This window comes from Balearica regulorum, chromosome 5 (assembly GCF_011004875.1).
Source record: "Balearica regulorum gibbericeps isolate bBalReg1 chromosome 5, bBalReg1.pri, whole genome shotgun sequence".
In the NCBI taxonomy this organism is placed as follows: domain Eukaryota; kingdom Metazoa; phylum Chordata; class Aves; order Gruiformes; family Gruidae; genus Balearica; species Balearica regulorum.
Genome location: NC_046188.1, coordinates 17278089 through 17349688, shown reverse-complemented (window position 1 = coordinate 17349688; position 71600 = coordinate 17278089). Strand labels below are relative to the sequence as shown.

At 45.1% G+C, this 71600-nt stretch overlaps 2 protein-coding genes across 3 annotated transcripts; one reads left to right on the top strand and one right to left on the bottom strand.

The window, feature by feature from the left end:
• Nucleotides 1–17636: 17636 nt before the first annotated feature.
• FAM181A (family with sequence similarity 181 member A) lies at nt 17637–19018 on the top strand. Its single transcript, XM_010299197.2, has 2 exons — nt 17637–17751; nt 18078–19018. The coding sequence occupies exon 2, from the start codon at nt 18149–18151 to the stop codon at nt 19016–19018; it is 870 nt and encodes a 289-aa protein (XP_010297499.2). The 5' UTR covers nt 17637–17751; nt 18078–18148.
• A 2893-nt stretch (nt 19019–21911) lies between these two features.
• On the bottom strand, nt 21912–48968 carry ASB2 (ankyrin repeat and SOCS box containing 2). Of its 2 annotated transcripts, XM_010299193.2 has the most exons (9): nt 48683–48968; nt 46971–47075; nt 41716–41882; nt 40768–40923; nt 38564–38809; nt 35646–35817; nt 30177–30738; nt 26245–26398; nt 21912–25494 (listed from the first exon to the last, which is right to left on the bottom strand). In XM_010299193.2, exons 1-9 carry the CDS (start codon nt 48925–48927, stop codon nt 25358–25360), a joined length of 1944 nt encoding a protein of 647 aa, XP_010297495.2. In that variant the 5' UTR covers nt 48928–48968; the 3' UTR covers nt 21912–25357. The 2 variants fall into 2 exon arrangements, with proteins under 2 accessions (XP_010297495.2, XP_010297496.2); XM_010299194.2 differs by lacking the exon at nt 46971–47075.
• Between the last annotated feature and the right edge of the window lie 22632 nt (nt 48969–71600).

The window sequence follows — 71600 nt, the reverse complement described above, 5'->3', positions numbered from 1 at the left end:
GTGTAGTACAGCTGCAAAAATAATGCTGAGTGGTGGTTGATAGTCATGCCTATGTATTAAAATGCAAAAGCAATTTTAGAAAGAAAGCCCTTCTGAATTTGTTCAATTTTATTGGATCAGCATGTGCCCCTCTATTTTTTTTTTACTTATTTTTTAGTAACAGCTGTTCCTGGGAAAGGAGTTCAGATAACAAAATTAGACTCAGTCCAGTGGTGACAATAGGTGGTTAAAAAACCCCATGTAATAATGCTGATCCTTTTGTAGGGCCAGTTAATTTTTTTTCCTACAAAAGCTTTCTAAAAGGGGGATGTTTCATTCAAAGCATTTGGACCAGGTCTGCAATAACATTTTCAAACTCCACTTATTCCCTGTGCAGCTGGCGTGCTGCATTCACCCCGTGGTGGCTGGCTGCACTGGCCTGGATGTAATCTTGTTTGCATAGTCAGCCACACACAAAACCAAGAATTACTCTACTGTATGAACAGGGTATTCATTACTTGCTACATCCCATTTTAAAGGTTTCATTTACCCAGTCAAGAAACAAAAATGACACAATGTGACCCAGTTGAACTGACATAAAATGAATTAACCCATTAGCTGGAACTTGGGTTACCTAAATGGTCCAGGAAATCATAACTGGATAATTAATGACTAATTCTTAGAAAGAAAAGGAGCTTTATTTTAGTCTCGAGGAGTTTCTGACCAGTGGCTTGCAGAAATATGAACTAAAGGAATAGCAAGAAGAGAAGGAAGAGGCTAATGCATCTGCATCAGGCTGGCAAGGCTACCCTGCCAGAAATCCTTGCTAGTATTCAGCTGAGCCTGTCCTAAAGGTGACGCACAAAAGTTAAACAGAAATTGCTCAGCGACAGTTTTGTTCCTAGATGTTCTGGGATCACACCAGGCCAATTCAGCTGATATAATAAACCTTGCCAGACTCTTGATAGCTCTATCGCTTCTTCCCTCAAAACACATTTAGCAGCATCCCCAGTTTGACCCACTGAGTTGCTTGTACTGGCAGAGACCCTGCACAGGGAACAGGGTCTGGTCCAGGGTCTGGCACACCGGGCCACCCCTATTTGAAGCAATCCTACCTGGTGACAGAGGTGGGACACTCAGGTATCCGTGCTGCTTTTCTTAGCAAGTATCCAGATGTGATGGCCAGTAGATTGCACAAAATATCAGGTGTGTTCAAAACCTTGGAACAATCTTCTCTGTCACAAATCTTTTTGTCAGCTTTGCCCTTAGAGTGACACTGTAGAATGACAGTCTTTAACATGTTTCTGAAAACAAACTAGCTTAATAGTAGAAAATGCCTACAAACTATGAGTAAATCAAATTCCTGAAGATCATGAGAAATTCCATGGAAAATAAAGATTCTGCTGGAAGAGTATTTCCACCTGCAGACTGCTTTTACCAAGTGTTGACTAGTCATGCTAGTAATCCACTCAGGTCTCTTCTCAACACTTCCATGCCTGAAAGAATGGTTAATAAAATTCCCTCTGTTCTGTCAGAGTCCTTCAAATCTTAAATTTTACAGAGATGCACACTGGTTCATTGATATTGCTTATTGATTTCTCTTTTCTATAATTTTAGTGAGAGTTGTATCATTGCATAGCCATTTCTCTCTCTCGAAACATTTGTTTTAAGACTCTGCCAAAGTCCAGCTGCAGAAAAAGACACATTTGTGGGGGTTTACGTGTGTTTGGAAGGAGATCTGACAGCTTGTGAGTTATCAAGGCTGAAAAGCTGATGATTGGGTTCTAATATTTGAAATGAATATTGCTGGTTTCATTACCAAATAAATCTTTGGAAATGTTCTGGGAGCTGATGGGCTACTTCCTTTTGTGGACAATATTCCCCCTGCTTTCCTTGCCTTTCATTATTTATGCCTGCCTGATTTGTACCCCTGATGTTTCTGCTATCCATTTATTAAAAAACAGGGAGAGGTTATTTTCCATAATAGCTTTTTCATGTTGCATAGGGTAGAGTGCAAAATGACTGCTTTTTGGATGCGAAAAAAGAAAAATTTCTCTGTTGTCACAAATCACTCTCTGCATTTTACGATACTATATCTCCCCGAGCAGCTGCAGTCTAATGTAGGGATCGCCCTTCTTCAGCAGTATGAATGTGTCCTTAAACAGCTGGAGATAAGCAAATGCAGAGCCTTACTGAGAACACGCTATCGCATTTCCATTGGTAATGAGCAAAACTTCTATGGTACTTTCCATCTGAAATGAGCTTTACTGTAAGCTAAAGATACCAGCAACCAAGAAAAAATGTCATGTCAGGTGGGCAGTGGTTTCCTGAAAGCATGGTGGCTCTTGCCCTTACACATTAGCAATCAAATTCATCCCTGGGATATCTCCATTAGACACAGATGCTTACTTGCACCTACAAGGGATTTTTTTCCTCATTCCTGGAGTTACAACAGAGATGATTTTGAACCAGAGAAAGGTGTAAGGCTGTAAATAGCAGGGGTACTACATGATACGGAGATGCAAGAATTACACAGTTGCTATTTGCAGATACCTCTATTTATTTTTTTTCTTTTTCTTTTGCTTGCTCAAGTTCTGGTTCCTGTGTTTACATGGCAACTTTTGTCAAAGACAACATGCTGTGCAGCAATGCTGCATGAGCAATAGGCTGCATTTGATTTTTCTGCTGTAGGATCAGGGCTTGTGGCAGAGTCTGGATCCAAATGTCTCTTGGAATCAGTGAGTTTCTGAGCTGCTCCCTCAGGCTGCATACAGGCTCCTGTGGATGGCTGTGGCATTGCTCAGTCTTGCAGAGCTCCTGCTCTGGGCAGGGAAAGAGGAGTCCCTTTGGCCACAGCTGGGCTGCAGCATGAGTAAGGCAGGCTGGGTTTGAGCTTCCGGGGATAGAGAAAGGACCCCATGCTCACCTGCCCCAGATTTGCTCTTCATGCAGGAGTTGTTAAGGAAGGAAGGAAAAGATGACTTGGACATCACTGTGCTCCCCTGACACCAGGTCGTTTTGGTAAGAAAAGCTCCTGAATTGGCTTTATTTCCCACTGACTACAGTAATGTTGGTAGCAGCCAAAAAGCCAGCTGGGCATGTAATGATGGCTTCTACCACTTCCTTGCTCTGGATGGCTCTTACATGGAAACAGGGCTGGTTTGCTGGAGCTAGCAACATTGCTTCGTTGAGAACCCACAAGTAATTCTCACTAATGGAAATTCTAATGAGACACATCTTTCCAGCTGTTTTTCCATGCTGAAGCAATACAAAACCACCCTCCACTCAGTCCCTTTTGTAAATGTACCTGTGGTGTTTGGCTCACTGAGATGGATGAAGTGACTGTACAGCCAAACTTTGGGCTACACAACCAACTCCCACAAATGTTGCTGGCCATTTTTCCTTTCTGGGCACTGCAGCACTGGGGCTGGGCTGTGGGCTGACCACACTCTCTGGGCTCTCCAGGTCAGCTGGTGTAGGAAGATGCACCATTAACATCCTCCCTCCCCAATACCCATGCTGTGGGATCAGCCTCCACAGAGATGTGCAACAGGGGGAGTTGAAATGAGGTGTCTGGGTGAAGCTGTTGCTTTTTCTCTTGTGTCAAACTGTCCCCAGTGCCCCACTGCCCCCAGGTCCCCAGGGGGAGAGAGGCACCCCTCAGCGGAGAGGACACAAGTTGATGGCACATTTTTTTTTCATGACCCCATGAGCTAAAATGGAAGGTAATAAAACTGTATCTGGATTTACATGAACAACCCACTCATTGAAACACTTCAGCATTTTCAAAAATCCTGATTAAAAATTTGGACTTCACATCTAGCTCCAAGCAGGCAAGGACTGCAAGTAAGACATTGCCTCTCTCCTCTCACTCTTCTATTGGGAGAATTTTACATAAATTAAAATTAATGCATTTTTTCAACTAGGTCAGTGGAATGTAAATGTTCTGTTCCAGGGAGGATTATACATCGTAACGCAGTTAAGGGGCGTACAGCACAGATCAATCCTGCTGCATTTATCAAAACTGAGCTGTTTAGAGCAGAAAGCAACCAAAGTTTTCCTACCAAATACTTCATTGCAGTATCAGAAGTCTCATGGGGCTGAGGATGGGTATTTGTCTCACTGTTGGGAAATCTCAAAATCTTTGGCTTTTGTCTATGTATCAAACGTGTCCTCAAAGGTGGTCATGAAATCTGTGTGAATAAAATGGGACAGCAGAAGCAGCCCCACCTCATTGCTTTTTAGCTCCAGCGGGAACATGCCTCCTCTGTGTTTGCAAACCAGGCAGAGCAGCTCAAGACTCAGCAGCAAGTTGAGCAAAATTAAATTTGTGCTGCCCCACAAACATGGAGCTTGGCTGCTCCTGCTGCCAGGACCACATCAGGCTGCTGCCAGCTGTGTGCTGCTCTCAACAACTGCCTGCTTTGTTTATGCCTTAGACCCTACAGTGAGCCCTGGATGCAGACACTGTACCACTGAACTAGCGTATCTGAACCCTTGATGGGGTCTGCAAACCAGCAAACAAGAAAGACTGTAATTTTATGTCTCTCTCTGGCTTGAGTTTTCTCCTGGGCCCCAAATCTGCAAGCACATACTGACTCACGTGTACCAAAATGAATGTGTACCTGACTTCAGCCGCACTGGAGAGAGGCTTCAGAGGTAAGCAGGCGTGTGCTGTTTTCAGAACTGGACTGGGGCTTCTGTTTTGATGGGCTCAGTACTGTATATTCTGGTGTAAGAAAAGATGCTGTGACTGAGACCATAATACAACAGCCAGTGGGAAAAAAAATCTCAAAAAAATAACATGGTTTTTTCATAAGGGATGACACTGAATTATGTTAGCTCCCCTTAGAACAACCCCTTCTTTTTTCTAAAAAAACATCATATGTAAATCTTTCTGAGTTGCAGACTTCCTTTTATGAGCATCAAACCAAAATTGCTATGAATGCATAGTAGACCCAAACAGACTTGTAAATAGTAGGTGGAAGGAAACACTATTTTGTTTTTCACACAGTTCCAGTACACCCTTGCCTTGCCTTACACTCCACAATCATACCTAGGATGTATTTTCCCATTACTTCAGACAACAAATGCTCTAGTGAGTGAGATCATAGGTCTCTCTAGTCCAGTATGTCACCTCAGATGACAGCCTTTGTGGATATTTAAGGAAGGACACAAGGACAGGGGAAGTACACAGTGATCTGTACCTGATATCCCCTTCTGGCTTTTGAGAATCAACAGTTTCAGGAGTCCCTGAGCTGCAGGTTGAAGGTGGATTTTTCACCCTAATAACCTTCCCATATGGCATGACTTTGTGTAAGTCTTTTTTAAACTCATTTATACTTTGGCAACAAGTCCCATGGTTTAATGCATCGTGTGGAAAATTCCTTCCTTATGGTTTAGACCTACTGTATGATAACTCAGTTTGTTACTCCTAATTCTTGCATTGGAGAAACACAAATTAACTGCCTCTTTACCTTCTCCATGTCATTGGTGATTTTATACACTTATATCAAGTCCCCTCAGGTAGTTTTCTTTCCAAGCTGAAAAGGTCTAATTTAGTCTTTCCTCAAAAAGAAACTGTTCCAAAACTCTCACCATCCTTGCTACCTGTTCTGTATCTTTTCTAAAGTTATTATCTTAGTGCTCTAATACTGTTTTCTGTTCTATTTTATCATGTTCTCTCATTCAGCAATTCCTACTATCCAGTTTGCCTTTTGTCTGTTGCAGGGCAATAATTGATGTTTTCAGAAACCTCATACCTTAGTTTCAGTTACCCAAGATCTCTTTCTTGAGTGTTGCTATCTAGAGTCTGTCACGCAGATGTATAAGTAGATTTATTTTTTCCCTAAGTGCCTTACTTTGCACTTGTCAATACTAAATTTCATCTGGCACTTCGCTGTCAGTTGGTATTATAAGCTCCTTCTGCAACAGTCAGCTTTAGCTTTGATTATTATGAATAATTTTGTATCATCTGCAAACTTTGCCAGTATTTACCCGCTTTGACACATCACGTACAGAAATGGTGAAAAGCACTGATGCCAGCATAAGCCCTTGGGGCACTCCTCTGGTAAATCTGCCTCCAGTCCAGAGGAAATGTTGCTTTGTTTATTTTGTCATTCAAACAACTACCTATCACATTACTCATCTTTGTTCCTTGGGGTGGAGGCTGTTGTAAGCTCTGCGTTGGTAGCTCAGCAATTTCAGAGTTGAGCTCTTTTAGCACACTTTGTTGAATGCCATCTAGTCCTCATGGTTTGATCCAGCCCAATTTATCCAAGAGGGTCCGTTTTCCACAGGCTGTCTGTGCTTCTCTTTGGCCAATGATGTTCCACCTCACCACCAAAGCTCCAGCTCTGGGAATAATGCAGGCATAATGACTTAGTTTTTTTGAAAATGTCGACCTTTTGCATCTTCCAGCAAAACTAATCCCTAAAAGAGGGACCCTGTACACCTAGGTTAAGCTCTTTTAGACTGAGGGTGATTTTTCCACCCTCAGTCTTGGGGACTCCTTCAGTATCCAAAATTTGAGTTCCATCAGTTACAACTGGAGAACTGTTCTAAATATATCACATTGCAAACCAATTCACATGCTGTTGAGCATGTAACAAAGTGGAGTAATGAATTTCTGAGAACTATTGTCCAAACAAAAGGGTGGTAGGGGGAATGACTGCTGCTAATCAAATGTTAATTTAGTAGAGTCCATCAGAATAAGTCTGTGTTGACATCTGTAGAGTTGCACGTAAACTTGAGCTCATGTGTTGCCCTGAACTGGGACCTATAGCAACACACATATATAGTTATACCTCTTCTTGTAGGTGGGAAGGAGAATCCTAGCAGGACAGCAAGCTGTGTTTTGACCCTTCCTTTTCCCATTTACTTTCAGCGCAGGCAGCTCTATGCTCTACGGATCTTTCTCTGATAAGCAGATGCAGAGCTTTGCTTCAGCCAGGCTGGCAAACTGGTAAGCCACTGGTCTCTTCTAGTTTACTTTGTGCCATCCCTCTGTGCTAGAACAAACAGCAATCGCTAAGCTGAGGATTGCCAAAGCTGAGCCAAAGTATTGCTTGTACTACTCTCTTGGAGGAGGGATCCACACAACAGTGCACTCACTGCTGCCCTTGCAGCCTGACTCCACAATATACTTCATGAAGAAAATAATACAAATTCTGACTGAGTATTTTAGGTATAAAAGCCTCCTCAGATATAAAAGCCTCATCAGATATAAAAGCTTATTAGATTTTGTTGCTAAGGTGCAAATCACATTGCAAGTAATAGACATTTAAGCTACTATTAGAAATAGCCACAAACACTTCTCATCCACCATAAGCCACTGGTTATAGAATTCTGTGAGTGAAGCACTACTTTAAAGCATCATCTATCTAGATTGATTTCTGTAGTTCCCATAATGGATCAGACCAGGCTTCCCAACACCACTGACTGTCAACATGGAGATCTGCACATGCCCAGCAGCTTGATGGACAGATCTAGCTTACGCAACAGTGACAGACTTTCCTGTGTACCAGAAACACTGGGGGCAAAAAGAAAAGAAGAAAAATGATAGACTTGGCATAAGACGTGCAAAAATTCGTTTGGCGACTGTTGTGGTTTAAGCCAGCAGGCAGCTAAAACAACCACAGAGCCTTTTGCTTACTCCCTCTCCCACAGTGGGATGGGGGAGAGAATCGGAAAAAAAAGGTAAAACTTGTGGGTTGAGATAAAGACAGTTTAATACGACAGAAAAGGAAGAGAATAATAATAATAGTAATAATGATAAAAGAATATACAAAACAAGTGATGCACAGCACAATTGCTCACCACCTGCAGACCACTAATGCTCAGCTAGTTCCTGAGCTGTGGTTCGAGCCCCTGGCCAGCTTCCCCCAAGTTATATATTGAGCATGACGTCATGTGGTATGGAATATCCCTTTGACAGTTTGGGTCCACTGTCCTGGCCAAGTCCCCTCCCAGCTTCTTGTGCACCACCAGCCTCCTTGCTGGCAGGGCAGTGTGAGAAGCCAAAAAGTCCTCAACTTGGTGTAAACATTACCTAGCAACAACCAAAATATTAGTGTGTTATCAACATTATTCTCATTCTAAATCCAAAACGCAGCACTATACCCGCTACTAGGAAGAAAACTAACTCTATCATCCCAGCTGAAATCAGGACAGCAACCCAACTTGGACAAGATACTCTTATTGCTATTTATCATAAACAAAAAAAATATTATTTTTGTGTTTTATTGGCATTCTGTCTGCAAAAGATGGTTGAAGAGACTGTATTAGGACCAATAAACATTCTTCTTATTATTATTATTATTTCAGCGTATTGGTCTCCTGTGTTAAGCCTTTTACATTCTGCAGGAGCACATACCAAACCCTGCTGCCTCCTATCAACACTCATGTATAGCCTCCCGGTGGACATAAACACTCTGATATCCCAGACAAGCAGAGTGCTTATCTGCTCCAAGTACCCAGATCCTGTGTTTTTAATGGAAAATTCATGGGGGAACCTAATTTGGCACCTGTAGAAATCCATGCCCAGCTCAAATTTGGCTTCAGTGGAAGTAATGACCCCAGAACTGCTGTAGCAAAAACCCAAGCTCCAGCAGAGACTGATTCTGATCACTGATGCTTCGCTTACTACTGGCTTTGTGATTTATTCAATTTCTTCACTGAAATACATATTGCAGATCTCATTTTACTGTGAAACTCTTCCTGATGCTTTATGAATGCAGGTTTGGTTCCAAAGAACTGGATTTGAGCATCTGCAAGATGTTGAGCACACTCAGGCACCATTGAACTGAGGAAGTGTTGAGGCTGCTCAGGCTTTTGCTCAGGCATCTTTGAAGCTTTTGCTTGTATAAGGAACTCCTGAACACAGAGGCTCCTTTATTTGCCTGCAGTAGCTTCTCCTACTGTGCATCCTTTAAGCAGCAGTACTGTGCCAGGAGGGCACCTCCCAAACGCACTCCAGCATCACAGTGTAAAAGGTGAGAAGAAAGTAAGGGAATTTGCCCCAGTAGATTTGTTATACATAACAATTAAAACCCTGATGTTGGCTTTTCTGGCCAGAGTAATAGTGTTTCTTTGGCTGCAGCTGCCCAGACAGGGAGCAGCACTGGGAGGATCATCGCGAAGAGAAAACAGCGCAAAGCTGCGCGAGCCGGGGTCAGAGCCGGGGGCAGAGCCGGGGGTAGAGCCGGGGGCAGAGCCGGGGGCAGAACCGGGGAGCAGAGCCGGGGGGCAGAGCCGGGGGTAGAGCCGGGGGCAGAGCCGGGGGTAGAGCCGGGGGTAGAGCCGGGGGGCAGAGCCGGGGGTCAGAGCCGGGGGCAAAACCGGGGGCAGAGCCGGGGGTAGAGCCGGGGTCAGAGCCGGGGGCAGAGCCGGGGGTAGAGCCGGGGGGCAGAGCCGGGGGTCAGAGCCGGGGGCAGAACCGGGGGGCAGAGCCGGGGGCAGAACCGGGGAGCAGAGCCGGGGGGCAGCGCCGGGGGCAGAGCCGGGGGGCAGAGCCGGGGGTAGAGCCGGGGGCAGAGCCGGGGGGCAGAGCCGGGGGGCAGAGCCGGGGGTAGAGCCGGGGGCAGAGCCGGGGGGCAGCGCCGGGGGTAGAGCCGGGGGTCAGAGCCGGGGGGCAGAGCCGGGGGCAGAACCGGGGAGCAGAGCCGGGGGGCAGAGCCGGGGGTAGAGCCGGGGGCAGAGCCGGGGGTAGAGCCGGTGACAGAACCGGGGGCAGAGCCGGGGAGCAGAGCCAGGGGCAAAACCGGGGGCAGAGCCGGGGACAGAACTGGGGGTAGAGCCGGGGGGCAGAGCCGGGGAGCAGAGCCGGGGGTAGAGCCGGGGAGCAGAGCCGGGGAGCAGAGCCGGGGGCAGAGCAGGGAAGCAGAACCGGGGTCAGAGCAGGGGGCAGAGCCGGGCCCAGCCGGGCTCCCACACTGCGCTCTAGCGGCACCTCCGCGCCAGGGCCCGGGCTCGGGGTCACCCAGAGCCGGCAGCCTCCCGCCTGCCCCCAGGTCTCTGGGGGGGCCGAGGGAAATGGCCCTTAAGAACACAGCAGCCATGCTTACGCTGGTGGCATGTGAATCTTGCTGTAAAACCAGGTTGGGAGTCAGTGCCTCCCGTCCTGAAAAGCCACGCTCCTGCCCTCACCTGGAGCTGGTTTATGGGGACATGAGTACTGCTGCCTCCAGCTCTGCGGCTTTGCGGTACAAATACCATCAGTGCAGCCACCGGAAAGGCACATGGATGCCCATAGCAGAGGCACGCAGCAGAGAGGTGTTTTCGTGTTAGCACAGCCCGTGAATCAACTGCATCACGCCGAGAGGCAGACCCTGGCACGCCAGCTCAGCCCCAAGGTGCTCAGCGCAAGAGTGCACACTTGGGCACTGTCAGTGCAGTGGGGACGGCAGCAGCCAGCACTGCAGAGAAGCACCTGTTTCTCCTGTCCATCTGATAACCACTGCCTGTCCTGGGGAGGTTTCTCCCATCTTGCAGAGAAGTGGGCCCTGCAAGGCTCCTTGTGCCCAGGATTCTCGGCAAGCGCTTTTCACATTTCCTGCCACTCATCCCCCAGGGACCCTTCTAGGGGTTCCTGTGTGACCCTAAGCAGCAGCTGCAGATCCTTGTCACCTTTCAACGCTCCTTTGAAGCATAAAGACAAATTTGGAGAAGGACATTTCCAAAAGTGGGATGGAGGGAGGACACTGAACTTGGTACAGGCTGGTGCTACTTTGCCTACAGCAAAGGTGGCTGAATTCCTCAAACTATTAATAGAGCTAAAGGTATGAGTCAAGACAACAGACAGCATGGAGAAGATATAGAAGTCTCTCTAGAGCTTTTGCTAGGTCTTCTACATGGATAATTCACACAGCTAGGCTTGACATTGAGCCTTCATCCTAGCATCCCTCAGGAAGAGACACTTGGGGCGGGAAGAGCTCCCTGGTAGCTGCTGTATCACAAGGCCACTGGGAGAGAGGAGCTGAAGTAGTCTGAAGATCTTGCCCAAGAAGAAGGATGTATGTAGTTCATCAGTTATTTCTAGTCTTCATTATAGGTTTGAAAGGTTTGACAATAATGGCCCATGTTATTTTGTTAGTTTTCTCAGCAGAGAGAAACTAAAATAATAGGGGTGTTTTGGCTTTTATTTTCTTTATACAAATGTTGTGTGTGAAGTACTTCAAACAAGGTGTGGGTCACAGGGCTGTTTGTGCTGCACAAACACAGTCTGAGCCAGGACTGCAGTGCCACAGAAACACAGTATGTTACAGCCTCTGTGGCCCATCAATGCGAGGACAGGAAGGAGATCAAAGACACCCTTCTTGCTCAAACACTACCTTGCTCACCCTCCATGGGGATGGCAAAGGCACTTTTAAGCAAAGCTCTGCCTCTCTAAACTCCCCCTCTGCTGAGCTGATGCATCAGCAGGTCTGTGGATGATGCTCTCCCACCAGTCAAACCAAAGCTCTTGCCCTGCTCTGCACTCCGTGGGGCATTTTAGCAGCGCTGGTGGGCAGATGCCATGTCTGGAAATGCAACAACAGAAACAGGCAGAAGGAAATGTAGGGGTATAACCACACACTGACGCCTTGCTAGATAGCTGCCCACCTGCAGCCTCATGGCCAGACCGTCACAGGGGTCCAGCTAAAGGCAGTACTGCTTGGGGCTGCCTGCACCTTGTCCCGCCACCAAGGGCTGTCCAGCTGCAGGTGCAGCCCTGGCCGGGCTGCGGGGCAGAGGCATGTCCCTGGTAAGGAAATGCAGGTGCAGGAGTGACAGGGGTGTGTTTCTGGCTGCACTCGAATTGGAGAGCCTGGCACTGATTTCACTGCAAAAACGCCCACATGGAAAATCCCTGTCCAAGACAGCGGAGCTGGGAACAGGACTGTGAGCCCGGCCAAAATGTGGGCATGAGGAGCACTACTGTTCTGGTCTGGCATGGCTCTTCTGTACTGTAGGCTCTAGATCCAGACTCATTCACTGTCCAGAGCTCACTGTACATTTCTTTTCTTGCAGCTTTTAAGAGGTCTTCACCTTTTCAGATGCTCACATTCATGTCTGTATTTTTTAATCCTTTTTGCAGCACTATTTTTCATCAACAGAAGCTCCATGTAGAGTTTGGCACTGAATTCATCACTGATCTTTAAATACTTAAGTACTCCAGAATTATGTAAAGAAACCTATATTTGGCCCTGCTGCTGCTTCTCACTGCATACCTGCTGTGTGGAGAGGCAGGATTTAAACCTCCAGAAGGACCAAACCAAGGCCGGGATCATTTTTAAACACAGAGGCAGTGAAAGGCAAGATGGGCTTTGATCATGCCTAATTATGGAGTATACTGGATACGTGGATACAATATTGCCATGGGTATTTTTTTCTGCCCAGAAAACCAAAATTTTCCTTAAAGAAACAGCTGTGTCCTGCCTGCAGCCTGCAGAAGAATGGCATTAGTCACGTGCAGTCCAACACGTAGCACAATTGTAAAGTTCGCTGTATGAGACTGACAGGAGCTATTCATATCGGCCCCCTCCACCATCTGCCTGAATGGCAGGCTGCTGGGCAGCAGCGGCCCCCCCTCGCCGCCTCTGCGCGGCCTCAGCACTTAGTGCCTGCTCAAAGTCTGTCCCCAAGTGCAGAAAATCGGGGATTGAAAGCAAAGAGAGGATGTCACTCAGGTCAAAGCAGATTGTCAAGAGGAAAAAAAAAGGGGGGGGGGCAGGGGGGAAGACTCAAAGCTACGTCTGGTGGGAGTGCTAGGTTGCTCTTCTTCTGGGAGCAGAGGTGTTGGCTTCAACAAGGAGATGAGGAGGGAGAGCAAAGGGGACGGACTGGACAGCACAAGTCTGGGGAGAAATCCCATATTCTCCCTCCTTTTTCCCTTCCTGAGCTTAGAGGACTCAGCTCCAGGGCAGGACCCAGCTGTGTGAGGGTCAGTGCCAGGGCGAGATGTCCCTCCTGCTGTCTGTAGTGCCTGCATGCTGGGATGCAGGAAGGAAGGCCAAGGGCTTAGGTGCACCCCTGTGCACACACTGTCAGACATCCCTTGGGGGCTGGTGGCAGGGACCACTGACCTGCAACCATGGTCACCATTTGGCTGTCCCAGATGTCCTTCAGGTCCTCAAACTGCTAGCTTGGCCCACATCAGTTTTTTCACAGATGAATTTCATCCTCAGAAATATTTATGAAGGTAACTTAGAAGTTTTTCTGCCTTTCAGAATGAATCCGTAGGTTCTGGGATGGGCAGGCTCACATCCCAGGCTGGGGCCATGCTATGAGTCCAGAAGACAGCCTGTTTGGAGGTCTGAACACCATCAGTGCCCCTCATTGGGTTATGTCCTACAGGACCCATTCTGGAGCCCAGGAAGGTCCAACTAGCATTTTTATGCCATCAGTGCATCATTAACATCCCTTCAGTCACTGTCAATAAGAAATCTAAAATCAGGACCCCTGAGGAAGAGCTTTCATGGTCTTCCTCCATCCCAATACTTCTCTCCAGGCCAATACTTCTGGTTTCACCATGAGCCATCATCACCTCCCCTCAGGCTCCTGGCTTTCCTCAAAACCCTTGTCCTTACCTCCCTGCTCCCTCATTTTCCAAGTGCAAAGGCAGAGCTGAAACTTAGGAGAGCGCAGGTGAGTGAAAAGATACCATACAACTGAAATGTCTTTGCTTTTATCTGCCTTTACTGGACAAAAGAAAGGGGCGATTCACAGGTGGGCCATCTGGGAATTTCCCAGTTTATTTTCTTACCATGTTTCAAACCAGTTGGATTTGAAAATCCTTTTGCTTCAAAGTGCACATTCACTAGGCTCAACAAGGAGTCACACGATTGTGACCCAAATGGAGAAAAATAGTTGAAATTTTCCACAAAATAATGTCCTCTCCTCTCCTTTCCAAGACAAACAAGCAAAACCTCTAAGGAATTTCTAAAGAAAATCTTTTGACAATTGTTAAGCAGCCTTATTTTTAAGTAAAAATCTGAAAGTTGGTGGGGGTTTGTTGTTGTTGTGGTTTTTTTTTTTTTTAATTAATGGAGATTGCCTAGTTTTAACATCCATGGGGAAGAGATGATAACAGCACTTACCATTACAGTCATGTACCTCAGACAAACAGATATTTACCCCAAATCAGGGAAGGCAAGAAGCCACCAAGAGCTGATTTCAGTCTGGGTTTCCCAGAAAGCGTACCATGCGATACGCAGAGTTACTACCCTGACAGTGGAGTGAACCCTGTGACAGCACCTATTTCTCTGGCTGGGGTGGAGAAAAAGCTCTGTTTTAGGGGAGGAAAAATAATTTCGAGTAAACTAGTGTTAAAACAGTGACTTCTGTATCATCTCTGTACTGCTCAACTGTTCACTGAGCTGCTCTTAGCTTTACAGACCATTAAAATAACAGCAGTGATTTAGGTGTTCATGTTGTTTGAACTGCTCAGGGCACTTATGGCAGAGGGATCCCTACCCCAGTTAATGGTGTGCGGTTGGTGGGTCTGTGCGCATGATGCTGGAATACCTTTGCTGAATGGGCCTCTCAGCCTGGAAATAAGCTGTGGGAGTTTTTGGTGTAGAAGTGGCTAAAGATTGACATCACTTACAGTGAGTGACACTTTAAAAACACATCCCAGGTATTTTCATGTAAGAAAATCTTCTTTTCTCTCTCCTTTATTCAGTCTTGAAGGAAATACTGCATGTTTAGGAGAGGCCTGGCTCTGGTTTTGAAGTGAATAGATTTATTCTTGTGCTTTACTTAAAGGAGTTAGAAAACTTCACATACCAAAAATTCCCAAGAAGACAGCTGTCAGGGGGTGACATGTCGGATATGAAGTGGCTCTCCAGCTGGTCCCTGTCTGCATGCTGGGAAGGCATGTGGAGACATTTTTTCAATTGCTGTACTAGTTTGACACGTTCACAGTGGAAAATGATGTATCATTCTTGAACCTTTGGTTGGTGGACACTTCAAAGTGCATTGGATCCTCAGAGAGGAGTGCCCTATTGTTAATTGTTCCTTTCACATGTACATTGGGATGAACATGGCGAGAGCAGCGAGGAACAAAAGGGCTCCGGTGGCCTCTTAGAGAAAACCCTGTGCAGCTCAACCTGAGTCTGACCTTGAAAGGGTGGGTTGCTCTGGTTTTTAAATCCTGCTCGGTTCATTCCCCTCTGGCTCCCCACTGTTACCCAGCTGCAGGGGAATGGGATGCCAGAGCAGTGCGCACAGCGGGGCATGGGGAGCCCCTCCGCTGCTGCTGTGTCATGCCCAAGGAGCTGCATCCCGGGCGAACGTCCCTCCAGGAGGGGACTGGCACAGCAGGAGTCTGGGGGCTTGGAGAGGGCTTCTGCAATGGGTGTGTTGGAGGGGTGCCAGGTTTCCCTTATCCTCTGGTAAGCAGGTGAACTATATCCTCCCTCCTCAGTCTAACTGACCCACTAGCCCTCAGTCTCAGAGCACAGCCCAGGGGTCTTGAGCCGCTGTGATGGGATATGGGGTCTCATAATACATGGCATGAGTTTCCCAGGCCTCTGAAGACACAGTTCATTAACATCCTGAGATAATTTTTTGCTCCCAGGCACCTGTCCCACATCTCTCTGTCTCTCCCTCTCACCCCCTTGGGCAACCAGCTAGCTTTATCAGAAGATTGCACTGTGCAACATGGTGTCCAGGTTGGGTTCAAATGCTCAAGCATTTTGAGGAGGCAGTTTGTTCCTGCAAACAGAGATGTGATCCCTTAGAGTGCATCTCTTTCAACGAGCTCAACAAAACCCTTCTCTGTAGCCTCAGCTGCACAGAAGGATCTGTGTCGGGTCACAGAGAGGCCAGGCCCCAGCTAGCACATCCTGAAATAGATGCTCAAGCAGGTGACTGGAAATTGCTCCCCCCCCCCCGCCCCAATGATCCAAATGGAGAAGATTGACAGAGATTTGCATGCAGACATGAGGCAGATGGTAGAGGGTGCAGGCAGGGCTAGCTGCCCAAGGTCTCCCAGGGAATGAACTGCTTCTGAAATAGAAACTGGGAGGAGAGTCACATCTGCAGTGGCAAATCAGCCACACTATTACAGCCCGCTGTGGTACCAAAGGCTCTGTAGCACTTTCTACTGCAGGATGTCCTGGCCCTGGGGTCTCCCTAGACCTGAAACACCTGAGCTGGAGTGCTGGCATCTGTAGTGTAGTCCCAGTGTAGTTGTCCCTGTCTGGATCTTGTCCTTCTGCACGGAAAATTAGAGTAATAGAAATACAGTAAAATAACTGTAAAACGTAGCTGTTTTCAACACTCAATTCTCAGGCCTTTGATGCTTCACATCAGTGAGGTAGATTTTACTTGCAAAACAGCTTGGACTTCAGTCCCTGCTTTCCCCAAGGCATGTGTGTGTGTTTGGTCCAGAGCTGGCAGCATCTCCTTGAAGGTGGGTTCGCAAGTCCTGTACCCCTCTCCACTATTCCCATCCCCAGGGCACTGCAGGCTGGAGAGCTGGAGCTGTGCTGCTCTGGCTGTGGGAGGCAGTGGGTCCTGGGCTGGCACACAGGCGGCCGCCAGCTCTGTGTCCTCAGTGTGTCCGGTGCACACTGAGGGCAGCCCTTCTGCTCTCCTCTTCCTCCAGCTCTTGGTTTTACCGTGCTATTAAGTTATTGCCACCCCTTAGGGACAAGCCTGCGAGAAGGCGGAGGGCTCGCATAACTCTGGATCAGTAAAGGAAGCAGCTCAATTAGCATTTCACACGCCTTTTCTTCCCTCTCTTCTTACCTTCCCTGCAGCGGGCATGCTTTCCCCTTAAAGGATTGTCCTGTTTCTGCTCCTTGCCAGCGTTGGCAGGGTGACAGTAGTCGAGTGTGCAAACTTGTGCTATTGTCCCCAGGCCAGGGGGAGTCATGGAGACCCACTAATATGACACAGGAAAATGTTTGCTGATGGCAATTCTATGGGCTTTGTCTAACTCTTTCTCCATCATGACGACTCGATTTAAGTCTCTAACTGTTTGACTACAGATGCAAGAGTACTATCCAACTCCATCCTTTTGTCCGGGTAGTTTGAATGGGTAATTCAGCTTTTGTGTAACTCAATTGAGGGGGCAAACATAAAGACAAGATTCTTGAGCGCTCAAGCTCCCTTTCCATGGATATCTGCACATCTCTTTAGAGATCCATTCCTTTCCTACCTTTTTCTGACATCATCCTCCCCTTAAAAAAAAAAAAAAAAAAAAAAAGGCTGTGATGGGGAACAGTTAAAAGTAGGCTAGCCCTGTCCGCCGTATTACATTGTCCTGTGCCAATGAAGCATGGTTAGTATCAGCCCCCAGACAGCTTCGGGGAGTGCGGAGGAAAGGGTGCCTAAACTTTCCTAACTCATCCTCAGCATTTTAACTTTGGATTGGGTCATTTTTTAAAAAGAAAGGCCTCGGTAGGGGTGAAGAGGATAGTGGAGAATGGTAGAAATCGCGGGGACATGATTGTATTTATTAGCTGTCTTTCTCTGGCTGTCCCCATGGCGACAATTTGTGATGGCAAAGAATGCAAGGAGGGGAGGCTGATGCCTGATTGGGATGCTTTGTATTTGGCAAAGTGGCTTCTGATTGGCCTGGGAGAGCCCCGAACTCGTCGGAGTCGATATTCATTCAGCTTGCTCAAGTGCTTGCTAAACTGCGTCCAAACACTGGCGGGCCCCGGCTGCCTCTGCCGAGGTTGGCGGTGTGTAACCTGCCTAACGAGATTAGCGGGAAAGGGGCTCTTCTCCGTAGCGACGCCGCAGCCGCCAGCGCTGGTGAGAAAAGCCGCCGCGCGCCGGGTGAGTGTCCACACTTGCTTACAGGGAGGCGGGAGCGGCCGTCCCAGCGTCTTTCCACCTAAGCGCTATCTAACAAGATTAGGCTCCGGGCTGGCCAGCATTCTTGAGCCAGTCCCCGTGCTGGTGTGTGCCGGGGCAGTGGTGCGGGGTGGTGGGCTGCGGGCATGCGGCAGCTCCGCTGGGAGTTTGCCGGCATGGAGGCGAGCTGATGGGCAATTGTTTGCATGGCTGAGAAGTTTGACATGTCCCCCCACCCTCCCTCCACTTGCTTGGTGCTGTTTGAACCCAGGCTTCCTGCTCGTAAGTCTGCCTGTCATGTTTCACAGGTTTGCCAAGGTTTGTTCAAAGGTGGATTATAAACTTTTCATGGGAAACTCTGCACGGCGCATCCAGTGAGATGGCATCAGACAGCGAGGTAAAAACCCTACTGAACTTCGTCAACCTGGCCTCCAGTGACATCAAAGCAGCTCTGGATAAATCGGCCCCTTGTCGTCGGTCAGTTGACCACAGAAAATACTTGCAGAAGCAGCTCAAGCGGTTTTCTCAGAAGTACTCACGGATCCCACGGTGCCACCCCAGCAAACCCTCCGAGACCGGCTGGCGCAGGGGGATGGAGGACCGGGGCCGTGGCCCCCAGCCTGAGGTCCCCAATCCTGGCCCCCACAGTGGGGCTGCCACTGAGAAGGTGCTGCGGACAGCCGAGGTGGAGGAGGGCCTCACTGGGGAACTCGTTTTGCAGGAGCAAAACCCTGAGGCCGGCAGGCCGGACCAGGTGCCCATGAGGAAGCGACAGCTCCCTGCCTCATTCTGGGAAGAGCCACGGCCAGCCCCGAGCCTGCCAGCCAGGGCCTTTCCCACTGGTGCTGAGGGGCTCCCATCCCCCAGAGACCCTCCTCCCTACGAGGGGAAGAAAAGCAAACGGAGCTCAGACACCGCTGGCCCAGAGAGCCCCCCTGAGCCTGCCCCACATGCTGGGGAGAAGGACCCTGCTGGGGTCCTCTCGGGCCGGGTGGGTGTCTGGACCTGCTGCCCCTTCCCCTGCCCTGGCCCAGGGGTGTACCAGCCCCCAGGCACGCTGCCCCCATCGCCCTTCCCGGGGCTGGGGCTGTGGAGGAAGAGTGCAGCCACGCTGCCGGTAGAGGTGCCGCACTTCTGCAAGGAGGCTGATGGCATGGGGCAGAAACTCTACAGGCCCGTGGTTTTGAAACCCATCCCCACCAAGCCTGCCATCCCCCCACCAATTTTCAATGTTTTTGGCTATCTTTAGCCAAGGGGGTATCAGAGTCGTGCTGAACATGACAGCTCCTGAGAGTGAATTGAAATGCCCAGTCAGGCACCGGGCACGAGCTGCTGGCAGTGTGGAGCAGCAGGGGGAAGGAGGCCGGCGGTCGCAACCCCTTCCACTTGGGCGGGCTGGAGCGAATTAGTAACTGTCGGGAAGCTACTCGGGCTCCACTCTGCTCTCACTACACGGGTGTAAATCAGGAATAAGCCTTATGAAGCCGGTGGCACAGAGTATGAGGCAAACCAGGGCTCTTTCATCAATGCGCATTGTCTGAACCGCTGTGAACGGGGCTGCGGGCCATTCATAGCTGCACTTGTAACACCTAGGAGACCTCCTCCATGTGGGAACATCTTTCCGGGGTTGCCCTGCGGCAGCAGCAGCAGCGAAATGAAATGAATTAAACCCATTCAAAGAGTTTTTGTACTTTAAAGTAATTCCAGAGAAGTCAAGATATTCAGGTCACTTCCTTTTGCGTGCAAGAGACTGGAAGGACAGTATTTAATGTAGAAAACATGCTTGTGAATTCATTTAAACTCTTCTTGTATGTAAATACTGAGAGAATTAAAAGAAAAAATAAGGGAAGAAAGGAGGTAATTTTATTTTGGTGATTCTGCAAATGCACTCTGGTTATTTTTGCCCCACTGGGTAGACACAGGTCTGATTTGCAACTGGTGGGTAGATATGAGGGCAGAAATCAAAAGTAATTCTTCTGAGGATGGGAAATGCGCTAGCGTTAAGCTGCTGCAAACAGAAGCAGAATGAATTTCCACATCAGGAATTGTTCTGCATCAGCAGAACAAATGAGAAATTGTTTAATTAGTTGAATACAAACCCATAAAATATGATAGAAGAAAAAAGTGTATAGAATAGCCTGCCTTGATTTCTGGCTCACAGACATCATTTATTTTGCCTGATTTTAAGATGCTATCACAAGACTTGGCAGCAAATGATTTGCCCAGTATTTTCCCAATTATTTTAACGAAGTGGCTTTAGAGAAGTTAATAGGGGATTTTTTAAAATTAGATTTCTCTTAAACCCATGGAGAAACTAGTGCTAAAGCATGGAACATGGGATCTGAAAGGTTTACTATTGCAGGCCTACATATCTATTCAGTTATACTGGAGTATATCACAGGTCAAGAGAAGTGTATTACCAGGGGGTGGGAGGGGGTGGGCAGGAAGGGCCAGAGAATGGATACCTGTGATCTCCCAGGGCCTGAACCTGCTCTCAATGAAGCAAATGGAACTTCTCCCAGGATTCAACAAAAAGTGGCCTTGAACGGCTTAGTCTCTGGCTACTGTAGCTCTCTGTGACTCTTGGTATCTCCAAAAGGGGAAAAACAGGCAATGCTTCTTTCAAGCACATTGTAGTCATTAAAAAAATGATCATCTTAAGCCACCGTAGAGTATCATTTTGGATCTTCTGATGGGCTTGATGTTATGTAACCAGGTTGCAACTTTCGTTAGGATATAAACTACTCTCAGTAACTCATTCTTTCCCCAAACCTCACAGCATATCCCATCAATGGGATGTTTTTATGGAAACAATAGCTGTAATGTGTTCATGTAGCAGGCCAAAAGTAGAAACGGAGATGGCTTTCATTACTTTCTCCCTGCTACCAGTACTTTACATATATATATCTATCTATATCTATCTCAAGCCTGTGTAGACTACTTCTATAGAAGAGACAGCAAGAAATGGCTTTGGTAGCACATACCTGCAACTACATGCAAGATGCAAGGTGGTAAAGAGCTGATTTAAGGGTTAAAGACATCAGGTTAGCTCTTGATTCAGAAGTGAAGATATGAATATACTTAGATGTCTTTCCCTTTTTGTCTTTTTGGAAAAAACATCCATGAGGAGACTCTGTCCCTTTCCATGAGGAGACTCTAACAGAAATCAGAGGAAGCACCCCCATTTAAATTAATGGGAGGAGAACTATAGCTCTTAATTTGCAGAACTGTAGGCAAGGGATTTTTTACATGGAAATAGGAGCGCTTTCTCACACCAACAGCTCTGTGTCACTGTTGCAATCCAGATGAAGCCAGATGCTGAACTCTGTCTCAGTGCTGTCAATGCACAGCAGCCTCCTCGGCATTTTTCTGGATTTCCATCTGGGTGACCAGAGGAGGTTGTAGAATGAACCGCAGGTATTGCAGTGATTGCTGTGGATGAGCGTTCCTGCTTCAGTTCAGGAGGGAAAACTGAAAGTGCTGCATATCACACTAGAATATAGATTTCTATCAAAGTTAAAATACTTGGCAAAATGGGTAGCCTTTGCAGAAATTTTATTTCTGAAGAAATTCAGAAAAAGAGTTAAAATCAAGTTTCTACCTTTTGGATATTAAATTCTTTGTTTTGTTTTTCTTTTTCTTTGTTTAAACTGTTTCTTATTTGAATGTGTGTTTCTGTACATTTTCCATGTAGTAGAATAGCATGTTTTTAAGTTACAATGAAGGATTGAACCAGACCATTCCGAGTAACCTCCAACACACAGATATTTATGTGCTCACCCTCAGATTCAAAATGATGTTACTTTTTAAAATCTTTAAAATCCTTTGTGATGCGGAACTTCCCTCCCTAGCCCAGGGCAGGCGGTGGCACTCTGAACTGGAGCAGCAGTGAAGTAAAACACAAATGAACAGAAGACAATTGTTAAGTATTTTTGAAATCACTGAATGGCAATGTGTGAGACTTTCCAAAAGGTTTGCAAAGAATAGCAACTGTGTCTCCTTTCTAGCAATACTTACTGTTCTCTCACCCCTGAGATTACCATCAAAATTATTAATTGTTCAAGCTTAGATTAATTCAGACATTTCCTGGCTAATTTTGTGTTTGGTTGTTCAATGTTGCTATTCAGGACAGCTGATAGCCCTTTGGAATCTACTTGTTTATTCATACATTGTTTGAAAGATGGAAACATAACATTCAAGAGCTGCTATTTACTACAACAATGCAAATTTAAACTGTTGAACCCACAATAGCTTTTATAAATAATGGGAAGGGAGAAGTAAATGAAAAAGCTTTCATATAAAATGAAATAAAAAAATCAAAAAAGTGCACAAGAACATCAAGTGAATTGCACGTTGCAGTAAAAAAAAAAAAGTACAGTAACCTGGTCATGAAATTTTCCTAGAACATTTCACATAAAGTTATCATCTCTGAAGGAGTCTATCACACTCAGTAAAAACAAGCCACTTCACCTTGCACTAGAACCACTGATCTGCTTACAAAGCCTGGTTTGTTTGGGTTTTGGGATATTTGTCTTTTCACAGTAACTTCTAGATAGATGCATTAAATGCACATTGAATTTCTGTAGATTCAGTATTGTGCACAAAATATTGTGTCAATGACGAGTGGAGAGGCAGCGGGCCCCATTTCAGTGCATATAAACATAAGGATCAAGCAGAATGGACTTAATAACATTGTAATTACCAGATTCTCCCTCTAACAGACTCTTCTCTCCTCTCCTCGGTTTCTGTGCACAGTATGCCCTCAGACTTCCCCCAGGTGCGGTATGTTCCCACCAGACCAGTGCTCTCCAGCTCAGTGACTCTCCTGCTCAGGACAGATGGTTGAGAGCAACCAGGACATGGGTCTCCCAGTAGAGACCAAGGTCACTCGGTTGAAAGAAGAAGTGCCATTTCCATTTTTTTCACTCAAACTCAGTTTCAGCTTCTCCAAGGACATAAAAAGAAATTGCAACTTATGAGACTTTTGCATACATAACAACGTTGACTCAGGGGAAATTCCCAGTTCGGGATAGCTTATGAAATCCCACCCCTGTACTTATACATGCAGTTGGTGATTGTGAATCCTTCTATCAGTCAGTGGTCTCCAGGGCTGTCATTGCACACCAAGCAAGTGCTTAAGTAAATCGTCTCCACCAAGCCATGTTTGTATCCATCACCCTCTACGACTGTTACTCACATTAATGTAAATCATTAGAAAACTCCTTGAAATTAAACGAGCGTAGGACCCAGACCTTCGCTGCTCAGCCCCGTAAAGTGAGAGATGCACAAAATTCACAGGTGATTTGCTACCTCTCAAGCTATTGCTTACCAGTACAGGGTCTTTACTGGCAAAACTAGTCTAAAGATTTCCTGTTCCCCATCCCTTTCCCTCCACCTAGTATTTTTCCAACCTGAAGCAATTCCCTGTTTACACTGCAGGAGACAAGGGAGTAGGTCCTAAACTGGTAGTAATGGGAGTCACCAAACAAAATTTCAGCAGTGAGGAAATCTCATCTGACTTTCTAAAGCTTTGCAAGAAGATCACTGTTCAGTGCGAATTGAAACTCTGTCAGTTTTTCAACTTCTTTTGCATTTAGGAAGGGGACAACTATGGACAGAGTCCCCGTAGCTGTAACCAATTCTTCTGCTCACATCCTGTCCCACAAGTGCTGAACACATTTCACACAAAACCGTCACAGAATCTGAACTTCTGTGCCCAGACAGACTTGTATGTGTGCAATACACTTTTAGTCCTGTGTTAAGGTTTAAAACGCCACACAAATAAAACTCAGTGCAATACATTTTCCCTACTTACATGTCTATCTGATTCCATGTATGGTATGCAGGCCAACAAACAAAACCAGATCTGTCAGGTCTCTGGTGGGGAATCCAAACAAACCACAGTGCACAGCTGCTTTGTCATCTAAGGTAAGAATGAGTAGGCTTCTAGCATAAGATCTGCAAAGATGTAGTTCCAAATTTAGGCTCCTCCGTCTTACTTAGGTGCCTAGTCAGGAATGAGGCACTCATCAAATCAGTGGTTCAGCAAGTCACACCTGTCAACTGAGCTGTAGTCACTGCCAGTAACCCTTCATGGGCTCCTTGGCCTCCCCAGCTGTGAGGGAATGTGACTTGTTAAAAAACTTCAATAAAAGAATTTCACGGACAATTATAGCAGTTCAGCTGATAGATGGTAACTTGTTAAGCTGCTATAAATCAGTTGTGGATCTGAGATGTAAATAGGTGACCTAATTTTCAAAGAAGCTGAGATAATAACTTTCATCAGTGTCAAAGGGATCTAATAGATACTTCAAACTTCCAAAGTCAGGAAAGTCAGGACTAAATCCTAAGATTTTTATTCTGCCTCAGTAATATCTGACACCAAATGTGGTCCCATTGGCTTAAGTGGAAGTACACCTGGCACAAGCAACTAGGCATTGTTAGGCACCTGAATAAGGATTTGGAAGGCTAATTCTGGGTATTCATTTTCATAAATCTCAAAAGTCTGACTTTCATAATTTTGAAATAATCTCTCTTTTCTTCCAGTGATGGTATTGTTAAGCCACAGAGGTCCAAGGAGGTAAGAGAGGCTGGTTTTTGTACGGACAAGATCTGATAGGGGAGCAACAGATAAAATCGGTTTAGTAGTGTTGCCTCTCCCTATGTACCTTGTTTCTCTCCTCCACATCACTTTCTGTTCATGCTCCTCTATGGCTATATTCTGTTCTGACACCAGCTTCATGACAGAGTAAAGCTACTGGTTACAGTGCAGTGACTACTAATTTACACCAAAAAACCCCCACCAAACAGAGCTCAGAGTTGCTTTCAAATCCCCAGTCTAGGTAATTCTCTCAAGCAGAATTTCACCTAGTACTTCTTGCAAATGTAATACAACCTGAACTGTATTTACTGTGTGCAAATACAGTTCTTACATCTGTCTTAAATAAACCTTCCCTTGACTCTTAAAGGAATCAGCATTTCTGGATTTGAGTCTATTAAAAAGTTCTGAGCTTTGAATGTTCAGAAATCAAGTACTCAATAAGAAAGGTCCAAAAATTAAAGCAAAAGTGTTAGAAAGATGGTGTCAAAGTATCAGAAATTAGCAACCAGCACACTTAGCAAAAATCCAAAAAGTAGAATAGAAACTAAAATAAAAATCTCGGTCAGTGAAGGAAATGTGATTGTTTTCCCAAGTATGTTGACTTTTGACAATTTCTGAATTGCGATCACAGCAAGGATGGCTAAGCTCCACCACAACTCCAGGATATCCTTCAATTCCTCAGTGCTTCAGCACTATTCATTTTTCAGTGTTGGCTTTCATTTCTTATTCTTTGCAGACCAAGCTTGGAGGTGAACTGTATGTGTTTTCTCTTGGGAAACCTAACAACAGTCCTATGTTTAGCTCTCTGACTCCTCCATTTTCTTCTCACTCATGCTTCAGAAGCATATTTCTCTTAGATTATTTATTGGAGGGTGCTTGACCAAGCCAGCAGCTATTCCTCCCCACTGTGCAGGATGTGCACCCTCGCCATGCCAATGACGCTGGGTGCCATGCTGGGAAGCCGCTGCGTGTCCGGTGTGCCTGGGTTCACTGTGTGTAATCATGCCGTAAGTATCGAATCAGTCTGTGTGGGAGAGGCAAGGTGTCAAGAAGTTTAATGCGGTTTCTTCCAACCAGGCTTCGTACCTTGATGCGGCAAAGATGGGAAAGAGGTCGTGGAGGCTCTGAAAGACAGGCAGGTCAGAAGCATGAGCAGAACAAGTTTAAACTTGAGAGGGACAGCTTGGCTTGGCCAGGTCAGTGGCAAGAGGAAAATGGGAGAAGGGGGAATGAAAAAAGGGGGTTTCTGTAATGGAGGGATGATGTGCCTGGCATTGGTGGCAGCTTATCTACTCTGGGGCATGACATAGGGAAGGAAGCAGGGCTGGAGGATGGGGTACTGTGTCCCATCTCAGCCTTAGCAATGGACTTTCTAGGAGGATTTAAACAAGCCACTTCACAATGCCTTCCGACTGAAAATAAATGTAATACGTACCAAATTTAGCTTGGTGCCATAAAGCTAATTCTGATAGTGTCTATGAAAGACTTTGGATCCTGAGAGAAAGGATGTTTAGGACAGCAGAATATTAGTAAAGGCTTTAAAGGCCACTGGTGTCTGCTGGGCTGCTGTGGAGATGATCACGCTGCCCACCTGCCCTGATCTGACTGCACTCAGGTGCAGCCAAATGGGCCTTCCTGCACTGGCAACGCTCATTCCCAGTGGGTCAGATCCACAGCTGGTGTACATTTAATACGACAAAATCAGTGATGCCCCAGCAATTTCTAGTGCCTCATAACTGATCCAAAACATAATTCAGTCTCAGCAGGGAAATTCTATCAAGTTTAAGGGATGAATACTAAGAGGAGATGGTGTCTGAGGTTTTGAATCCAACAGTGGGAATGTTTGTCCCAGATTCTCTCCTGGGTGACCATACCTGCTTTTTCTTTAATGACAGCCCAGTCCTCATAGCTGTCAATATGCTCCTTGAGCCGGGAACAGAGCTGCACATTACCCACGTAATCCAGGAGAACATCAATGATCGGCCCGGCCCAGCGACTCATTTCTGGAGTAGACACCATTTCACAAAACTTCAAGGAAAAACAGATTGACTACAGTCAGTGGGACATGAATACACCCATGGAAACTGCAACAATAGCAACAGCCCTGACTGTATTGGTGGTCCCACCCTTCTACCAGCTGTGAGGGCAATTACTGGTTTCCCCCCAGGAAACTTCAATTAAAGCCTCTTTTTTTGCAACTGAGGGCAGAATCCCCTCTTTACAACCACAGGAGGACACAAAACTCTGGTGGAGTCCTAGCTCTGGAGCATGGAAAGGATGCTGAATTGTTTATAGGGTCCAAAGGTCCTACTTCTGCAGCAATGGGAGGGTGGAGGAGTGCTCACAGCTTTGCCCCAAGCCAGTAAGAGAGCTGCTGAAAGATCCATGCAGCCCTGGGCACTGTGACCCAGCGTGCTGGGTCCCTTTCCCTTCTTGGGAAGATTTGTGTGGGGCAGCTGTGCACAAAGAAGGCTTAGGGAAAGACAGAGATTCAGCAGAGCACAGCACCTCCTACTTCTGGTGAACCAACTGGTATTTGCAGTTTTTGGGGACCAAGCACCTCACTAGAAACAAGTCTGGGGAAATCTCTGCAGAGATGAACTATCCTGGGACTAGTACAGAGCAGAAGCATCTTCCTCACTCAATCCTGGATCAGGCAAATCTTTGTGAGCTGCAGAGTACTCAGAGCCATTGCATGGAGGGCTGCTATGGAGATACTGAAGAACAGACTTAAGGACCTGACTTTAAGCAGTCTCGTTTCAAAGAAGTAGTGACTTCTCTTCCCACTTTAATCTAAATATGTATATTATATCACACAGCTTGATCTATCTCTGTTAGGGTGCTGCATATGATGAAGATATCTGTGGACTTATCTGCACGTGAGCAGTCAGAAAATTTAAGATTAATTAAATCATGTGATGTGGATGAGAACTCAGGCACATGGCTGAACCCAATTGAATGATGGTGGCTTAAGCACCATCTATCAGCTTAGTCAGAGACTGTCTGCAGGTACCTTCCAAGCCCACCCCAAACAGGAAAGAAAATGCACCAGCTTAAACCTCTTTCACTTTAAGCTCCTGTAACTAGATCACATTTGATTATACATGCATGAATCCTAACTCAAAATGCATTAAACTCTTCTGTGGATACTCTTATTCAGAAATAAAATTATATTAGCTCACCTAGGAAAAAATAAAGTTGCAGAAAATTATAAGGCCATTTTATTCAAGGTGACAGCATTCACAGAGGTGTTTACTATTCTGACTTTTTTCTTCACTGAGCATCACCATGTAATGTTTCCTAGGAAAATTAGATACAGTAATGTCGGGAGGATCCTAGCAGACATCCCACATTTTTCTACCTGGACCACTTATAGGAAGTTCAGTTTAGTGTACCTGGCTGTCATTCTCCAGGGCACGTGCCATTGCCATGCAGTTACCTCTAGGATGTGCAAACTGAGGATCTGCCCTACTACCATCAAGCAGTAACTCCACTTTGTCAGAGTTTAAATGAGGACACATTTAGGGCAGTAAAACACTGGATCTTACTGCTCTTCTTGTCTCTGCCAGAGAGCTTGCCTGCTTTTTTCTCTCTTCCCTATTCACAAGCTCAGTCTACAAAAACGTTTTCTGGAATAAAAAAGTTCCAAAACATGTTGCAGGAAAAGCAGCACAGCAAAACGAAGTAAATAATTCAAACCAGCAGCTACAGGCAATGGGATTGACTCAGGGACAAAGCAACTCTGAGCCTGCAGTCTCGGTAGGCCCCCGAATGCCCTCTCGCGGCAGTGGGATATTTCACTCCCCATGCTCACAGTTTGGACACTGCGATGCTGGAAATGTGGAGTGAGACAGCAACCATTTTTCTATGTTCGTTTTCTCCAGGATACATTCATTTAGCAACAACAGTAATGATTTATAGTTATGCATTTTTCAAATCCACTTCCAGTAGCTCATAATCTTTTCTGTATAAAGACTAATCATTCAGATTTATTATCCTTTGGTAAGCTTATACAAGAAAATAAAAAATGCATATCTTTTGTGAGGAGAAGGCTATACTTTCATAAGATCCTCTATATTTCAGAATACAAACCATATCACAACTATGTCATGAAGCTACACCACACAAGCCTTACTCTTATTAGCCAAATTCCTAGCACTAAGAAGCAAATTTAAAGTAATATCAGAGGGAAGGGATTGCTTTTTCTCTGTATGCATTTGTCCCTCACTGGTCTCTCTCCAGGCACAGACATAATTTTACACAGCTTTTGCTACTTCTGCCTCATGTGGTCTGACCTTTGAAGTGATGACTCTGTTTGTGAGTGACCTAATATTTTGTTAGGCACTAAAAGTAGTTTTAGGTGAGATCCAGAGGAAAAAAAAGTGCTTAAATAAGTGAAAGCAGAACTGTTTTTGAGTGGCTAAGATATTATAGAGGGCTACAGAGAAATCCTCTCTCCTTGCCTTGGAACTCCAGTCCTCTGTTCACTCTACAAGCTACCATATCATAGTTTCAAAAACCAGAGATGATCTATTTTATTATTTTTTCTTTGACAAAAATGTGGTTTCCTGGAGCAATTTTGCTGTGACAAACACTCTCAAGAAGACGACAGCTCTGTTTGGGATAAGAGATTATTTTAATGGATTCTTACAATCCTCTTTCTAAGAAGTCTGTTTGTTTGCTTCCCAGACATGTTATTGGACAGTAAAGTCTTTCGGAAGACATGACTGATAAAAAGGTCAAGATTTCCTAGGATCTTTTAATGTTTTCCTTTATTCTTTCCACCACCAAGGAGAATTTATTGGTGACCGTCTCTTTGGGCTAAATAACGCTTTCTTCTGAATCCCTCAAAGCTACACTTAAACTAGATAGAAGCTGATTTATATCTTCCCTGATTATATGCAAAATAGAAAGACTGCTATGCTGAGATGTCTTTGTTGAGTTGCATGTTGCAGGATAGCAAATTTTGATTGGAAGGTCAGATTTTGTTTGGAATATACTAGAAGGAGTCAATATACAGACATCAGGGGGGAAAAAAAGTGTAATCCGAAATTCTGCAAAGTTCTTTAAGAGATTGAGAATCCAATTCCAGCCCAATGGAAGCTGAGCCCAGGTGCACTTTGGAAAGGACTACAAAGATACATATGCAAAATGTGGATATCTAAAACTGTAAGTGGCTTTGAAAATATGAAATCATGGATCTAAATCTCCTAATCTGTTTTGAAAACTTCAAATATAATGATAGCTAATGTAACAATTTACACTCTTTCTCCAGGGCTGCTTATCCAGTAGACTCGGAAATTGCAACTATTTACATTCACTAGTTCACCCTCATAAAGTGAAGCACTAGACAATTTTACTTTAACCAGGAGTTTAAATTCTGTATCAGACAAAACAAACCTTAAAGAGCAAATAAACCAAGCAGGTTTCTACTGCCCATATGCTGCCATCCATATGCTACTGCCCATATGACTCTGCCTGTCAAGAAAACATGCTTCACTCCTGGCACCTCAGGTCCAGAGAAAAAGAATATCGTAGATCTGATGGCAAGGCTGTCAAAATGGCTATAATTCACTGCAAATTCAAGCTAGGGCCACAGGGGCTGTTTCCTACCCTCCTGCTGTCATTGAACATGGACTCAGAACATTCACAGACTCTTATTGAGCCCTTTTTTTCTGTAAATAAAGTAGCAATAAAGGCCTCTTCTCTCACAGGAAAGTTAGGAGAAAAAATACATTAAAGTTGTCAAGATGCATGGGTAGGAGAGGTCCTCAGAAGTCCTGGAGGTAGACTAGGCAGTGCTTACCTGTACTACAGTTGGTTCCGTGGGCAGCTGAGGATCATTAAGTCTGTCCCGTCTGTAATTTAATGCAGGGTGTGGGCCATTTCCATACTGACACTCAAAACAGGAACCTGCGTCACAGCCCAGATCCAGAAGATACTTCAGCACAGAAAGGTACTTCATCGAAAACATGATGGTAGCTGGAAATGCAGTGGGATGGCTTGATATATAGGCATCAATGTTTGCTCCATGGTCAAGGAGCAGTTTCATGGTCTTCAGGCAGCCGTGGCGGATGGAGATGAGTAATGGGTTGATGAGGTCAACATTGGGGTTGGCTCCAGCTTGCAGCAGGACTTCTGTGGCATAGATGTTGTTGTTAAAAACAGCAAAATAGAGGGGAGTGGTGCGCCTGTCCTCATAAAGGCAGGATCGTTCGTTGGAGAGGGTGGTGTTTACATCATAGCCAGCATCGATCAGCTCTTCCAAGATGTCATCATTGTTGCGTTCAGCTGCTAAGTGCAGGGGGCTGATACCGCTGCGCTTGATGCGGGTGCGACTGGTCACAGGGATCAGCATGGAGACAATCCTGCCAGGTGGAGAGTCAGTGAACAGCAGTGAGCTCTAGGGGATCTAGGGGATCTACAACCATACAGCAAATTGTAGCTGTATGGTTGTAACTATAAGAGAGATCCTGCTAATTTGGGTACAGGAACAACTGTCTCTGAAACCAGCGTGTGAACTTGAAACCTGTTGACAACTCCCGGTGTTCCTGCCTTGCCAAAAATGTGAGTTGCATGACCCCCTCTTTCATGGAGGAACAAGTGTTTTTGAAATTATCACCCAGTTTCTATGAGGTAATGGCAGCTACAGGGGCAGTTACGATGGAAGAGGCAACATGCCGGCACCTCACCTACCCTGTTGTAACTGTCTTAGGTGCCACAGCACAAATGGCAGACACCCAGCCAGGATCTCCCAGGCATTCTGCACCTTCATCATCGTGCTGCGGGTAGGACTGGAGGAACAGGCACATGGCCTCTGGCCTGAAGTGCCAGCAGGGAGGCTGTATCTCCCCACCTTCATTGGGATTGCTTTATTGCTCATCAGAGAAGGGTGCCAACACAAGGCATCCTTGTCTGTGACTCCTGGGTCACAGCCACAGCAAGAGGCTTGAGACCAGAAAGGAGGTGAAACCAAACCTTCCTTTGCAGGATTGAGCTAGGATGAACTACATATTTGGTTTCCAGTTATTACCCTGGATTGATCCCCATCCTGGAGGCCCTCACTGTGTGGCTTTTGGCTGTGACAAATCCATGGGGCTATCAACATCCATCCCAGATCATGGGGAGCCAAAAAGACAATTAGGAAAGGGGAGAAAAAGAAATAAAATTATTTTCCAGGCTGGTTTCCATGCTTTAGCCCAGGGAGAAAAAATGTACAGCCAAGTCCTAAACCCCAGTAATCAGGGATTGCTATTGGAAAGTGTGATATGGCCTTAAACACAGTGACATAAATCAAGCTGTTCTCATTACGTAATGTGAAGTTCAAATATATGATGTACAGGAGCCCCACAGTCAAGAGTCTGTGATCATTTTTATGTCTCCATAGGTGTCATTGGAGCTGCATGACCAACACCATGAGTTTAACCCTCATTTCCTGCTCATAAAGATGGGTAGTTTAGCCAAGGCACTAGGTTGATTCTGTAAATACAGACAAGTCACCTTAAGCTACTTCCAGAAAGAGACTAGGGACAATCCAACTTGAGTCTGCCTACTGTCTTGGGAGATGCTCATGCTCCGTCTATAATGCCTGTGGAAAGAGGGATATCTAAAAAAGGAACCTGTGGTAGCCAGCAAACTAAGCACACCTTTTACTCCTCTTTTTCCCTTGCAGACTCCTCTATCTAGCAGTCAATAGCTCTTCTAACACACAAACATGCAAATCTCAGTTTGCTACCATGTAGTGTGTCTCCTTTAAAATGCTGCGTATCTTCAGCTTGACTGCAATGGCTGGTCCCAACACTGGGCCCTCAAATATATATTTGCATAATGAACTAAGCCATATATAAGCACTAGTCTCAGGAAAACCTTTGTCTGTGATGCACTGGGTGATCCTGTGAAAGACTGAGCCTCCAACGCTCCCAGGAGCTGAAATAAGAGTTGAAGAGGCATAACACTTTACAGGATTATGTTCCTATTTACATGATGGACTGTTGATGTCTCCAGGTTACTTCTACATCTCATTTTTAAACAAAAAGACTTTTTCAATTACGTAAATATCTTGGGAAATTAAGTACAGGGTTTTTTTTTGTTTGTTTTTTTTTTTTTTTTTTTTTTTTCTCCAAGCAGCCTCACTAATGTGTCCTGTGACACAAGGGAGCAGGAGGTTTGGGTGCTGGTGAGCTGGCAACTTCCCACCATTAGCCAAAGTTCTGTAAGAGTCATAATAACAAAAAGGGCACAGAGCACTGTGAGGACACCATGCCAAGTGCCAGCATTAGTCACCCATGATCAACTGTTTTGAAGATTTAAGGGTCTGTTTTGTTCTTTCCCTCCAGCACATGTGCTTCAGCCAGCTCTTCACATCTGAGTTAAAGAGGCACTGCACCATTTCTGTCTGCAAGGGGAGCTGAACCTCACTGCAGGGGTGCCACACTGAGGCTCTGCATCCAAATGCTGCGGTGTCCCAGACTTCAGTATGCTCCCTGTACCCCAGATTTATTTTGGGAGGAAAAGCAGGAAGCATCAAATTTGTATCAGAATTTAATTTTATAGCTTGAACCTGTCTGTCTTCCTCATCCTCCAAAGTGAGTTCGTTTAGTAATATGGTGCCTCCACCTCTGCAGTCTTTCCTGTCTGTCTAGAGGGAGAAGGCAGCTCAAGTGAAGGCAGCGAAGGCCAGACAAGCCAAAGCACATCCCACGTCCATCACAGGGCTGAGCTTCATGTACAGTTTTGAAATAGTGCCGAGTTTCCCCTCATCCCTGACACTTACTTCTGCGATTTCTATTTATTAGAAAGTATATGGAGGAGGCAGAGCATCCTTAGTATGAGTGTGCCAAGAGTTTACTGACTGGCATTTATTTAATAAATCCTCCCACACTTCACAAACTCTTCCCTTCTCAGCATCTCAATTCCGAGGGGGAAGGAGTTAAATGACTGCTTGTGATTGTCCTACAGCTGATGAGATGACCCTTATGAATTTCAGGTCAGTATTGACAAGGTGTCACTTAAAATAAACAAACACCAAGCAACAAGAGTTGACGGTTGAGCCTTGGGACCATATTCTTGGCTTTTTGATGGTAGGGAGCCTTCATGCTCTGGCAAAAAGTTGAAGCATGGAATTCCTGCAGAATTACGTATTAAATCTGCAGGAATACAAAGAGAGGTCACTGTGAAGGGTGTTATTTTACTGAATACCAAAGGAATTAAGAATGATCAGCCAATTGGGCTAAAGCTTTGTCATTTAGATAAATATTTATAAGAGAATATCTTTTTCTTTTTTCTTTCTTTTGCACTTAGTTTGCAGCAGTTGTGCACAAAAATTTGTGCTCAGTCTTTTAGAAGTGAAGGAACTCAGAGTTTGGGCTGAATTCTGGTCTCATTTATGCTGGTGGTTGTTGGGAATAATAGATATGAAATCTGATTGAGGCCCTTTCTTTTATAACATGGGGATGGACTCAGGTTGCAGAGTTTCCATGTAAATGTCTTTTCAGGTCGGGGTGTGGAACTGTAGAGGGGAGGAAAACATTCAGAGAGCTGGTCCAGACTCTATATACAAATTGGATTCAGACCAACTTACTGTACTTTCAGATTAACTTTTTTGAAAGTGAGCAACTGGAGCTGGGCTCTGTCTCTGGCACATTTCTCATTAAAAATGTGTTTATTTTCAAGAAAATGTCTCTGTAACTCAAACCCCAAAGAAAATTTTGAATCATGCCTGCATTAGTGTATGCAGGGTATTCATGTACATGCTGTAAGCATATAAACCCATTACATAAATTCACACTGGGCTGCCCTCTACAATACAGAGCTTGCACAAAGAAGCAGTCCTACCTACTCCAACTACAGAAAATTAATATCCTCGGGTCTATCAAACTGATTTGAGAAGCTTAATTAGCAGACCTAAATGCCAGCATAAAAGATGCTGTGGGAAGGTGTAGTGCTGTTAAAAGTTTTCGTTCCTCAGACATTGTGAAATATGTAAGAATCTGCTCTAGCCCTTGTTTGTAAAGATAGCTTTACTATCCAGAAACAGTCTTTGCAGTTGGATATACTCTCTCCTTTGACTATTGCTGATACAAACTATCGCCTATTCTGATAGAAACTGTGATAGTCAGAAGCATCCACTACAGTCACCAAAAGGGTCTGTCACTGCAAGACATGACTGTGGTTTGCAAAAATAGCTATGGGCCACTGGCCCTTCCAGCAGCAAGGGGTTAAAGGCAGGAGCTGAAACTTGCCCTAGGATCAGAAATAAATGCTGAGGAGTTCGGGCTCAGAAACATGCTGCAATGTCCCATGTCTTGAAAGAGCTAGGTAAACATGATTTACATGACAGTGCATCAATCCCATCCCTAACAGCATCTTCTAAACTGATATCCTTTATCACAGGCTTAGTAGAGTTTCTCCCTCTCCTATAAACACCTCTACTTCAAAGGACTGGTAAATCTACCCAATTCCTGGTTTATTTTTTTCCATTAGTTACTTTTCTCACCATTTAAAGAATGTGCTCAGCTCTATCCCAAACACATTTCATTTCAGAAACAAACCACTGGATCTTTTTATGCATTTGTCTGTTACATTTAAGAGTCATTTAATCACTCACGAATAAAGTATATTTTCCAGACCATGAGTAATTCTTGTACTTCTTTTCTGAAGCCTTTCCAATTTCCTGAAAGGTTTCTGAAAGGGAGGATATCAGAACCGGACACCATATTCTAGCAACAATCTCACTAATGCCCTAGAGATTCACTTAACCACTTCCCGCTGTCAGCATCTGAGTTATTGTTAATAAAACCTGAACACACTAGAGATGAATGCAGCATGTTCTGCTTGTGCACAAGAATCACAATGGGCTCATGTAGGAAAATGATTGCAAACTGTGCTGCAACAGCTATTGAGGACTAACGCCCCCTTGCCCCCCTCCCCCCGATGCTTTTTTATTCTATCGCAAGCCTATTTAGTGGAGCTCAGTTTAATCTACTTCCAAGATACATGAGGTTATTTAGCTGTAATAGGTGATATCTCAGCAAGGCTAAAGGAATCTTGCACCCCACATTCCTGCTCACCCCAACCCATCCCATCCCAACCCACAAACAAACTCTTCAGTTTATAGTTTCCAACCTGAGCTCTGCAAGTGGAAAGCCCAGTTCTCAACTGGCAGCTCACTTGCTCGCAATGCTCAGAATCAGATCTGGGACATTACATTCCCCTTTTCATAAGGACTTTGGATTCTGGTCTAAAAGATGAAACTATGAAATGAACTAAAACTTACTCGCAAATCCCTTTTTTGGCTGCTATATGAAGAGGTAACAGGCCATCCTTATTGGCTTTGTTAGCATCTGCTCCTTGGGACAAAAGAAACTCCACAATAGGTATGTGTCCATTTTTACAGGCTTCATAAAGAGCAGAGGCATTGTCACTGGCTTGAGTATTTATATCAGCACCTAGGAAGGAAAAAAATCTTTGTAGCACCCAAAGGTTACAATCAGATGGAAGGAAGGTGCTTTGAATGAACACACACGTCTGCATGACACTGCAGCTACAAAATGAGCTGGACGGGGATGTGAATGAGATCATATCAGAGGTGATACCGTCATCAGTTATATACACTTATATCATAGATCTCCACTGGCTTTTAATATTATGTAAATTTTACGGGGGAGAGTTTAACGTGGGTGGCAACCATTAGCTCCCAATCATGAATCCAGGCTCCATTCAGCTGTAGCCCAAAGACAAGAAACTTTAAAATGTGCTGTTCTTTATATAGCATGGCCTTTTCTTTAGACACTGTAATTCCATTAGTATTTATGTGTTTAGTTTTGTGCTATTCCTGAGAAGGAGTTTGGACTAGGTTATCTCAATAGGTGCTCTCCAAAATTCTGTGGTTATGTATTTATGATATATGTTCCTTGTACCTTGAGTACTGTGTTCAGTTTTGGGCTCCTCGCTACAAGAACAACATTGAGGTACTGGAGCGTGTCCAAAGAAGGGCAATGAAGCTATTGAAGTTTCTAGAGCACAAGTCTTATGAGGAGCAGCTGAGGGAACTGGGGCTGTTTAGTCTGGAGAAAAGGAGGCTGAGGGGAGACGTTATTGCTCTTTACAGCTACCTGAAAGGAGTTGTAGTCAGGTGAGTGTTGGTCTCTTCTCCCAAGTAACAGGGGATAGGGTGAGGCCTCAACTTGCACCAGGGAGGTTTAGATTGGATATTAGGAAAAATTTCTTCACTGAAAGGGTTATCTAGCATTGGAACAGGCTGCCCAGGGAAGTGGCTGAGTCACCATCCCTGGAGGTATTCAAAATACATGCAGATGTGACGCTTAGGAACATGGTTCAGTGGTGGACTTGGCAGTGTTAGGTTTATGGTTGGACTCAATGATCTTAAGGGTCTTTTCCAAACTATATGATTCTATGATTCTATTTATATTTATACATATTATTTATACTATATATATTCACACTATAAGTACATTTATACTATATTTTAATTTTAATAGATATCCAGGCTAAAATAGGACACTATAACATGACATCTACAAGGTACCAAGTAATAATTCTGATCAGCTTTTATTTGGGCACGCCTTAGTCAATGAATATTTCATTTCAAAACTCAACACCTGAGGCCATATCTTTTCATTTCACGAGGGTTCAAGTTAGGCTCCAAATGGTAAGTTTTACCAAAAAAGGATAAATATTACTAATGAGCTACTAGATTATTTGGGGCATTTTTTTCTTGAGCTCTCGTGTATGCTTGGCTTTATAAACAACACACAAGAATAAACCAAGACCTAATACTTTTTGGCCACAATCAATTTGGAGCCTAGATTTTTCTGCGCTAGATACTTAAGGCCTGAAAGCCTGGGTTTTGACTGTAGTATACTGTACTACGGTGTCCTCAGGAAGGCTGCTCTATGTGTATTCTAAATGGGAATGACAGGCCAGTGGAGTTTTGCTTCTAAACTCCAATAAAGAAGCCAATCAGTCTCCTGTTTGATCATGAAAATTCCCTGCCAAAGAGAACATTTCCCTGTGCTCTCACCCCAAACCGAAACATCTGTGTTGTGTTTGGCCCTTTGAAGATGTTGTAGCTGGAAACATCAGGAGAATTGCAGTGACAAAACATAACACAGGACTACGTTCCTAATGAAAAAGAAATGAAAAAGAAACCCTTTTTATGATGAACATTGCTCATTGTAAACAATGCAGTGATATCATTCCTGGGGTTCTCAGAGGAGCTTTTTCTGGGCTTGAAATAAGTGGACTGTTTTATTGGATTTTCTCCTGTGTATTTTTCTCAAAATTGAACTTTAAGGAAATCCTAATATCTATCTAAGTTGAAACACAAATCACATTCTGGCTTAGTTGCTAAAATTGTAGGCAGTATGATGGACTAACTGGTCATACAAAACTGACTTGACAATGCTAGGTGTACAGCAGAACATTCCCGAACTCTCATATCTTTCTTAGCCATACTAACTGCTTCAGAAGTTTTTCTTATCTTCATTACTGTTTACCTCTTGTTTCAGAAGTGCAGGACCCAATTCTTACCTACATTGAAGATATTAGCCCACAGTGAGAATAAAGTATGCCTCAGAATAGTAGTAAAGTATGTTGTGCTTATTGTAAAGCTGTTTTACATGAGTGGAGCAGTGAAAGATAGATTTAGCGTTAACTAGCATCAAATTCACTCTGTTTATGTGTTTGAACATACACGCATGGAGAGAGTGAGTCTGCTTCTCCTTGGCGTAAATCCGTTAACTATACAATAGTACTTTATCTATTTTCAGCAGGATTCAGTAGTGGAGGAGAGCTAACCTTGCCTATCACTGCACATGTTCCTGAGCAGATGGGGTTGGCTAATGTTCAACTTCTGCCATCTATTACCACCTACAGTTGTCTTTTATGACTGATTGGATTTTAGACTACATGTGTGCAGCAATATGGGTTTTGCAATGCAATTAGAGAGCACCATATTACTTCCCAAAGTAGGTGACCATGAATGAATGCTGAAGAAGTGCATTTGTCTAGACCATGCTCTCTGAAAGACCTTACACAATTCAGCCATCTGGAGCAACAGTGTTTCAGCACCTCTGAAGGCTAGGTCTTGTCTCCAGAGACAGAAAAACTGAGCCACTTTGAAATATTAAGAATGAAATGAGTAAAGGCATGTCATGGCACAACTGTACTTACCACATTTTGCCAGGTATCTCAAAGCTTCCAACTGCCCACTCTCAGCTGCCACAAATAAAGAAGTGATCCCATAGGCGTTTGCAGACTCAATCTTGGCACCCCCTTTCACGAGGATATCAATAATCTCCAGGTCATTTCTGGAGACAGCCTCATGGAGAGCTGTCCATCCTCGATTGCAACGATGGTTGGTATCAGCGTTGTACTGTACCAGGAGTCTTGCGGCCTCTGCATTCTTGCGCTCACAGGCTGTTTTGGAGAAAAAGGGAAGTGATTAGGACAAGCTTTTGAAAAGAGTCTGGGTGTTGTGTTACCTGTTTCATGTTGCATAAGGCAATATAACACAACTAGACCAGAGCGAGTAAGACCAAAGAGCCATCTAGGTCAAGATGAGGGCCAGGAGTGCTGCCAAACGACATTGTCTGGGGCTTGCAAAGGATGTGGCAGTGAAGCCAATCTTCCACCAGGACCTGGGGGAGGCTAAGCGTCATGTGCAGGACTGAGGGGAATCCAGCCCAGCACATTTGTACCACCTGGACACCACAGTGACACAGGGAGGTGACAAGGTGTGGGAGATCTTTTATAAAGAACAAACGTGTTACAGAAATCACATGACCTGAACACTTCCTTTCCAAATTCTGAGCAAACTGACTGTATCTTACTGCAGATAAAGCTCCATATAGACAAGAAAATTAAAAAAAAAAGCCCAAACCAACAGTGGCCCAAAAAGGATCCTTCGAAAACAATAATGGTGTGAGTCAGTAGCATTCCCTTAGCCTGCAACAATTTATAGTTCAGGATCATCCTGAGCTAAGGGTATTTTCTTGATAATTAATAGTATTTTATTGATTTTTATTCTACCAATTTGTTCCATTGCTTTTTGAATCCCAAATCATGAGGCTTCCTACACACCTTTACTGTAGGACCCCAAAGCAAAGGTGCCTAGAATAAGCAGCCACATTTACGCCCAATTAGCATTTGTTTTACAATGTGCACATAGAGAGGCCAGCACATTCCATAGCAATTGTGGGGTTTTTTTTGAAATCATAGTGTCTTTTTCTCACAGAGGTCCTGCCTTTTGGTTTTGTTTCTTCCCTTGGGACATTGCCATGGCTTCCTCTCCCATACACAGGTGTCACATACGTGTACTGAAAGCAACTATCTGATTAGACACTGCTTTAATTACCTATGCATAGCTCTGCAGAGTTTAATTTGCTTCCATACTAGGGATGAGTAATTTGTTATGATAATTTTTTCACTCTTTTCTTGCTGGAGGATAGACCAGAAGATTTTTACACATTTAGTACATTCTTAATAACAGTTTTTCTCTGCCTAAAGGGTGCTTTCATTTTATTGTTATTATAATTGTTATTATTCTTATGAGTACTACTACTACTACTACTGTCACGACTGCGTGTTTATGCACAGTTGAACAGCTTTCCTTTAGCTAAATATAAGCCAGAATTTTAAAACTAAAGTATTTTAAACTGAGCATCTCTAATGCCAGGCATTCAAAGTTGGAGGCAAGATTACTGCTGAAACCAGTAATATGTTCTTTTTAATGTTTTAAAGCACTGAAAATAGTCATACCAGGAGGAGTCAATAAAAGGGGGAGGGACACGAAGGTGTGAGACATCATTTCCTTCTCTGAATCTTTTTGATATCATGAATATAATGCTAAAGAAAGTGTTCTCCCTGACTAGTAGCAAAGTTATATGTCCATGTTAAATACTTTATCCACCTCACTGAATTGTTTATAACTTTATGCATCTCCCATAGTACACAGCCTGGCCTGGCCCACAGTATATGAATCACTGGCATGACTACAGTTACTATACCCTCACATCTTATTTAGTTCCCACTGTTTAGAAAAGCATACATATTCCTGTATTATCCAGCTTTCCCTAAGTTTGGGACATTGTGCAGACATCCTGTGCTGAGAAGACCCCACCAAACATCACAACCCCCACCCTCAGCTCCAGATTGAAGCCTGCACCCCGCAGGGCAGCGACTTAATCCTGTCTCTGATGTGGATGAGAAAAAAGGCCATGGCGTGGCAGGTCAGACATGGGAGATGCAGGACTACTGGAGGGAGGTATAAAATGGGAGCTAATTGCTGAGTTTCGGCCCTGCATCACAAACAATCCCGCAGCTCTGCCTCGGTGGTGCCAGAATTGCTCAGCATCCCTGGAAAAGCAGCCGCTCACCTTTGTAGAGCGGCGTTTCTCTGGCCTTGTTGGAGATGTCGGGCTCGGCCCCAGCCTGCAGTAGGGTGAGCAGGCAGTCCAGGTTGCCCCGGCTGGTGGCCAGGTAGAGAGCTGTCTCCTCGTTGAGGGTGCGCTGGTCGATTGTGCCAGGGTATGCTGTGAAGAAACGGCGAGCCCAGAGTCATTACGGCATGCAGTGCATAAGTATCTGCAGCACCATCACCTTTCAAAATCCTTGGAGATTTAGGTGAGTTTTTGTTGCTTATTCCTTCTTTTCTTTTTCCTTGTCCATGAACAAAGTTAAGAGTATACTATAAAGTTAGTATAACTGAGATTAAAGTACCTAAACCAGTCACTGGCTCAGATTAAAATGTTCAGCTATGGCCACTAGTGATGCAGAAAGCTGCTGAGGTATGCGCTTCCATAGCAGTTTGAAAACAAACTGTAGTAGTTAACCACCTTCAGTCACCAGCAAAGAGGTACTGGGCTGGATCTCTGGCTAGTAGGAAGTGGGGTAATTGTTCAGCTGTGGCAGCCAAGCAGCTCACAACAGCCACAAGTTCAGCCACAAGGCTTTACTGTGAGAAATCCAGGGCTTGGCAAGATGTATCCAGATATCATGTTCTCCTGAAGTCCTAACTTTTAGAGGCTTCAGTCTGGAAACCTATTCTCAAAGAGAAGGTGAAATTAATATACACTCAGAGAGCTTGGATGGGGCTTTGAGCAACCTGGTCTAGTGGAGGGTGTCCCTGCCCATGGCAGGGGGGGTTGGAACTAGATAATCTTTAAGGTGGCTTCCAACCCAAACCATTCTGTGACTTTATGAGGTGGAAAAAAAAGCTTCACGCACAATCCCAGGCAAGGACTGGGCTGCTTCTAATTCTGCTTTTTAGTTTCTTCATATTCTTCTTCTCCCTTTTGTAATGAATTAGTTTTAACTTCACTGACCTTTTTGCAACAGGCTCAGGCAACCCACTTGGCCATAGTACGCAGCTTCATGGAGGGGTATCCAGCCGTCCTTATTAGGTTCAGAAAGGTTTTTTCCTGATTTCATCATGTTACATACTGCTTTTTCATCTCCATCCTTGATTGCTGCCACTACAGGGTCAAGTTCTCTTTAAAACAAGATTAAAATCTGATTATTGCTTCCTTCGTTATTGAGAAGCTGTTTTTGGCAACATCACTGTATCATTTGGCCAAAATAGTGAACCCCTAAAGTCTATATAATAATTATTTGTGTCCCTAAGTTGTCTTGCTACAGGGCCTGTGGAGGTAAAATTTGACTACTCTGATTTGGCCATTGACAACAGAAGAATCACTGGGTGGAGGTGCTGATCTCTTTCCTGACAGTGTAAGGAAGGTGTAGGTGTGATTAATCTCTGACATAAACACATTTTAGATATTTGGAGTTGAGGGAGACTAGCTCTACCCATGCTTTGTACGCTGCCATGAGCATCCATGGTTGTGATAATTACATCACCCTGCCATGTGTCAAGGTGTTTCTATATGAGATCTCTTAAACAAGATCAGCTTTGAAGACAACTGCCCCTGTTCATCCCTGAAGAAAATTTTAACTTTGATTTGCAGGCGGCTTATACCTAAAGCAGAAATTCTCCATAAATTGTGTTCTTGTATTTTAAAGATACTTCCTATTTCTGTTACACAAGGCTGTTTTCAGAAGTCAGCTGGACCAGTTATGAAGAAGGGAGAGTTCTGGTTAGAACATGTGAACGTTACAGCGTTGGTCTTGGCTCTCCTTTCTTCAGCCAGGGAGAATAAAAAAAAAATAGAAATCCATCCACCTAAATGAAATTCTGAACTTCCCTTTGTGACCACGCCCCAGAGATCCTCAGCTGTTATTTCAGCATTGAGTACTCAAATTTTCAAAAATGATAACCACTTCAGACTTTATAGGCCTTCAAAAATGTGTCTTTGGTGTTGCAATGAGACATGTTAGGTGCTTCACACTTCTGAAAATCTGGTCTTTAGAAGCATACTTGGCAGTAGACCCATTAGCTCTGTTGACAAGTGCACTCTTGTGAACCTCTTAGCCAAGTTAGTAGTTCTCCAAGTAACTGCATCAGTGAGGGGCCTCTGGAACCCCAGCTGGCACCTGGTGCCAAGCTGTGAAGTGGTTTGTGTTACGATCCGTTTGAACCCAGCAAACCACTGTCAGGCTTCACAGGGCCAAGTAACTTCTAGGCACAGGGAGTAAAAGGAATGAAAAAATATTTGGAAGGGACGGAATATTTTAAAGCCTCTTCATTGAAATGTGTAGAATCACTGAAAAGTGTTAAAGTAATATTTCAGTTTTTATCAGCAACACCAAAACTAATGTGAAAGTAATTTCTTTTGATGCTACCTAATTTTGAAGCTTTCAAGAAGAGAATCACTGTGAAAATCTACAAAAAGCATGAAGTGTGCTCCATGCCACCCAGAAGTGAGACACAATGAGCAGCCTACAAGCAAGGTTTGCTCTGACAAGCCTTCCCTTTGCCAAGCTTGCATTCTGCACAGTTGGAGCATCAACCCATTTCCCCAAGCTCTGTAAGAGCAATTGCAGAGCAAGGCTGACCTGGGCACACCAGTCCTTCTGCAGACCAACAGCAAGAGCCGCTGCGGGACTCCCTGCTCTGCTAGAGTCACAGCACTGCCTGGGAGTCACCGTACCACTGATCAGCCCTGCCTGCAGCAGGACCTGTCTCCCTCTTTCCACCCTGGGTTGACAGTGCCGACTGCACAGCAGAGGCAAGGAGCTGGTACCCTGCAGGCAATGCAGGCAGGATCCTTGCCCATGGTGGGCAGCGGCTCTGTGCATGGCACTGTGCTGCGCCTTCCAGCGCTAGCACCTGGTCCTGCTCCTGCTGAGCTGTGCTGGGAGAAGGCAGCCACTGCTTCCTTATTCTGAGGCACGAAATGGCTAAGCTCCAGGACAGCAAACACCACAAAGGAAGAAGCATTTTTCCAGTTCTAATGGGGACTTGCAAAAAACGAATGTGGGCTATATTTTCAGAGACAGAACAAGAGGATGTTGAAAATGCAGGAGGGTTTGTGGTTTGAACTACTTCTAAAGATAAAATCTTGCAGCCTTGAAGACAGAGAGACTGGGGAGGGAGATGCATGTCTCAAAGAGACTATTAGCATGGCCAGGGTAGGAATACAGCATGTGATGAAGGTCATGCAGGGCAGTGACGACAGGAACAACAAGAAATTCTGGTTATGACAGAAGGTCTAAAATGCTGCAACAGAGTGAGATCAGAGACAGAAAAGTATGGCCAGTTCAGCACAGGAGTCCTCAAAAAGCAGATCATTGGTACAACCCCTGCATTTAGTGAAGGTTACAGGAGCAGCACTGGATTTCATTGCCTTGTGGGGCTGGACAGACCAACAGCCTGAAAATCACGCAGGCATCATTAATTTCAGCTTGCCCAAAGGTACTCAGTCTGTGCCATAAACACTGATGTTAGCACTGAAAGAAAAGTCACCAAGCTGCTTCTCTGAGGATAGACTCAGGACCTGGAGCAGAAGCAGGTGAACACAACATGCGGTGTGCTGAGGAATGGGAAAAGACACCATTTACCAGGTGAAAAAGTATTTGGTGCCACTTGCTCCTTCTCTATAGCTGGAATCAGTGATCTCAAGACAGCAGAGTCACCAAAATAGCAACACTGGAATGGGGGGAGATATGGGACACAAAGCCAGGCATTTTGCCTGAGGAGATAACAGCTACAGCAGGCAGCTGCGTTCCTGGACACAGCCCACCCAGGAGAAATCGGCTGACCTCCTATCATCTGCCAGGCTGAGGTCCCACGCACACTGCTGTATCTCCATACTATTTAGAGCACCCTGCGGATTAAACCCAAAATTTGCTAGTTTTGTATAGATAATAGATTTTTATATAGGCATTTGAAATTGAGCATTTTGTTGAAGTCAGTTAAAAATGTTTGGCTGGAAGAGGAAGAGGAGGTGGGGGAATCTTTGTCTTTAAAAGCCTCTGGCAGAAGGCTGCTGGAGCCATCTGTCCTTCTGTGCAAAGGTTCATGTTACACGTGCAAGGCTGCTCACTGCGACCTTGGGATCTGGGCACACAATAGAGTTATGAGCGCTTAGTGAGTTACTGCATGCCAGGTGGGCCATGGCAGGGGTCTGTGCCTAGGGCTGACACACAGCAAATGCAAGGTGCATCACGTTAGCCGAGACCTCAGTGAAGGCAGAGGGTACGCCAGATCTGTGGTAGGGTTAAAAATGCGTGAAGAATCAGTTACTATTCTGCTTGAGCCCTCAGATGTTGAACAAAGCAAACTTCTGTCAGGCTCCTTGACCTTAAATGATTCCTGAGTAAGATGAGGGGGTTTGCTGGACCAGGCTGTAGATGCTTTAGCCAAGCAAATTCCAGATCAGTACAGAAAGTTTAATGAATCTCCATGTGAAATCCTTGTTTTCTGCCTGGCTCGTAGTGGGCTGTTATAAAAAAACCAACACATTCTGCTGCTTGGATTTTGTCAGATATAGCAAAAGAACAAGGAAGGAGGAAATGGAGGAAGCCTGAAGATCTGATGAAATCTTAACCTTATAGGTGAATCAAAAAAATTACTGCATCTCAAAGACCAGGAGTCAAGATAATAAATACTCCTTGCAGAAGAGATGCATGGTGCAGTCAATTCTGAGTGCTACAGAAGAGGTTCAGTGGAGCGCAGAAGGGTTCAGGAAGCTCCTTCTTTTCCTGGCAGCCTGGTGAGACACAGGCAGCATGAAGGAACATCTCCCCAGGTGAAGCCAACTATCACCCCTTCCTGGCTCTGAGATCAGGGCTATAAACCAGTCATGCTTATCAATCAGCTTTATCCCAGCCTTCCTTGTGGACTGAATTCTATTGACCTATGTGATGCAGAAGCAAAGCCTGCCCTCCAGTCATCACACCCAGAGCAGGAGAGAGGCATGCAAGGCGTGCAGAGCACTTAATGAGAGGATGCCAGTGTGACCAAGAGATGCTGGCAGGTGACAAGGGATGAGGGAGGCTCCATGTTTCAGCAGAAAGAGGTTTTTACATATGTCAGGGAGGGCAATGTCAGTGGAGGGATGGGGACAGAGCCCGGATCAGCCAGGGTGCAGGGTGAGGTGGGGGATACTGTAGAGCTGGGTGAGAGATGAAAGGAAGAAGAGTGGTGGAGGGGTAGTCACTGCAACCATGCATCCAGGGAGGAACTTGTAAGATGGATAAAACAAAGTGGATTTGAACTGGGTAGATAAAAAGGGCAGGGAAGAGTTTTCTGCAAGATACAGAGAAGTGCTGCCTACAACACTTTCTCCTTTTCATCTAATAAAGGCAGGTGACTACATCTACTCTGCCCTGCAGAGCTGTAATGAACCCATCATGGTCCAGACGTTTCCACTACACACAGGCAGAGCTCGGGCCACTCCTTTGCCTGTCTGCTTTCCTCGTTCATGACTGTGTTCCCCTAAGCTTATTTATGGTCTCTGCCAACAGCAAAGTGTGGCCAGGAGGATCAAAGTCAGTCAAGCTGGTTTCCCCCCTTGGGCAGGTAAGATGTGGTACAGCTCCCCAGCAGCCCTCCTCGGTGTGGCAGGACAGTGCAGGTATTGCTGGGAACAGGCACAGCATCTTGGGAGCATTTATAAAATATTTACTTTGAAGGACCAGACTTTCTCACCCTGTTTATATACTGCAGTAAAATGTTTGTTTTTCCCACTGTTCCCCACGGTTGAACCATGAACTTAATTCCAATGCAGTTACTATCAGCACCTGCCTGCCTCATCTACTGTGTTGACGCGGGAGCCAGCCTATATAAATAAACCACAGCACAGGCATCCCTTCCCTGCTGTCCTTGTCACCCCAGAGCTACTGAATGACCCAGAGTCCCCAGGACACGTGCACTGGAGGGATGGAGAGGGATGGAGGGGGAGAAGAGAAGAAGGGAGGTTCGAGGTGGGTGACCTGCAAGAGCCTGTGCATGGTTCATGGCAGCTGGGAGGTCGGAAGGAAGAGCGGGAAGGCAGCGAGGGTGCAGTGCAGGTATCAGCAAGACCCCTCTAAGCAGTTCATGAACTCCTCCAGATGAACACCACCATCTCCCCCCACCAGACACCATTGCTACCCAGAAGAGCTGGCTCAGGGGAAAAGTGGGTAGTAAGGCTTATTTTGACCGCGGGGGAAAGCAGGAGAGGGAGAGGAAGGCACTTACACGGGCTGGGATGTGCTGAACAGGCTGCCATCGTACCTTCGCCTGACCCCCCAGGCTCCCCCAGAGCTGGACGGCTGAGCACGGCCTCTCGGCTGGACTGCCAATCTGGAGTGGCGATGACATGAATGAAATAAAGAGAAATACTCCGAATAGGAGAAACAGGTCATGTTGAGGCAGAAACAGAGACACACATCCACAGAGATGGAGTGAGAAAGCCTGCCGGTCAGGACTTTGAATAAAAGCAGATGGCCACAGCTTGCTCTGTGCTGGATTCAGCTGCTTGCTCGGCTTGAGATTATTTTTGGCCCTCTGAGGAAGCGTCAGGGGATTCAAATGACCATATAAGACAACAGTGAGGTTAACCCTACCACCACCGCACAGGAAGCAGGCACGAGGCGAGGTGACATTCATCACCTCTGAAGTGCTACGCAAGCAGGTCGGAGGCGGGGGCGGAGGAGGACCCAGGGCACCCGGGTGCTGGCTCCATTTCCAGCCCAGCTCTCCCAGGCAGCAGAAGAGTTCAGCAACGCTACAGATCCGGAGCTACAAGCTGTAAAGTTTTTCCCTCCAGTGGGAGGTCAAAAGCTGCTGGGCTGAGGCAAAGGCAGGGCAGGTTAACGCACAGAACTGCAGACGCTGCCTTTTGCCAAAATAGCAGGTGCTGAAGGACCCCCAAGGTGGACAGGACCAAACGGCCAGGGAAGCCCTTATTCTCCCCCGCATCGGGTCCCCATGGCAGAGCTGACAGTGCAAGTGCACGGTAATGATGCCGAGAAGCCATGACCTTTGATGGGAGCAGGACTGCCTGCTGTACAGCATCCTGATTCCTCAGCTGTGAAACACACTTACTGCTCATCAAATTGTCCCCAGTTTCACAGCCTTGGAAACCAAACAATCACAGGTGGTAACGAGTGACGTATCAGAGGATAGTGGAGTTAAGAGAAAGAAAGAGGAACAAAACCTCAGTTACTCCCAGTTTATTAAAAAAATTAGTTTTAAAGAATATTTTTCTGTCTTCTTTGGTTTTAGGGTGACTTTGTAACCTCTTCCCCCTTCCCCTTGAGAAATCTGCCTTTTATAAAATGAAAGGAGAACAATGGCTGGTTTGGAAACTGTCAGCAGGTCTCTGTAACCCACAGCCCAGCATCGCAGGTGAGAGGGATGCCTCCACGCTTTGGTGTCTGGAGCTGCTCTTGGCTCTCTCTTGACTGAGCGTGACATGCTTGAGGTCAGACTCTGGTTTGAAATAACTACATCCTTTAAAGTCTGCAGTATCTAAAAGGTAGCCAGCTCATACTGTTTTATATGCCCATTTTTGGCCTCTCTCCTATGTTTTCCCATAACAAATGCTGTGCTCCCTCTCTGGCAAAACCTAAGCCCGGCGTGCAGCGTGTGCCCACGGGAGAAAGGAGCTGCTGGCTTCAGCAGGCTTTCTTTTGTTCAGGAGAGCTTGTACCAGCGCCCCTTTTCTTATTTTATTTGTTGCTTAAAACAGACAACAGCAAGCAAATTCTCATTTCATTGTGAGGGCGTAAATTGTTGACCTCATCGGATTTATAGCAGACTCCGGCTTTCAAACTAATGACAGACTCGCAGAGCAGCCGCTCGGTAAAGCTAATTAGAAAGCATGTGTTTAGACAGGGGAAGCTGTTTTGCTCTTCCCAGGCAGGGTGTTTGTCGGGATGGCACAGCTCAGGCAGGCGCTCACTCACCTTTGCCACGGGTAGATGTGGTAGGGCGGGTTGTGGCTGCTGGCACGGCTCGGGGCGGCCGCCTCGCTGGGACCCGCCACCATCGACTTCTGGTGGCTCTGGGCCGCCAACTGACCCGCGGGGTCCTCTTCCAAGCTCTGCTGGATGGCCATCTTTATAAGCTCATCTTCACTCAAGCTACTGTACAGACTGTATTCCTCGCAGCCTATCGTTTGTCTTTGAGTATTTGCTGCCGTTGTAGCCATTTTTTTTTAAATTTTTTTTTTTTTTGCTTTCCTGTAAAAGGAAATTGTGATCATCAAAATATGGAAAACAAAAGAAAGAAACTCAACTATCTTGTGCTTTTGTTCAGCTCTGCCTCTTGATTAGACTGACCAGAAAATGCTTGAGAAATCCTTCACCAGGGAGAGAACATTATCAGCTAAAATCTGCATGTAAACTTAATGAACTAACTCCTTTCTGTCACACAGAAGTAACTGATTTAGCTGGTGTTTTAAAAAGGGAAGGGAGCTGCTGCAAGCAGGGCAGGTTTTTATCTACTTACTCTGGTTACCACAGCTCAAGAGAAAAATAGGTAAAGGAAATCCCCATAAGATTAAAGAGATACAGCCAGTGGACACGTCTTTTTGTTTTGGTTTGGGTTTTTTTTGTGTGTGTGTTTTATTTCTTGCTCTAATTGCAGAAAATTAAGGGAAGAATTTTGTCTGTCTGTTTGCTGCTTTTCTGCAAGGGCAGGTTCTCCACCATGAAGTGTAAAGAGACTTCATGGAGTAATTTTTTCCACCTTATTTGGAGATCTCTCAAGCAACATGCAAAGCTATTCTTTGAAGTTACTTTCTTTGTTTCACTCAGCTAGGAGAGCAACGTGACACCGCTCAGTTTCACTTCTGATTTTTTGCTTTTCACAGAATGAAGTTCGATGTCATGAGCTTTAAGACTTACGGTCAGACTCTCTTTTAAAAACTGGTGGTTGAGAACTGGAAATGAGAGAAGGGGGAAACATCAGGGCACACTCAGCAATCAGAGAATGACTGTGAACCATCACTGCAGTGCGGACTCAAAAAAGGCAAAGACAATCCAAAATACTGCGGTATTTCTAGCAGTGATAGGGAAGTACTAATGCCATGAATGGTTCAGTACTCTAGCAGGATCTTATCTGGATGCCAGAGAGCACTCTGGCTACCAGTGTTCAAGAGCCAAGGGCCTATTTCATGGGAGCAGATGAAATAGCTTGCCTCTTTTAAGAAGATGACAACCAAGGGGTAATAGGTTTGCTTTTCATAAGCACATAAGTAAGCGAGAACTGTATAAAATAATGGAGAATGGTGGGACAAGGAGCAATGGGTACAAGATGCCTATGGACAGGTCAGGGGAGGACAGGGAGCCAGCAGAAAGGTACTGCGGAGCCATGTCCCCAAGGCACAGACAGAGCTGCCTGCTGCCCACCCTGGGGCTACCAGTCCCTGCCCCAGCGATGCCACAACAGGGCCAGTCTCCAGCTCCCCACAGCCCTGCCCTGCCCGGCCATGGGTCCTGCTGAGCTGGGCCCCCTGGCAGAGCCACCCAGCCTCCTGCTGCTCAGGACCTGCCTCCCGCCACACCGGGCACCACTGGCAGCGAAGCCTTTGGCTCTCCATCCCCGCATGGCTGCTCCCTCAGTCAGGCTGGGGCTCTGCCCCCGGCTCACCGATTGCCAGGGCAGCCTGACTTCCCAGGGACCCGCACCCACGTCGATGGCAGCGGGGTCCAGCAGGCCACGAGCCTCACGCCAGGAGACTGGCCTGCTCTAGCAGTCCTCGCTGCTGCATGCGTGGCCCAGAGGCAGTCCTGACATGGAGGAAATGGTAGCTCCCCAAATGGCGAGAGCCTTATCTATGCATGTCGAGACACTCATGTTTGTTTCTTTAACCATAATTAAAAAAAAAAAAAACAACAACAAACTCATACAGTTTGAAGAAATTGCAAGAGCTTGAATCAAGCCATAATTAACATAAAAATCTTGGATTTAAGTTTTCACTTCAGAAATGGTGATATCTCCCACATCAACAGCCACCTCAGACTCCAAGCACACCCCAGAGGAAGTGGGAAGAGTTCAGGGTAAAGGGAAGCCCAGCAGATTTCAAACTGACATTATGACTTTTAACAATGAAGGATGTATTTTACAGCCATGAAAACTGCCAAAATAAAACCTTATGTTGCTATAAATAATGCAACTCAATTTTGTTGGGTTTTCTTTTTTTTTTTTTTTATTTTCAGCCAGATCTCTCATGGCTGCTGCTGGTTACCTTCTGCAGTGAGAGCTGGTGTGCCTCAGCTCTGCTGTGACCCTCACTGTCCCAAGGAACCAAGCCCAGGCATCAAACTGCTGATAGCTCCCGTACGGAGCTGCTGCTCGCCCCGTGCCTTGGCTGCTCCGGTACCTGCCCTTGGCTGTGCTCCAGCCCGTGGCTGGCCAAGAACCATGACACAGCTTTGTTTTCCCAGCAGCTTCTGCTCAACTCCTGGCATGCTGGGCAGCACTTTCATAGTCCGTCAGCCTAGGTACTCACTTAGTAACTGGTGTGCTGCAGATCTGCGGAACCCACAGGCTGGAGTTGGAGGGCTTGTCTGCAGTATCCGGCACTGCAATGCCTAAATGGAGGGACAAATATAGGGATGCGGCCCCGATGGTGACTCAGAGACCTGAACTACACAGTCAGTGGAGAAGGCAGGATATGATCATAAGCTCCTAATGGAGGTGATGCACAATGACTCTTTAGAGGAGGCAAGAGTGGAGATGAAAGTGCTCCTCTCACTCTCCTGCACCAGTGGAGCATTGGGCACAATGCCTCTTCTTATCCGCCTCCATCCCACCACCAGCATCCTGACAGCACAGGAGGCAGAGCCAACAGTGGGTCCAGCCTCACCGTGCTTCTGAGCTGGGTGTTGGAGTCCCTTTGTTGGCAGTCAGGGCTTTGAGGAGACCACTGCTAATGCAACTCTGCACACCAGCACAGAGGGGCCAACTGATTTAGGTGCCTCCCTAAGTCCCCAATGGATCTATGTATAAAGGCCATTTCTGGACATCTTCCTCTCCCTCCTTCTTCTGTTTCATGCCTTGTTGAGGCACAGGGAGGGAAAAGGAAGATTTTGAATTTGGGGATCATTCCTATTTCACCCTCTTATTCTTTCTATGGGTTAACTGGGTCCCACCCACTCACAGAGAAAAAGGAGAACCTCCCCTGCATGTTGGTGATCCTCGCTAATCTTAATATTTTGACAGGAGTCCCACGGAGTGCAGAAACAACAGTGCTGGCTGCAGGTCCTGCCACTGACTCATCCTGCAGGGAGAAATGTCGTGGGGCCCAAACTAGTGAAAGCTTTCTGTTCTGCTCATCTACCTGGTACAACCCCAATGACGGTATGAAGGTCACATCCTAGGGCTGCAGGAGCTTTTGGGCCCATCCTGACAGCCAGGAACAGCCTTGGCTGTCCTGACCTCTAGCAGAGATGGTTCCAGTTGGGCTTGAAGCCATTCTTGCATCCCTCTACCTGTCTCCCCTTGCTCAGACTGACCTGCATGGTGTGTCTGAATTTGGCAGGAGGTACAACACATGCCCCCTTCTTACAGGTCCTTGTACAACAGAGCCAGAGCAGAACAGAGCCACCACCCTCCCCTTCTACCTGGAAATGCTTTTGTTTGAAGCTGCAAAGCCACAGGACTCAGGGACAGGTTCGAGTTATTTCTGTAACGAGTCACAGTGAGCCAGCTGAGCTTCATTAACAGGACAAGCGCGTGCCCTCAGCTGGAGGCTAATGCAACGCAGCCTGGCTCAGTTTAACCTTCTTTCACTGCGGCTGAGCTTGGTGGCATCACCTGGTGCTGCTGCAGCTCTCCAGACCTACCCTGGCTCAGCTGACACAGCAGGGCTAAGGTAACCCTGTCTGAGGCCAGTGGTGATCTACCAACCACGGCCTTATGAAAGCCCATTAGACTAATGTGCTATAAGATAAATATTTTCCACCTTCTGTAATGAAGGTGTGAAAAAAAATAAAAATCGGTCTTTGTTGCTAGGAATGGTTGAACCAGTTTGGATAAGTAAGATCTGGCCAAAGTGGTCTTTCTAAATGCAGCCTGGAATCAGATTTGTAAGTTAAATGCTGGGTTTACTGTTCACCCTAAGTTCAGGTTTTTGGCAGGGGTTTTAATGTCTGGGTGTCCTCTGCATTTCTCAGGCAGCCCAAGAACCTGTCCTCGCAAGCGGGTAGCACACAGCATTGCACGTGCTGTAAGAGCAGAACCTGATTTTTAAAGCTGTGAGTATAGTGCCCCTATTATTCCTTATTCCTTTGCCCTCGGGTCTGAATGGCTTCATCAGTGATCCCCCTTGGCAGACACACACGTTAGGATACTGCTGCCTGTGCCGCCATTTAATAGCTCAGTCTGACAAGATCTGGATCTGAATTTATCATCATTTCCACGTAGGACCTGATCCCAATTCTTAATTTTGCCATCGCAATTTCAGTGAGAGTTTGTTTATTTAGATGTGCAGATCAGGCCTGTGCCATACAGAGGTAACTTAGTGCATCCAGCCACCAGAAGGTAAGGTTAGAAATGAAATGCCTGTGCCAGGGCCAGGCGGTGGTGCTCCGTCCTGCGTTAAAGAGCAGCTGTACCTGGCAGATCTCTGAAACCACACGTACTACTCACCGGGGTGACTACTAGTAACCACTCACGTTATGGCAAAAGCCACAGACAAATATAACTAGGTGGCTATTATATTTGGACTACAAGCTCTGTCAACATACAGCATTTTGGAAAATGGGCCTCTGATCCCTGATGCAACATAAAAAACCATCAAGGATTACAGCTGGCTTTGAACATGCAGAACTGTGCTATTCAATACCATTAGCATCTGAAACAACTGGTCCCCATTGATAGCACTTCCTTAAAGAAAAGCTTAGCAAGACTGCCTGTCCTCCCTCAATAGATCCCAGGCAGCAGAATTACTTATTGCTGTCAGAGGAGGGTGGCAGGTGAGTGACAAGGTCATTAAGGGAGCAGAGCCAGGGACTTTGCCTGCCTTTGCACTGAGTTTACCCCAGTCAGCTTGTAACTCAATACAGGACCTCAGTATTTATGGCTCAGGGTGAGATAAACCACATTTCTAAAAACAAAAACAAGTCTTTGGAAGCTGCAAAAAGAGAGAGAAGAGGAGCAGCGTGCTTGTTTTGCCTTTTGCAAGGAACAATTGAGCCCCAGCTTCTGCAGATACGTGTTTGCCTTTCCATGTGTTTGCCTTTACTTCTGAAAGCAGCAGGAGCGCGCACAGGGGGAAGGTAAACACGGCTGGAAGTCTTCACGGTAAACCAAGCCTCCACTTTAGCTCTTACTGCGGCACCTTTCAGGCCAGATCCGCTGCTGGCAATGGAAACCAGGCCAATTTGCAGCACTTAAAGTACTCACATTTTTGCTGTATTTTTGCTTTATTTCAGATAAATCTTTGCAGTTCTCAGAGGATATTGTATTGGATAACTACTGCTGGGAAGCAAATGATTTTTTAAAAACAGAAATATTTTCAGTGCCCATCAGTTCTGCCAGAGCTGGGGCGTTAGAAGAATGACACCTCATGTTGTCCAGCTGCGGCAACAAGCAAATATATTTTATAATGACAGCTTATGCAAACCACTCAAGTTCTAGCCCAGTGCTGAAGGAGCAAAGCCAGGCTTCCCAAAAGAATCCTCCAAGCAAACAAATCCCCTCGTCCAGCCCCAGCTGTCAAAACAGGTCACCTATCAGTCTGGCATATGTTACGATGCCATCGAATGATGACTCAGTGCAAATTCTTTACTGAAAATGCATACACCTGCAAGCTTTTATTTCTTCTCAGAAAGTATTAATTCACACAGCAATCAGTGCAATGTTAGTGTCAAACCAACAGGAATTTTTTAATAATAAATAAATCATTTGCTGATGTAATTTTTTTTCCTTCGCACTGTGCTTTGCATACTACGGTGCACCTTAGCACATTGTCACAACAACCATTATTTCCGAGCAAGCTATTCCAGGGACAAAGATATAAGCATCACCTGCAAGTAAAAGAAAAATAAGGAAGTGGCAGAGCTATAGTTCTGCTTAACAACAGTGAGTGTTTTATGGCTTATTGGGAAAAAAACCACCCCAAAACCAAAAACCAAAACCAAAAGCAAACCACAAAAACTCCCAAGACTATGTTAGCGTGTTAAGTTACAAACTGCTATAGGAATAAATATTTGCATAGCCATAGCAAACTGACAGATTGAAAATGAAAAATAAGTTCAAAACATGCATATTTGCATTACCTTTTTGTTCTGAAATAAAAGGGTAATAATAGTGTTGAAATGGTCCTTGATTAAGTCTTAATTCAGAAAATCCTCGCTGGTATTCATCTCCCTGCTTTGCCTGGATGTTTCGATCAACTGCAGGACAGCTTTGAAATGCTCTCACTTTGAAGCCTGGAGTTTATTTCTGGATCACCCCATGATCAGCAAATACAAGCCAAAATATAAGTTGTTCTGAATCTCAGATTTCCTGTTTGAAGATGCACGGCAGAAACTTTTGCCCATCCTAAAGTTCTTCTTTGTTGCATTATCTGAAGAACTTCACTTCATCAAGCATCCTGTAGCTAAATGACACAAAGTTGACCTTTCTATTACGTCATTATTTATTGTCCCTGACAAGTAGACCATATATGGACATGTTTCTGGAACCTAAAGAGAAAAAAATAAAAAATTGCCTTATAATTTTGAAGTAAAAAATGTTGTCCTGGAGAGTTTTATTTACTTGAGGAGCAGGGAGCTCAATTTACTTTTCTTTAAGCTGCTGCTTGTTAAACAAAACAGGCAAATATTACGTGGGTATTTATTGAAGTTTTAGAGCGGTTCGTATATTTTTAAAGCTGCAAGTTTGAGACTTCAGGATTCCAAAAGATGACAAAAGCAGATGTGAAACTGTTCCAAGTAGTATTTTTAAGAGCTTACTACTGGAAAAGAACTGCTCTCGTACCCCGTAAATGTGAACGACAGACCCTCTCTCAGACTCCTCGAGGCCATAAATGTGAAAGGGTAGCCATCTTCCCCACATCTGGCAGAGGGCAAGCTGGCCGAGGGAGATAGATAGAGCTCTGACCCAGGGATGAGCTAGAAGAAAACAGTCAGATAGATACATACAGGAGAATTGTCACCGATGGATTAGCCAGGACATGAGGATAATACTCAGTTTGGGCAGGTTTCTATGTATTTGTCCAGTTAATACCACGAATGAAGTGAAACAGTGTAATACAGTATTGAAATGATGCCTATTCTTTTTCCTTCAGCTCCTGCTTCACTGATTCCCGTGGCAAAACATTGCATAAAAGAGAATCAAGCCTAGATTGCAGTGGGTCTGGTTTCCGAGTTCATTGTCGAGCCTCAGGCTAGCTGCACTCACCCTGTCAGTGCATAAACACCCCTGGCTAAGTCTGTACAAGAGCAATCTTGAAAGGGACAAATTTAGCAAGACGATAACATCCACTAATAGGCGATCCCTTCCAACTTACTTTTTAGGGTCTTTCATGACCAGCATCATTCCCTCTCCATGGTTGCTCCTCAGTCCAACTTGCTCCAGCATGACAGGATGGCCACTGACACGTTCACCTTCTCTGCTGCCCGCAAAACCATCTGCACCTCATAAATAGTGCTAAGGCTGTTGTTTTGTCCAAAGTTAAGGACATTCAGCAGTTACTGTGGCAGGCAAAGAAGTCCTGGATGTCGTCACCAGGAGGGTGTGAAACTCTTACACCCCTGAAAACATGTCAGCCAACCCTCTGTGACTTTTAAACAACACCCAGCACTTTTTTCCCCTGATATTACTTTAAGATTGCAACCAACCTTGGCTTAAACCCAAGAGTGAGTATATCTCCCACATTTAACACTTCTGCTTGCCTTTCGGCAGTCTCTCATGGGATCCACACCCTTGGCACTCTGATGGCCAGCTTGATGTCTCACTGAACTCAAGGAAAAATGCCGATATCATGATGCAGGTTCATGTTTGGCAGAGGATAGGGTGCCTACGTCTTCCAGGATGGACTTTTTGATTATAAAAAAGATATTGGGGCGCAAGGTCTCATCAGCTATGAACGTTGCAGGTGGTTCCCCATGCCATTCACACGAAGTGACTGCAGTTCCCTTCCCTCTCACGTACCTGGGTTTCCTTGCAAAGCCCCACGCACCCCTTCGATGTATTTGGAGCTCCTATGAATTCTGCTGCACCATTTTCCAATAAAAGTGCAGGACTCTGCTTCAGAAGATCTATTTTCAGATACCACTAACTCTCTCTTTTGTCTTGAGTAAATCATTTAACTCCTCTGTGTCTCATTTTCTGCATTAGTGAAGTGGAAATAATTAAACACATTAACTTTAGAGAAAAGTCCAAAATTCCTTGCAAATGGAAAGCCAAGACTACTTATATGGATAGAGATTGCCGAATAAGACCTTATTTAATTAGTGTCTCTGAAATACTTTGGTATCCTCAGAGGAAGACCTCATAGAAGTTTGAAATATTAATTACAGAAATATTACTACACAGGAATGAAATCATACATTTGGGGGTTGATATTTTCCCAATAAAATTATGTGGTGGCTTTATTACAACACATCCAAAGCATAATAATAACAATCTTTAAGATTTACTAGCATTGCATCAGATTTGTTAATATTTCCCCTGGGGCTCGCACAGTTATGGATCTGCATTTTCAGCTTAACCCCAAGACATTCCAAGAGATTACAAAATGTCACCTGCAAAAATAAACAGATAAATTCACACCATTTCTGGGACAGATTTCAAACTCAGACACTGCATATTAGATCTGTTTGCTTTCTCTTTAAATAGAAAATGATGGAAATAGCCAACTCATGCTGATGGGGGAGTCAGCTAGGGTCTTACAAACAGGGCACAATAAAAGAGATTTGAACCTGAGAGAAGACAAAGAAGGATGACCACATGAAAATCACAAATGGCAAAATAAATGGGAAGATTTGCTTTATTCTTCATGTTCCCTCAAAATAGCCAGCAGAAGTCACATTAGGAAAGCACATTTAACATTTCCTTAACTTTGGGGTTTGTTCAGAGTCTCTTAAGTAGCCCTTCAGCTCCACTAAGTGCTGTTCTGTTTTAAGACAAGACTGAATCAGGTAACTGAGGCTGATGAAAAAACAAATTCATTTGTGCATCCTGGGAGACCGATGAGCTTGTTACAGACTCATTCTGTGTGCAGAGCTGCCACAGATGTGCCATCACATGATGAAATGCAGGTCAGAATGGACATTAGCACAAACTGTATTCTTGTCCATAGCCTACAACTACCAGTGATGAGTAACTCTACTGCACCCAAACACTTGGCTCATGGGTGGTTATTCTGAAAGGAAGAAAATACTGATGAGTTGTGACAGTAACAGTCCCTGGACAGAAAATCCTCATAATACTTTGCCACAGAACAGCATACTGCTTTATGCACCAATTACCTGGAACTGTTCCCTTGTTACTTATATCTTGTCTGAAATTTTTCCTGTAGAAAGACAGCAAGAGGTTTTGGGCGGCATATTTCACTGAGAGCATAGACCTAGGGCACACATCTCTGTACCTTTTGCAATCATACTCCAGTGAGCAGAGCTTTGCGTTTAGCGTTCCCATGCTGTGCTTCCATCAGACACTCCCAAAGATTAAATGCAAACACCAGAACCAGAAGCAATCCTCCTGTGCCTCCTGCGCCTCCTGCTATACAACTCATGTTCAAATAACAAGAAGATAGAAACTCCCACAGGGGAAGATGGTTTCAATTTCCTTTGCAAGAACTAATGATTGCTTTGGCCCCAGTACCCTGAGAGGCGAGGAGCCAGAGGCACTTGTATGGGAAAAGGTGCAGGATGTCACACATGCCTGGGGTAGGGAATACAATATACATTGCTTCTTGCTGACTCTGCTGCCGAAATGCTTCAGTGCTGCAAAGAAGTAGGTGTTTTGAGATCGCTCTACTCAGAACATAATTCCCCTTTCTGGAGCAATTTATCCCACGCTAATGGTTCCTGACACCCCCACCCCCCACCCCCCCGAGTCAGGGTGGACTTCAACTCAGTGTGCAACTTCCACCTCAGTGCAGCGGCTCCTCACAGAAAATTTTTACCTTTCAGGTACAAACAAAACGGAGTCCTGACTCCTCTGGAATGATGACACGAGTGCAAAGGGGAACACCCAGTATCCAGGGTCCTAAGCCCCATTTCAGGTATCTGATGACTCAGCCCAGACCTGCCCTGCCAGTGAGCTTCGGAAGAGCGTGTAGCTACTGCAGCTACTGCCTCTCTGCAAATGTCACCATAAGGTCACATCCACTGACTCAAACTGAAAGAGGAATCAGTCAGAGGGAACATGAAATGCTAATACGAAGTGAACACAACCCAAAGACTATATAAACAAATACATGTTCCTTGGAGAAAGAGGGAAAGCATAAACATTATCTTTTAGTTACTCTTTGCTGTGCAAATATCATTTATCTTATGTTATAATGTATGTTAGTAAGAATTCTAATGAAAGACTTGTCTTTTTCTTGACCTTTAAAAAATCCACAAAATTCAGAGATGTTGCTGCAACCCCATTGCTCCAAGGCTCTTGCAGGGGAGCAGGAGGGTGAGAATGGCAACAAGAGACACAAGCTGCTGTGAATAGCAAATGTCCTGGGAAAAACCGACTCCAAAACAGCAATGATGGAAACGTGACATTGGCTTTGATTGGAAACAACCTTTCCACAGGTTTTTTAAAGCAGTCTTTGGAAATGAACAATGGGTGTTTACCTCTGTATTCGATCCCTTAGGCTAGTTTATGAAAAAAGTCTCTTTTGATGCATTTTTCTGGTATCCTCTAATTCCTTTAAGACTAGATTTGTTTCTAACTGTTCTGCCTGCTGTAGGCAGTAAGACCTGTTGCATTGCTCTCCTTCCCTTCCTTCAATGACATGAGAACAACAGGCTTTCCAGATACGGATCTGTCTTTTGTTACTATTGCCACAGATAAACAGTCCTTGAAAACCAAAAGATGCCTCTGCCTAAATTCAGCAGCTTGCAGAAATGTCCATAACTTTGGGCACAATGAAGCTCAAGGAATTACAACTTTCTATATGCTTGGAGTTAAACTATGGCTAGCAGGTGCTATCGGGGTGGCAAGGCAGAGCCCCACAGTCCCAGGGAGAAGTGGGTGATTTTGGTTCCTGAGAGATGGGCTCCAGCCTGCTTTGGGATGAATGCTGAAGGTGGCTTCTGCCAATGCCAACTGGAAGTGGGTTTGCTGCCATGAGGCTCACAAAGTAGGGGGACAAGCTGCCATCCACATGGACTCCTGCCATGCTATGCTGGCCTGCTCCCCCTGATGAGATGGTCAAGCCTCGGACATCATTGGTTGCGGTGCAGACAAGAACAGCAAAAGAACCAGAATAGACTGTGCTAAAGGACATTGCACATCATCTCTGTTTACCCAGTGCTGTTTTGGTTGTGTGGTCAAATTCATATGTAATAAATACAATATCTGAAGCCCTGATAAAATGAACTTTCCTTTTATACTGCCACTGAGAAAGCTTCAGTGTCCTGCACTGAACGAGAGGAGAGATGAACAGAGGTTTATACCTCCTTTAAGTTCAAATCACAATGCAACAGGTTTGTTTTGCTGGGCTGACATTTAATTATTTGCCCTACATCTCTCAGGTTAAATGTAGAGCTAAATTTAGGACAAGTGTCTGGACAGAATGTCATATGACACCAGCGTATATCTGTTGCACAACATGCCATATGAACATGTAACGTTCAACTCGGTTAAAAATAACCATACACTTACCTAATTCAGCAGGATTCTGGACTCTATCTACTAAGCTGGTAAGCAGACAGCGCAATAATAAGAGTCACAAGTATGCTGGGGGGAGAGACATCACTAAAAGCAAGAAGACAGAAAAAAAAAATCTTTCCGTGTATTTCTTCTCTCTTTTCTTTGTATCAGGTGGTAATTACTGTCCCATAAAAATTTATGTATGACTGTCTAGATTATCTTAAAAAAGGACTTGAATAGGTAAATTGGAGTGGAATTATGAAAAGAATTATAGAGGTTTTTCCCACCGAAGTGAGATCTCTCTGATTCCTCAAGAGCAGAGTTAAATGGCTGTTAAAACTCCCACCCTAAGCCTAGAAGAGGACAGATTCTTTCACAGTTAAGAAGTAGCTTGCTCCAGACATGGTTTCCTCAGCTCCAACAGGTCTGGATGACACCAGTCAGCATGGCTGAGGCAGGGAGACCCAGGTCTCCAAACTAAGCATCATTACCTTCCTGAGCTGTGTTTGGAGATCATAGCTCTGGGGAAAACCTGAGTACGGGAAAAAAGCCCAACCTGTTATACAAGTGTCAAAACCACAAAGTGAGATATAGAAAATCTGTTTAACACCTTTACAGATAAGACGAGAATAAGCACAGATGAAATAAAGAGCTGAACTTCAGCCAAGCTGCCTTGATGTTACTGAGAGCCGTAACAATAAACAGGATGTATTTTTCCATTTGAGCTGCTGCTGTGCTTCTGTTCTTTGGCATTTTTTTTAGGCCCACCTTGCTGATAAGGAAAGGTTAGGGTGTTTTCACAAGGCCTTGGATGGTGGGGCTGTCAACGCTCCGGCCACGTGTGGGTGATGGCCATCAATGCTGAGCTGCCCTCCAATGCAAGGAGCTGGCAGCCTCCATGGCTCCTTCCTGCGGAAACATCCTCGTAGGTCCTCAGCTGGTGCACAAGGTCCCTGTCCACCCATGTCCTTGGAGCTGCAGCGTGACAGAGGGAGGGTCACTGGGATGGGACAGAAAATACTGAATACTGCTGGCCATCAGGGGCCAACAGCTGTGATGTGCAAATCAACTCGTTATCAGGGTGCACTGAGAGCACCAAGGCAGTGTGCAGTGCTGCTGAGCAAGCACTGGGAAAGTGCGAGGAACTGATGCTCCTGTGGCAGGTGAGCAAAGAGAGGATTTTGTTTCGAGGCACTAGAAATGGGATACAAACAGCTCCCTGCATCACTAGGCTAAAGCTGGTCCAGCCCAAATGGAGGGGGCTGATACCTGACAGTCGCCCGGTAGCTGATGGGAGCACATGCAGGCTCGGTCTAGGTGTGGGGGGCAGGATGATCGATCACATCATACTGCCTGGTCTCCTCAGCCAAAAACCACTCACCCTCAGGTGGGACAGTCTTTTGGTACCAGAGCGAGGTATGGTACCGTGACAGTGTAGAGAAATCTATCCATCCGCTTTGTGCCTGCTCTCCAGATACCAAAGCACTTTGCTGTGAGGGCATGCCAGCACAACGCCTTTCAAAAGTGCTTCAATCATGTGTACCATTTTTTCCTTTAATGAGTGATTTCCTTTTGACCCGAGATTGTGAGAGAATTTGAGACATCTTAGCTACTCACACTATATATGACTGTAGGTGGGTGCATGCAGAGTGTCAAAGATATTTTTACTGAAATGCTGCAAAGACTGAGTCATTTCTTGGTTGGCATGTTCTATTTTTCATGAAAATGGTTTTGCTTTCTCTGCTACAACTGTACATCATGTCTGTCGTGTTAGTTGTGGTCACAGTTATATATCATGGATTAATCTCTGATTTAATCTTATTTTCTGTTGTTCAATACCTAAAAATCTATCAAGCCCGTAGTCAGCTTAAATAGACCCCATAGGCTGACTCTGACAGTGGTGGTTTAGGAGCATTTGCAGGAAACTTCTGGCAGGATAAATTGTTCCCCTCAGAGATGTTCTGCAAAATCATGACTGGTTTAAATCTTCAAAACTTGGCACTTTGCAACCTTTCCAAATATTTTTCTGATTATTTACTTCTCAACAGTCCCAATTTCATTTAACTGAACCCAGATTTGAATCTCGCTAAATTCTTTATCTCCGTGACATTTTGGAGCAACGCGTCCCAGAGCCACAAATAGTACATTTCTGTGCTATTGTTGTCAAACTTCTGACAACCTCTTACTGTGTACCAGCAGAGACCCACATGTGGCTTTGAACACCAAGAGCAGGGACCTCCCTCGCGGATGGCTGCTGGCACCGTCAGCCAGGCACTAGGGGAAGCAAGGCTGCAGGCACCAACCTAGCTTTTGACACAGAGTCATGTGGAAATGACATTGGGGCATGCTGCGAACACTGAGTTCAGGTTGCACAGGAAACTGTGGCTAGCTTTAAAACATTGTCAAAGAAAAAAAACCAAAAGATCTCAAACCTCATACATGCATCAAGACTTCACTTTTGCAGGCAGCAGCTCTTAGTGAAGGTGGCAGAACACTCACCAGGGCAGCCTGTGCAGCACAGGGCACCGGCAGAGCTTTAGGCACATTCGTGTCTGGCAAGAGCCAAAACACTCCTATCACGAAAAAGTGGTTGATAGTGTAAATTTTCACCAGTGTTATGAAATGTCTCTGGCTATTGGTTCACTGCTCAGGATATGAATAGGAATGGAGTGTTTCATAATTGTTTTATTAATAAATATATTTTTTTTAAAAAAAGAAGGTGAAAAAAAGGTAAGATTTAGCAGAAACCACTGGAGTAATTGGAGGGTGCTGTCTTTATCACTGATCTTTGTAACCACAATCCATACCACATGTTTGCCCTCAGGATTGGTTTGTTTCTGCTCTGCATCACATCTGTATAACAAATGCTGACCAATATTCCTGTAGTGGTATGCTCAGGTATATTGGTTTAGTACCAGAGAAGCTGATGGAGTCACACTGGAGTAAGTGAGGACAAAACAATCAGTCAAAACCCACTTAGGTCTCATAATACACTGGAAATAACACATACAAATATGCAAAGAAAGAATAGATCAACCAGGCATTACCAGCCTTTTCTTTCCCTAGTGTAGTTACACTTTATTATTTATGACAAACTTATCATCTCTTCTGACCCTCCTGTCATGCAAAACACACACATGAATAAGCACTCATTTTCTTTGCATGTGTATGTGCACATGTACAGATATCTTACTGGAAATCTGCTGTACATGGGTGAAGAGGCTGAAGTCCATTACCTGAGATATCCATTCCAGGTACAAATTAGCATCGCAAGGGAATAGATGGGGAAAATACTGCAGAAGGTGCAAGCTTTCTCCAGCTTTCTTCTGATAAAGATTTCCTTCTCATAGCTAAAAATCTACTTCCAGATGCTTTCCATCAATTGCAAATAGACCTGGAAAGGCCCCGATGACGTACTTGTGCACAGAGTCCACCAGTCTGTCTGAGCGCAGCATCAATGAAATATAAAAATCAGTCTTCCATTATGCCGATGGTTAGGCTGAATTGGAGCAAGCAGAAAAAAGAGTTTGTCTTAGGAAGTATATGTCTTTACCATTGTGAGTGGTCAGGTCAGAGTTCTGTACTGGCTAAGCATCCTCAGGAAAAAAATCATCATAAATTTAGCAGCACAGTATGCATATTAGCAAAGAACCAGAAGAAATTACATAAAAGTAAATCTACAATTACATGTAACTAGAATGGCATAACCCAGATACAAGCATGGGACTCTGCACCTCTTTTGCTTATTTTGTAAAGGAAAAACACACTTCACTGTGAAAATCAAACAAAATACTGCTGAGAGAACTGCAGTTTGGAGGAAGATAAAGAAAAGATAAAATTTGTGTGTGTCTGCATATGCTCCAGTAGATATACACACAGGCACACACAGATGCAAAGTGAAGATGGGAGCTGTGTGTAAAAAAGGACAGCATCAAGCAAGTCGAGCAGCTTATGAAAAATCAAAGAACTCTAACCCTAATCCTCAAACTCTGCTTGCAGCATTCATATTTTGGAGGTATCCTGGGAACAGATTATATTGAATTTTTTGCAGTTGATTTTGAAGCTTTCAGGCTGAAATTTTCCCTGAGGTGTTAGTGTGGCAAGGAAGGGACATTTGCCCAGATAAGGGTGTTAACATGATTGGGCAGATATCTGCATAGTGGCATGCAGAAGAAATATTTGCCAGGGCAATCCTCGAGGCCCATGATCACCTGCCCCATCATGTCTGCCTGGACACAGCCAAGGCTGCCAGGGAAGCAGAGGTTGCAGCCGTGGCTGGGAATCCAGCTCCGCACAGCTCCCCCCTGCTCAGTGGAGATAGGCAGGAGATTTGCATCCATCTTGAAATTTATATTGCTCCAAATCATAGTTTGGTATAATTAAAATAAAGGAGGTTGGATTGTGTTGATGCAGGCAGAGGCTGTTAAAAACTTTTCTCCCCCAACTCTTCTCCCTCCCTCTGCAGGAGAAGTCATCAAAATACATGTGGCTTAGTGCCTAGACCACAGCGTGTTGGGAAAGACTCTACTGCGCTCCCAACCCGTCATGAGTGACTAGGGAGTCCCCAGCAATCTCAAATGAGGTATTTGCTGCAGCTGCAGAACACCACAAGAAATGTTTTGCTGACCCAGTTGGGTGAATACAGGTAGGTGACTTAATTTCAAACCCCACCATGCCCTGGAATTTAAAAGAAGAAACCTTTATGGGGAACATGCTGGTTGGAGATTCGCAGAAACAGAAGTTTTTCTGAAGAATTTACAAAATAGGTGTCAGTCTCTTCTCCCAAGTAACAAGTGATAGGACAAGAGGAAACGGCCTCAAGTTGTTCCAGGGAGGTTTAGATTGAGGAACAATTTCTTCACCAAAAGGGTTATCAAGCATTGGAACAGGCTGCCCAGGGAAGTGATTGAGTTGCCATCCCTGGAGGTATTTAAAATACATGCAGATGTGATGCTTAGGAACGTGGTTCAGTGGTGGACATGGCAGTGCCAGGTTAATGGTTGGACTCAATGATCTTAAGGGTCTTTTCCAGACTAAATGATTCTATGATTCTAATTTAGGATAAAAAGGAAGAATGACTGAGTAGTAACTTTCCTGTACATGTAAACCAGCTCTATCTGTAAACTTAGTGCTGTGCCTTTAAGGGTGGCATCCTAGAAAACAAAACCAAAATGGGATGATGTCAGTAGGTACTGATTGAATTTAAATCTGTCTTACAACACAGGGAAGGGAGATTGTAGAAGGCAGTGAGATAATTCATCATTGCAAAATCAGGATTTATAGCAGATAATATGGAGACAATAAAAGTAAAAAGACAGAACAACACCATGCATAATGTGACACATATGTGCACAACTGGTTGACTCAGCCCCAGAAAAGCCTAGGACAGATCTGGGAAACTGAGTACGTGCAGCTGCTGCTCATGCGTGAGTCTAATCCATCCCTCAACTGTAATGTGCCCACCACTGTGGTATCTATTTACATACCACAGAGCTCTGACACATACATGCATCGACCTGCTTTATCTAAATTGCTGCCCAAACCTGCTGCCCTAGCTGCCTCCATTGAGCTGACTTGCCCATCAGCCTTCTCAAAATGGTGTGAAAGATCCGAGGGGCACAGTCCTTCCCACATGTGTTGGCAGCGCTTCATTCCAATAGAATATCTCTTCAAAAGAATCAGCAACATACCAGACATACCCATTAGTTTTGCACATTTCAAGACCATTCTCTTGCAGATTGCCCTTAAAGACCTCAACCCTTGGTAATAAAAAATTCTAGACTTCCAAAATTTATAACCATAAACAAATCAAATGCATATGATCACTTAAGACACTTTGAATGGGACTAATCCTGCAACAGAAGCCTCATTTTTCATCCCATATCTGCCAGGCTTATTCCATGCCCAGTGGAAAATTAGTAGCTGGGACCGTATCTCATTTTCCTATTCATAAAACCTATGAGACCAGATACTTTCTCCAAGACTCCAGCAGTCATGTCCACTGAATTAATCCGCAGAGGTGGCAGGACAAACATCTCATCTGAAGAAAATCCTCAGGAGCTGTTTAACATCCATCCACACAGAAGGATCCATTCAAGAGACTAACATACTCTGAATTATACTGATAAATAAATGTCAGTCTCGCCTCTCAGGATCTGGGCTCGCAGATTTATAAAATTTCAAATCTTCAGAGTTAAATAAACATTGAAGTTAAGCTTAAAAGAGAAATGCGATATAAAGGCTGTTGTGTTGGTAATTTCTGTGTTGAATCTTCTGCTGGAAACCCCGCCTGCCTCCTGAATGCCTTTCTCCATTGTGCAACATGATGTCATGCGCTTGCTGCCTGGCCCCTGAGTGCAGTACTGAAGTATAATCTTTGCACCAACTTGTCAAGAAGCTGGACAGGTCTGTTTTATATTCCCTCAGTCTGTATTTAGTCCACTTTGTCCTCATAAGGAGCCCTGCCCATATAGATGTATATATTTATAAAAACACCCATTCATTTTGTACACAGAACATTTCAAAGTACAGTCATCTCTGTAAACACATCTCTGTAAAAACTCTCTGTAAAACCCCTTTGGCATCAAAAGCGCTGATGCCAGAGCAACGAGAGAGACTCTTTTCTTTGTCTCAGCACAACCTTTTCTCATCCTTGCTATCATGCACTGCCAAGCAGAGCTGTGTGATTGTACTCCATGACAAGGCGCCTCATATCGTTATTATTATTAGGGTTAAGAAATGCATTAGGAAAAAAATCTCATCACTGCAAGCTGATATTTCTTATACAAGATCCGAGTCCAGAAGCAAATTCTTGATCTGTTTGTAAACATGCAGCATAGTCTTTCTTTAAAAGCAAAATCTAATAAAATACGTCAGATTTCTTGTTACATTTTGATTTAACTTAATATTGAACCTAAAAGAAATGTTGCAATAACAAAAATTACTGAAATGACCTTGCTTCATAAAATTAAATTTTCCAAGTAGTGTAATTGCTTTTGAAACCAATCATGCTTTATAAAAATCAGAATATTAAACTTCCCCTGTCATCAATTCACACATTTTTAAAGAACTTTTCAAACCATCACTGCATTCAGCATGCTGATGACAAATCTATTGGAGACAAGGAGATGCATCCTGCCCTCAGCTCTGCTAACTTATCTGATTATAGCACCAATGAATACAACTGATGCCCTTTCAATTTACATCAGCATCACTGAGCTTATGACTTGGCCAAAGAATTAAATAATTGTGTCTCAACAGAAAATCAGTAACCAGAATTATTATCAAAAGCTGATGAAAGTTTTTGCCTGACCAGTCTTTGCTGGCAAATAAGGTCAGCTATGAACTCTTTTCTAAGGGCAAAAAGCCTGCTGAAGCCAAAGGCCATTTCACCATGTATAGACAAGTGAACATCAAGTAAGAAATTCATTATTTGGGTGATGCTTTAGTTGATTTGATTGACTGTTGTGTATTTTCCCAGGGAAGAGGAGGACAAAGGTGTCACTCAGGTCCCCATCATCCGTGAGGTTGGACAAATCTCTTTGCCTATTCATGTGTATGTCAGAGAGTCTCAGGGAACGGCATTCTCTCCTTAAATCAAAGCAAACTCTTAACTGTTAAATAAGCCACTGCCCTCTCTGTGCACAGTGCGTGTGCCAGCCAAGCTCACCCCAGACGTTTCCAGGTATTTGTTGTCATTTGCGTCCAAGTTCAGCCCCTAGAGAAGTAAGCACATGGCACTCTGTTCTTCAGGAAAATTACCTTAGTACTGCCTATCGACAGGTGAGGTGAGGCTGTGTCATGAGTGCAGGAAGCCAAGCGTACAGTAGATTCAAAGCGCCTGTTCAAATTTGAACTGAGTCACATTTTTGTATGGGGACTTCCCTCAAAGAAAATCATACATCAAAAAATTATGCATTTTTTTATACATACCACAGCCCAAAAGCGGTGGTTCATTATGAGAAAAAGGTAACAAATCAGGAATGCAACCAAAGAAGAAAAACATAGTGTATTAAGTTCCAAGTCTTCAACAACAGCATCTGTAGGTACAGACAACTTCTGTTTGGTTCATGACACGTTTCAAGCCCTACCTCAGATACTCCCTCCTCTGTGCAGAAAGTGGGACGTGCCTCGGCACCTGCCCAGCAACTTTGCCCACATTCACCCCACGTAACTGTAGGCACTGATCAATGCTCCACAGTCTCATCACCTTACACCCCCCTGAATCATGAGAAACAGAGGTGGTACCTCCTTGGGCCCTGTGGAGTTTGGGTGGGCTGCACTGACCTCTCAGGATCTTTATGTTTGTTCATCAGCTTCAGAGTTGGTTAATCTTCTAACTTTGGCACCTTGTTGAAATGCCTACAGACAACCAGGATGCCCTCTACTGAATTAAAAACTCCCACAAGATTACATCTTTCTGGAGGTTGGACCCATATCTAGCAAGTTTGTCCCACACCAGCCAGTGTGCAACTACTTATTATTCATTTAAATCAATGTGCACTGAAACCAGCATAAAGACAGCACTGAGTGAGGTTTGGCTACAGTTTGGGCATTCCCAGCCAGCTCCATGGGTGTCAGAGACTCAGAGGGCTGCTCAGACCCACATGGTAGTGTCCCACCAGCATCGCTGGTCATAATGGTGCAAGTGTAGCCCAGCCCACGACCATCCCCTTTGCTGCTGCTTAGCTGCACCCCAGATGGAAGGGTCTCTTCCCACTTTATGCTTCTTGGGGGCTGTGGCAGGATGGGACCCTGGGTCATGGGGGCTCCTAGCATGGCTTGAGGAAGTCTCATGGTTTATTTTGACAAAACAGGAGCTTCTTAAAACCGCCACACTCCTGTTCTAGTTTGGGGTCACCATGTAAATTGTATGTGTGTAGTGTGAGGGTGAGGGGGTGGAACTTGAGATTTTGGCCAGCTTTAGGAGAAAGAGTTATTGTGCTCTGACTTGGCTTTATGCAAGCACAAGGGGATTTGCTGTGTGCCTTTACTGACCTGCAAAGCCAGTTCTGTTGGTAGGCTCCCAGCAAAATGCTGGAAAGCCACGCAAACAAGCTCCAGAAGACTCCGCTTCTACAGAGAAGAGTCAAAGTCAATCGTGTCACAGCAGAACTCATTGCCAGGAAGCAAGAAATTAAAGTAAGGAAGGATGGAAGCTGTGTCCCAGCGGAGAGCAGAGCTGGCTGCCAAGCACAACACGGTGTGAGCATCCTTCTTTGTGCTAGGAGAGGAGAGTCTTGGCGTCAGGGTTTAGTCCTGCTTCATCCCTTGGTGACCCTCTTCTACCTGTTCATGGGGAGCAATTGCATGTTCACACATGTTGCAATCAGTAGGAAATTTAAGCAGCAGGCATAGTCCATGGAAGCAAGGGAAGAGCTGCAAATGAGTCTTTCTCAAGGGAGAGTAGTGTGCTCACTGTTTCTCTCCCTTTCTCACAAGTGCACATCCTGCATGCAGTGGGAGGAGTGACCCGTATTTCACCATGATCTGTGAGTCAGTGCTGCAGCCTCATAGACTGAAGCCTACATCTTTGCTTATGCTGTAAAATCCTTTGGGTTGGGTTCAGCAATGACATTGGGGCCAGTTATTACATAAGTGTCTTCTCCCATGCTCCATTCCCAGTGTGGACATTTCAGTCATTTGGGCCTTGATTTGCTGGAAGCTAATAAATCTCTCCAGGACACTGGATAATCTGGCAGTTTACCAGATCCCTTAATGATGTGCCTCATCTACCTATGAATGTGGGTAATGGAGCACTGCCTCCCCCTCCTCTAGTCATGTTTAAAATACAGTGGGTCTTGCTGAATATTGCTAGAGGCTTGGACCTGACAGCCCGCTGCAGCCCCACGGTGAGGAGCCCTCCAGGTTTAACCCCCAGGACGTGAGCTGGTGATCAGCCACTTCTGACGGGGCTCAAGTGTGAGGAAAACCATGAAGCTGCTCAGCCTGAGCAGTGCTGGGTGTGTGTGGGACACAGAGCTTGCAGCTCCCAGGGGACTCTCAGTGCCTATGGGAGAGTGCAAAGTGATTTAGGCACCTCCAGCATTAGAGGAGGGCTTTCAAGAGGCTATAGCTTGCAATGACGGTATGCAAAATGTCAGTGTCAAACATGGCTCTAGCCCCAGCTCCTGTTACACCCAATGATATATTGTTCAAGACCTCTATCCTCTGATTACAAACTTTTTTCTGATTGCCTCATGGCCCTTTATTTCTTTTGCTGCCAGGTCTGTCCTTTAGCTTAACCGGCTCCTCGTTCTCCCTGGTGTTTTGTCCTTGCTTTATTTATAGAAAGCCCTGGTTTCCACTCTGGGATACTTTCTCACTAGCACTCAGCCAGCCAAGTTCCCCTTGTCCCAGACAGGATCTCGGTTTCCCTGCTCTGCTCAGCTCTCCCTGCCTGCACCTGTCTGGTTCGAGTCTGCCTTTCATGAACACTGCATGCAATATTTGGGAGTAGATCTCATTAATGTCTAGTACACAGGATGCTAATACTTGCTATTACTAACTATTATGATTATTAGCATTACTATTATTTCAGGAGGTCATTGGGAGTTTTTATATACTCCTCCAACATGATGGAAATGCTCTTTGTGTGGCATAGCACAATTAAAAGCTTTGACACCGAAGGATCCCTTTAACAACATAGTTAATTCTCGCTGTTTGAACTAACTCTTCTAAAACAACCTTGTGTATTTCTTCATTTTCTTTGCAGGCAGCAAAAGCTAGAGAAGAAAGTTGCAAAATGTGAAGTATATGAAGATTTCCTACTGAAACCCAGTGACAAATTGGCTGACAGTAAGTGTTACTCTAAGGCATCTCCTGCCTCTTTTACTGTAATGACAGCAACTGTCTCTGCCTCCCTTTGCTCCTGAGCGTTGGTCCAGTAAATCCAGGCACCAGCAATCAGCTGTGCAGAGGTGTGCTGGGGGTGTAGCCGACAGCTGATGGCTGCCAGCGCAAGGGCCTGGGGAACAGCAGAGACAGAGTCAAACGGGCTTCCCTGGGGCTGAGCCTGTGTGCCTGGTCAGCACTGTCAAGCTGTAGGTAGAGGAT

What these genes read in the sequence shown, in the direction of transcription:
- ASB2 (XM_010299193.2), bottom strand. Translation starts at nt 48,927, where the DNA reads ATGGCTACAACGGCAGCAAATACTCAAAGACAAACGATAGGCTGCGAG. An exon ending in CCTGAGCCTGTTGCAAAAAG is followed by an intron (nt 40,924 to 41,715) that starts GTCAGTGAAGTT and finishes GTTTCTTCACAG; the next exon opens with CATACCCTGGCACAATCGAC. An exon ending in CGGAACCAACTGTAGTACAG is followed by an intron (nt 26,399 to 30,176) that starts GTAAGCACTGCC and finishes TTTTCCTTGAAG; the next exon opens with TTTTGTGAAATGGTGTCTAC.
- FAM181A (XM_010299197.2), top strand. Translation starts at nt 18,149, where the DNA reads ATGGCATCAGACAGCGAGGTAAAAACCCTACTGAACTTCGTCAACCTG.